The sequence below is a fragment of the Pseudophryne corroboree genome, chromosome 2, assembly GCF_028390025.1.
Source record: "Pseudophryne corroboree isolate aPseCor3 chromosome 2, aPseCor3.hap2, whole genome shotgun sequence".
Taxonomy (NCBI): Eukaryota; Metazoa; Chordata; class Amphibia; order Anura; family Myobatrachidae; genus Pseudophryne; species Pseudophryne corroboree.
In genome coordinates this window covers 739,425,925-739,498,013 of record NC_086445.1, presented here as the reverse complement: position 1 = coordinate 739,498,013, position 72,089 = coordinate 739,425,925, and positions in this window count along the sequence as shown.

The window sequence follows — 72,089 nt, the reverse complement described above, 5'->3', positions numbered from 1 at the left end:
TTCTTGATAGAGGTGAGGATTTTAAGTATGCTTTCAATTCATCTTGCATTGTGTTTCTAAAAATAACAGGTAAAACTTGGCAGAAATTGCTACAAGAACAGCTTCTAAGCCATCAATAGTTGTTCACTGTCTCTTATGTCTTTTATGGAAGATTGAGTGCCTCAAGGGTATGACTGGCTCATTGTGCATTCATCCCAAAAGTAGCAATCCCTTAGCAAATGCCCTTGTTTACATTCTTTGCTGCTAGTACACCTGGCATTTTTCCTTGCAATTACTGTAGATCAAGAAATTTTAGGATTGAATCGGCCGTGCAACCATCAGTTAATATAGTTGTTATTATTATCTTTTATCTATATTGCACCACCAAATGTCCATAGGGCCACATTAGAAGCAGTCAGGATCCCAGCTGTCGGTATCGCAACAGTCAGAATACCAATGCTAGAATACTAACTGCTTTCTGAATGCCGGCACCGGCATCCAGAAGAGTATAACATCGCAGTGCTGGAAAAATACTGACAGCCAGGATCCTGAATGAGGAGACACCAGGCCGCAAGTCAGCTAAGCTGTGGTGGCGGGAGGTTAGGTTTAAGTTGCGGGAGGGAGGGTTAGGGTTAGGCTGTATCCAGAGGGGTTAGGCTGCATGGAGAGGGGGTTATGGTTAGGCACCCCCCCAGATAGTTTGCGTGGGGGAGGGTTAGGTTTAGGCAGCTGGGATGGGGGTTATCTTTAGTCACCTACGGGGGGTTGGGGTTAGGCACCAAGGGGGAGGTTAGGCTTACACTACGGGGAAGGGGGTTAGAGGTAGGGAGTTGAGGAGGGGGGAACACCGCTTATTAGGCTTATTAACAATAGGGATCCTGGGATCCGTATTATGAGCACTGGGATCCCAAGTGCCAGAAAATGATACTGCTCCAAGCTAAACAGAGACGGAATCTCATAGAAATAATTGCATTGAAAACACAATGTGCAAAGTACAATATAACAGAATAGTATACAAAACAATGAATTGAGGTAATTTATGATAAAACAGTATTATTACTAACCCAGTATTCTGGGATGGACTGACAGAAAGTATTGTTGATAAATACCATAAAAAAGAGTGCACTGGGAACATAGCACAGAGAGAGAGAGAGAGAGAGAGAGAGAGAGAGAGAGAGAGAACAAGAGAGAAAAGGGTCTTCATGAAAGCCTACAGACTAAGGTGCTTGGTTGGAGAAAAAGTGGACAGAGGTACCAAACAACCAGCTCCTAACTGTCATTTTTCAAACTCAACCTGTGACTTGGCAGTTATACTCTGATTGGCTGGTACTTTATCTACACCCACTTTATCTCCATCCAAGGCTTAGAAAATAACCCCCCATGGGAGATGGGGTCTAAATGGAAAGTGAACTGAGAATAAAGAAGAAGAGGGCAAGAGATGAGAGATGAAAGAGTGAAGAGAGCTTATAGGCTTTGAGGAACGGGACTGTTTGAAGCAGTGCTTGCTGGTAAACTTACTGTTCCATAGATGGGGAGAAGCACAAGACAAATGTTGGATGTAGGAATGGGAAGAGGTAATCAATGCAGAGGAAAGGCAACAAGAACAGTGGAGAGAGTGAAGGGAAATGTGGATTGAAATGATATGTGGGAAAGAGAAGAGCAATGAAGTCTTTTGAAGGTTAGGTTGAGGATTTTAAACTGCAATTTATAAGAATATTTGTAAGAGAAGGGGAGCCATGTAAGGTGTTTAAGGAAAGGACAGGGAAGGAAGATAAGATAAGCAACAGCCATGATAATATATAGTCAACACAAGAGATGACAAGGACAATGGTAAGGGATTTAATATCCTCCTGGATCCCAGGTGAACTCGATAGATGTCATAGAGGTGGGAGTGGCAAAATAGATAGATAGATAGATAGATAGATAGATAGATAGATAGATAGATAGATAGAATGTGGGTGGATGATGGAGATGGGTGGAGGAGTAACATAACCTTAGACACTGTACTTGTGTGAAAGGAGAGAAGACAGTGTTGGCAAGAGAGGTGGGAAGGAAAGAAAGACTTCGAGTAGAGGGTACAATAACCTCAGCCTTAAACATGTTGAGTTTGAAAGTAGATTTGAAATAAAAAAAACAGAGAAGGAGCAGTTAGAAAGTCAGCCAAGTAAGGGCAAAAAGCTCAAGTAAGTGGAAGCCTTGAAGAGGGAAAGAGTGGTCAACTGTGTTGAAGACAACTGACAGGTCAAGAAGGAGGATTAGCATGGAAAAGTTACTCTCAGATTTAGATGTATGAATGTCTGTAGCGATCTTTGTAAGTACAGTTTCACTGGAGTGCAGGAAGAAAACTACATACTGAAAAGGGTCAAAGAGGTATTGGGAGAAAATAAAGTGGACATACTTTGAAAGGCAAGATTCTCCAAGAGTTTGGAGGCAAATGGGAGAAAAGACATGGGATGGTTTTTAAAGAGAAAAAGAGGATTTAGACAGCTTTTTAAGAATGGAAGAGACAATGGCATCTTTAAAGGAGGAGATAGAGGCAATAAAAAGAGAGATTTAAGTGGTGAGAAAGTTGGAGGCATGCATAGAGAGAGAAAGTGTGGAAGAGGAAGAGAAATTATGGAAGAGGAAGGAGAGAATGAGGTTTATGGGGCAAGTAGAGAGGAGGGAATGGGCTTCATCACCAGTGGTGAAGAAGCAAAAAATGTTAGGTTGGCCAGCATTAAAAGGAGAGGGAGGAGCAGCAAAGAATAATAGTTGTGTCCTTTGTCAGCTTACACATGATGTATATGCATCACAGCAATATGATTATGGTAAACGTATCCAGAAACAGGAGCATGAGTATGCAGGCACCCCATAGGCAGTGACTCAGGAGATCGTGGGTGTGCAACCTGCCATAGGTAATCACTGCCATGATGTGTGCACATATGTGTACGCATCACATGTAGGCTGACAAAGCACACATCTGTATAAGAGGAAATATAGTTGTGATTTTGGAGGAAAAGAAAGTAGTAAGTCTGTACAGGAAGAGGGGAGGGGAGGAGGGTGAGTTACTGCTATTCCACGGGATGCTACCACAACAGTTTTTTTTTATGTTTATTTTGTTTTGGCTATGAGTATATTTACTGAAGATGTTTTACCTTTGCCACCAGGAGTATCTAATAAATAAATTCTACAATTATTAGTTTTAAAGCCCTTATTTATGACATTATAAGGATGTTTGGGATGTAGTTATGTGACCGGTGGTCAGGAGATCGCCGGTCACAATACCGGCACCTACATCCCGAAATCTGAGCCACTGAGCCCGCTGCATGGTGAGCGCAGCGAACCTGCAAGGGGCTTCACTGCGCTGCCCCCTCCCACCTGCTGGCAATCTAACAGCCGGGATTCCGACATCGGTATTTTGACCGGCAGTCTCCTGACCGCCGCTCACACATATCCAACACCTTTATATCTTAACCTTGGCATTGATTATTGATTCATTTTGCTTGTTTCCTGTCCGGACATTTTTTAATTGTTAATGGACTAGGCTTATCCCTTACATTTGTGTTTGTCTTAGAACCATTGTTGACATTTTAGTCTATACTGGGTTATACATATAGTATATCATTGCTTCTCTGTTATCATTTGACCCTTTGCTAGATTTAATGTTAAGGTATGTATAAATATTTGTTTGAGTATATAAAGTTATTATTGCAGTACCATATATGGGGCCTAATTCAGACCTGATCGCAGCAGCAAATTTGTAAGCTAATGGGAAAAACCATGTGCACTGCAGGGGGGGAGGTCAGATATAACATGTGCAGTGAGAGTTAGATTTGGGTGGGGTGTGTTCAAACTAAAAATCAAAAAATCTAAATTGCAGTGTAAAAAAAAAGCCAGTATTTACCCTGCACAGAAACAAAATAACCCACCCAAATCTGACTCTCTCTGCACATATTATATTTTCCCCACCTGCAGTGCAAATGGGGGGTGATTCAGAATTGATCGCAGTAGCAAATTTACTAGCAGTTGGGCAAAACCATGTGCACTTCAGGGGAGGGGGAGATATAACATTTGCAGAGAGAGTTAGATTTGGGTGGGTTATTTTGTTTCTGTGCAGGGTAAATATTGGCTGCTTTATTTTTACACTGCAATTTAGATTTAAGTTTGAACACACCCCACTCAAATCTATTTCTTTCTGCACATGTTATGTCTGCCCCCCCTGTAGTGCACATGGGGGGTCATTCCGAGTTGATCGCTCGCTGCCAATTTTCGCAGCGCAGCAATCAGGTGAAAAAACAGCATTTCTGCGCATGCGTATGCCCCACGACGTACGGGTACAAAGCTCTTTGTGGTTGTGCTGAGGTTCTAGCAAAGTTTTCCTTCGCACTGGCAGCCGCAAGAAGATTGACAGGAAGGGGGTGTTACTGGGTTTCAACTGACCGTTTTCAGGGAGTGTTTGTAAAAATGCAGGTGTGCCTGAAAAAACACAGGCGTGGCTGGGCGTTCACTGGGCTGGTGTATGAGGTCAAATCCGGACACGAATAGGCTACTCTGAAACTGCATAAACTGTTTTTGCAGAGCTCGGCTGCACATGCGTTCGCACTTCTGCTAAGCTAAAATACACTCCCCAGTGGGTGGCGGCATAGCGTTTGCATGGCTGCTAAAACTAGCTAGCGAGCGATCAACTCGGAATGACCCCCATGATTTTGCCCAACTGCTAATAAATTTGCTGCTGCAATCGACTCTGAATTAGGCCCATGGTTTTGCCCATTAGCTAACAAATTTGCTGCTGCGATCAGGTCTGAATTAGGCCCATGGTATTATTTATAATACATAGTTAAGATTCATTACTATAAGCTAACAACATTGAACAGCATCTACAATATACCCACATTAAAATACAGATGTGCCTTAAAATGGATTAAAAACGTCTTTATTATTTAAGCTTCAATAAAAAAAGATCAATTAAACCTCCCCTTTACAGAAGTAAAAAAAACATCCCCTTTGTAAATCTGTCTAACCGAAAAGATGGCTCAAAGCAGCATTGAGCATATAAAGCCAGAATGATGTTAAGTCCTGGGTTCCTGGGCTCTGTAATGTCCATACTGCCATATATACTGAGTGGTTTCTAAAATGTCTCAATACTAAGTGATTCTCCACTCCCTTTTTAATGTTTCTCAGATATTCCCCAAAACAGTCCTTGTACTGTCTGCTTGCCCGTCCTACATATTTCTTCTGGCAACTGCACTGTAGCAAATAGATTACATTTTTGTTAGTGCAAGTTAAGAAAATCTTTCATTTCATACATTTTTCCCCCCAATTTTTTTTTAGTTGAGATGAAAGTTGTTTTTGCATCCAATGTAGTTCTGGCACCTGTAATAGCCTATTGATTATTATTTTTTATTTAATTTCTGGGGGTGTCACTCCTATCACAAGATGGTCTCTTAAATTTGGAGATCTTCTGCATATTATATTGTTATGCTATTATAGTATAAAATGACCCAATGTCAGCCATCACTAGGATATCCGTTTTTTGCCATTCAATAGTTTCTTATTTTTTAATAGTATCTACAGTATATTATAGATATGCCTTTCCTTTCTGTACTATCGGCTGTAAATGGAAATCACTATATTGTTTGACATTATAGAGCCAACTCCAGCAACAGTAGGTTGGAGTGGGGGATTGTCTACATTCTTTGCATTTTAGGGAGTCCATAAATAATCGGTGTAATAGGATTTATGATTTTAATTAAAATGCTTTCCTTTTCGTTAATATACCATTGGGTGTATATTTCTCTACCATTATACAGTATATAACTTTTCCTCTATTTAATCTATAGGGTCTTTCTGTAATGGGGCATACGGTATGTTTCCCAAATCATACAATAACTCTAACACTTTCTCCTCATAAAACTCCTGATCCATAATTCTTTATCAGGGTTTTTAAATGCTTCTCTTTCTTTCATATTGAGGTTCTGTGTGCTATTTTTTTTGTCCTTCATTTCTTCTACAGTATGTCCTCTGACACAAGCTTTCCAAAAGCATCCCCTTACATGGGTTGGTTTACATGTGGATTTGGGTCTGAATTTACTCTTATGCTCCTGTTCATTATTTTATTTCCACATCACCATTTTCTAGGCTTTCATTTCATTTATTGGGAAACATTTTAAGCATCTCTGTAAGACATGTTTGAACCAAGTTCTGGTCTTTGTCAAGGCACAGGCGAGAGTGAATCAACAGGTGTAAGTTGTAATGAGTGCAAGGACTTCTGAGTATGTGCATTTGCAGAAAGGTCACAATTAGCAGATCTATATCATTCACATTGTCAATTCATCCTGCAAAGACCAGAACTTGGTTGAAATGCATTGTCTGACAGGTGAGAGTGATCTAATTCCCAAACAGAGAAGCTGCCCAGCGGACATGGTGGTGTGGACATTACAGAGCCCAGGAACCTAGGATTCAACATAATTTGGCTTTATATGCTCAATACTGCTTTGAGCCATCTGTTCAGGTAGGCAGATTTTAATGTTTGGCATCCATGAGGAATATCAAAGTATGCTTTCTAGATGTGCAGTAGTAGTAGTCCTGTCCACAGACAGAATTAATGATAGGAGCTGTGCTGTTTATTTAAGTAGAATATTTGAAAATTTGTAAATTTGGAGGTACTTACTAATATTATGGATTAAATTAGTAGAAATTGTTTCTGGAGATACTTATAAACACTATATATTACTTTAGCAGCACTTGTTTTTTTGGATTAACAGTTAGCTGTGAAGTATGTATATCTTCTAAGTGTGACCTTTTTGCAAATGCATATATTCAGAAGTGCTTGTACTGTACTTATTACAGATTGCACCTGCTGATTCACTCTTTCCTGTATATTGACACATTAGCCAACAGGTGAGAGTGGTCCAATCCCCACACAGAGAAGATGCCCAGCCGACATGGCAGTATGGACATTACAGAACCCTGGATTTAACATCATTCTGTCTTTACATGCTTAATAGTGCTCTGAGCCATCTGTTCGAGTAGACAGATTTGCAAAATGGATTTTTTTTTTCTGGAAAGTAGAGTTGTTGTTTTTAATTTATACCAGGAGAAACAAAAAGGCTTACAAAACAGACTCAGTTGTACAATAAAAGGTGAAAATCAGTCTCCATGGAATTTTTTTTCACAAATAACTGGGTTTACAGTTAACAAATAAACAAAGATGTCCCCCGAGAGGGGACCATATGCTAGGGGAAAAAAAACAGAGAAAGGTAGAGAGAAAGGAAGAAAGGGGAATGGGGAGAAAAAGGAGAAGGGCAGATGCAGAAGAATAGAACAGAGCCGATCTATGCTATGTGGAGGAAAGTATACTCAATAGAATCTATGAATAGTGCATAAACACAATGATGTAAATACAAACACGTAGACCAGGCATTACTCAATAACAAAAAAAGGAACCAAGATGGGCCAAGGCGGTGCCCGGAGGGAGGTTCCAGGTACAGCATGGCTAGGAGTTCAGAAGACGGGGACAAAAGAACAGTTCGAACATCAATTTAGGGGAGACATCGTACGCAACCAGGGGCCTCAAACGAGTTCAAATTTATGGGGACAGTCATGTAGATAGTAGGTGATCTTTTCCATATTAGCAATGAACCAAATATAATTATTCAAAGCAGGGATAGTAGGAGCAGCAGAGCTCTTCCAATTTTTAGCTATTAAGGATTTAGCAGCCACTAATATATGTGAAAACAATTTATTCAAAAGAGGGTCAAGATCCGGATGTAGACGGGCCAATAAAAACACCCATGGGTCCAGTTCGAGTGCTAATCCAGATAGGGAGTTCAGTATATCGAGTACCCTGTTCCAGAAGTGAACAATACGTGGACAGGTCCACCAAATATGGAGAAGAGTTCCCCGTTGACCGCATCCCCGCCAACAAACCGGGTGGCAGAAGGGAACATCCTAGACAGTTTGTCCGGGGTGTAATACCACCAATAATATAATTTATAGGATGTCTGCTTGAGTCGGGTAGAAATAGAACTTTTAGCTATACCTTCCCATACCTCCTCCAAACAGGCATCGTCCGGTGGGGGACCCAGGTCTCTCTCCCACTCCTGCTCATGGCGAGTCTGCGGTCCCGAGGAAACCCCAACCAACATAGAGTAGTTCAACGAGATTAGCCCTCTACATATGGGTTTTGTGGTGCAGAGAGATTCAAAAGAGGTAAGATCCCGCAAAGTGGCAGCTTGAGGTAGGGAAAGAAGGAAGTGGCGGAGCTGAAAGTATTTGAAAAAAGGAGGGGATAGCAAGGGAAACTTACATTTGGTATCGTCTATTGACATCCAATGGCCTTGGAGAGAGATATCATGCACCACATGAATCCCAGTACTAAACCAGGGTATAAACCGATAGGGTGAAACCCCAGCGGGAAAAGCGGGGTTGTCCCAGAGGGGTGTGAGGGGGGAGCAGGAGGAGGACAGATTATATCTCGTGAGAGGCTTATGCCAAATAGAGAGATGGAATTGAAGAGAAGGAGAGGAGTTCGTTAGAGTGAGCTGATATGGTTTGCCCAGACCCCACAGCGAAGCCAATGAACGAAGTCCCAAGGAAAGGGCTGCAAGATCTACCCAGGCAATAGAGCCACGGGGCACAAAGGAAGCCACCAGTTGACTTAGATGGCTAGCCAGGTAATAATATTTAACATCGGGGAATCCCCAACCTCCCTCCGAGCGAGGGAGCCAGAGCACAGTAAAAGCTATCCGTGGGGGTTTATCGTTCCAAACAAACTTCACAAATGAGGCCTGGGCATCCCTAAGAACCCTCTCTGGAACCCTCACAGATAAAGTTTGAAAAAGGTAGAGAAGTTGTGGCATGATTGTCATTTTGAGGGCAATAATCCTACACAGCCAGGATATGATATGTGATCTCCGTTTTGCCAGATCAGCTTTGATCTTAGTCAATAACCGTGGGAAGTTTTTTGAGTACAGAGAGCCATAGTGAGAATTATTATATACACGAGGTACTTAATCTTATTGGCCTGCCAGCGAAGGTCATAGGAGGAGCAGGGAGCGTTTGAGATCTCCAGGTACATGTAATAACATAGCTTCGGATTTGATGAAAATGATTTTATAGCCCGACAGGGAACCATGTTCTTCGATAATCTGATACAAGGCGGGGAGAGAAGACTGCAGCTAAGTAAGAGACAACAATACGTCGTCTGCAAAAAGCGAAATCTTAGACTCCTGCGAGCCCACCTTCACTCCCCGAATTCTGTCAGAGTTTCTTACCATAGTGGCCAGGGGTTCGATGACCATGGCAAACACCAGGGGGGAGAGGGGACATCCCTGTCTTGTGCCATTGGATAACGGGAAGGGAGGGGATAATATTCTGTTTGTAAGGACCTTAGCTATAGGGGAAGAGTAGAGGGCAGAGACTCCTGTCAAGAATTCCGCCGATATCCCAAACGCCTGTAGAGTCTGAAATAAGAAAGGCCATGAAATACGGTCGAACGCCTTTTCGGCGTCAAGAGAAAGGATAATAGATGGGGTTTGTTTACAGTTCAACAATTGAATAAGGTCGATTGCTCTCCTAGTGTTTTGCCTGGCCTGACGCCCAGGGATGAATCCCACCTGTTCATAATGTATCAGACCCAGGAGCACACCATTGAGGTGAGTAGCCAAAATTTTTGCATAAAGTTTAATATCCAAATTCAATAGGGATATCGGCCGATAGCGCAATTACGAGGATCCCTGCCCTCCTTGTGGATAACTATAACCCTGGCCTCCAGCATAGTGCTTGGGAATGGGGTGCCATGTAGTACAGCATTGAACAATATCCTGAGATGGGGGACCAGAATGAAGGCAAATTTTTTATAATATGAAGCCGAGAAGCCATCAGGGCCTGGAGCCTTAGAAGATTTAAGATTCCTCAGAACGGCAGCAATTTCTTCATCAGTTATATCCTTATTCAACTCCGAAAAGTCGGATTCAGATAGCCGAGGGAGATTAACCCGATGCAAGAATTACCGATATTAAAACATCCGGGGGACCGGGACCTGAATCAGCAGAATTTAAATTATAGAGCTTAGTATAATAGTCCCGGAACACCCTGTTTATACCCTCTGCGGCATATGTGACCTCACCAGAATCAGTGTGCACTGCCAGAATATTATTCCGTGATTGCTGGGATGCCAGGATTCTATCGGCTTTGTCCCACTTCTCATAGAAGGTCTGATTAAGCCTCCGCAGAGTCTTTGCCGTACGCTCTGACAAAGAAAGCGATATTGCAGACCTCGCTTCCAACAAGGACTCTAGGTTGGCAGGGGTAGGGGAGAGTTTATGCTAGCACTCAAGGTTCTGGAGTTCAGTGGAAAGGGAGAGGAAGCTACAGTAGCTTCCTGGGTCTTTTTAAACCTGGACGCCTGACTGATCAGATGATCACGCAAAACAGCCTTGTGTGCTTCCCATAAAATAATAGGCGAAGTCTCCGGGAGATCGTTAAGCAGAAAATAGTCAGTGAGGCAGTTTTTAATCTGGTTAGTAACTTCCTGGCTATGTAATAGGGAATCGTTCAACCGCCAAGAGGCAGGAGGTGGACGAGGGGCAATAGAATGGAGATAGACAGTGATCGGACAGTGGTCGGACCATATCATAGGGAGTATACTAGTAGATTTAAGTTTAGAGGACAGGTCCCGGCTGAGTAGTATCATGTCTATCCTAGAATAGGACTTATGTGCAGGGGGAAAAAAAAGTATAGTCCCTAGTCAGAGGGTCAATTAGTCTGTAAGAGTCAAAAAGCAATTGGAGTTTCAAAAGATCTAGCAATGCGAGAGATGCTGAAGACGGGTGTTTAGGAGTAGAAGATCGAGGAAAGGGAGGGTTGGATCTATCCAACGAGGTGTCAAGCACCTCATTAAAGTCGCCTGCCCCTATGACTTCCCCCTACAGAGTCTAGTCAAATGTGCATTCAATCTCCTAAAAAAGGTGGCCTGATTTTGGTTCGGTGCATAGACGTTAACAAGGGTACACAAAATATTATTAAGTTTCCCAATAAGAATGAGCCATCTACCCAATTTATCTACATGACTGTCTACTAATTCGAACGTAAGATGGGCAGCTAACAAGATGGAGACCCCCCTTTTCTTGTGTGTAGCATCACATGCATGAAATGTAAGAGGGTAAGCCTTAGACTATAAGTTAGGATGGAGGGATTTCTTAAAGTGGGTTTCTTGTAAGAAAACTATATCACCCTTGGCCTGTTTAAGGGAGAGAAAAAGCTTGGTGCGTTTGTTAGGGCTGTTTACACCTTTAACATTATGTGAATAGATTCTAAGAGCCATGACCAACGAGTTTTTGGAATGCCTCACCACCTCCCTCCGGACACTGCAGCCCCGCAACAAACCAAATCAAGAACATCATAAACATACATGGCAATCGGCGTACATCATTATACATCTGAGCCTGAAAAGAAAGACACTGGAACAGGAGAGACAAAACACGGGAAAAGTAGGGAAGAGGGGAAGATTGGGGATCAGAAGAAACCACATCTGGTCTAGTGTGCTGGTCAGGGAACAACAAAGAGGGGTCACTAGGTGACAACAACTGGACTCGGGTATAAGACCCAACTATAGGGACGCAGCCTGGCCAGGCCAGGTGCATCAAGGACAGCGGACACTTACCAACATGTGTCCTGAGTCTAGGGACCAGTGTTAAGGGGATAGAAAATTAAACAACAGTTCCTAGTTCCCACTACCATACAGGATATCTAGTAATATAATAATAACTATCTAAGGTTGAAACAAATATTATCTTAAGCGGAGGATAGCATTAACAAATAATAAAACAAAAGGTGTCAGATTCAGTACAGAAGGATACATGTCCCATAAGGGGAAACCCAGCCCTATACCCTCCCAGCATGCACATCTACAGTAGGAAAAGCTCAAGAGCTAGACATATACGCCAGGTACGCGGAAAACAGGGCCAGTAGGTGAAACGAAAAAAGAGAAAAATTACGTTTCCACAATATAAGCACATGCAGAAATAACAGATAACAATATTGAAACAGTAATTAAAGATGGAAGGCATCAGGTAGGAGGGCCAACAGAGGCAGATTTCCATGCAGAGGGCACTCGCGACCAGTCTCGGTTCAAGGAGCGTCTAGGAGTGGCAGTCGCCTCTATGGAAGAGGCCTCGCACATCCGTTGTGGGGACTCAGACAAGGTCGAAGGCGGAGAAAGGCACAGGGTACGCAGGAGTCCTTTAGCTTCAGCTAGATCCCTAGCCGAGTGGAGGCGGTAATGATGCCATACCAGAATGCGAAAGGGGAAACCCCATCTGTAGCGAATGCCATTGTCCTGAAGAGCCGAAGTAATGGGTCTGAATTCCTTCCTTTTAAGTAGGGTGCTAGGTGCAATATCTTGGAATATTTGAAGAGAATGTCCCAGGAATTCTAGCTTGCAGAGCTTCCTAGCCTCTCTAAGCATGTCCTCTTTAGCCGTATAGTAATGGCATCGCAGGATAACATCTCTGGGCTGAGCCGAATCTTGAGAACAGGGGCGGAGAGCCTGATGAGCCCTATCCAACAAGAGTTGGTCTTCCGGTGTTGAGGGCGAGAGGTGCACAAACAGTTTCTTAAGGTAAATATGTAGGGATGTCACATCAACGTCTTCAGGGAAACCTCGGATGCGGAGATTATTCCGTAGCACCCTATTGTCTTGGTCTTCTTGGCATTCCAAGAGTAACTGCATTTCCTGCTTTAGGCCATGAATTTCGTCACCCATTCCCTGTTGGAAAGCGACCACTTCATCCATTTTATACTCTAAGTGCTCTGTTCTGTCTTCAAGGTCGGTAATGTCAGCCTTAAGAGAGGCAATGGCCGTATGTACCTCCGCCTGCTCTGCCTGTACTGATTTCCTCGTCTCCTGAATTTTACGGAAAAGCCTTTGCAGATCTTTCCGGGTCAATGGGGAATGATCTGAGTCCTCCGAATCCGATATATCAGGTAGCGAGGGAGCCCCCTGTCCCAGAGATTTAGTATTTGAGTAAGCAAATTTTTTTAGGCTCTGGCTCAAATCCGCTCCGTGTTGCTTTTTGTTACTTCTGGGCATGATGGAACGTACGTGTAGAACAGCTTGAGAAGATAACTGCATTACAGAGTTAGAAAAGTTCCGGTAGTCGGAATAGTATACTGTGAATATTATGACATAGAAGGTCCCAAGACTCAGGGCAGAATTCTGTGGATCACATTATAAGGAATGTCAGCTCTCTCAGGCAGCTGGAATCAAACAATAAAAGCCACCAGTAGATGGAGCTCCAGCTTCAATTATCATAGATGAAGCAAGGCAGCCGAGGCAAAGAAGAAATACAGTAGAGGCCCTAAGGGGGATCCCCACTGATAACCAACACTGTGGCGCAGTGCGGTCAGGCCCCCAACGGCGGTGAATTTATAGGAGGGATCCAGTTAGAATAAGGATAGGGATATATGCTATGAGGGGTGGAGATCCCCTGTCTTTTCCCCACATCTCCTCCCCAAGTGCTCCCAAGCGGCAGGAGGTAGTGCCTACCAGGTGGAGGGCCCCAGCCATGAACTAGCCAGTAGCCAGGGCACCTCACTGTCACCACCAGCCAGTGGAAGAGGCAGGAGCTCCGCAGTGCCCTTATCCAAAATGGCCACCAGCATCAGGAGAGGATGGAGCATCCAACGCCCAGCGCCTCACAGGTACTACTGACCGGGCTCCCCGGGTGCCAGGGGTAGAGAAACGGGAGGCGCCGGGTTTATGGTGCAGGAAGTGTCTGGTCCGATTGCGGGCTTCCAGGAGCATGCGGCCGCCGTCGTCACTGCAGCTCCCGGCTCAGCGGGCAGAAACAGGCGTCGGGGCAGACGCAGGGAATGGAGCCCGCATACCCGCTCCACCAGGCGCACACAGGGGGGATAAACAGATCAGCGTAGAGGTGAAGGGAGCCAGACACAGTAGAAGGCCGGATGCCGGGCAGAGCAGATGTAGCTATGGTTCCCACAGCGAGGAACTCCTGGCACCGGTCACAGTAGAAATTGAGCCCCCGGCTTCTGGAGGGTGTGCAGGCCCCAACCCGCAAGGAGGCAGGAGGCCCCCTCCGGCTCCGGGACCTCACACACTAGGTATAGGGGAGATAGGGGCGGAATGCAGGGAACAGGGAAAGCTATATAGACACTGCAATAGGGCCAGAAACGTCACGTTAGGAGGCTGAGTGCGGGAGCTCCCCTCAGACACATCCTCCCTGCTTGCCTGCCAGGCCACACCCCCTGGAAAGTAGGGTTTTAATTAACCTTTTTTTACTGAAGCTTGAAAATAAAAAAAATAAAGAAGTTAAAAGTTTTAATGTTTGCTGCATGATTGAGCAATACTGATCTAAAAAAATGAGTATTTATGGAGGAGTGACACAGTTAGAGGAACATGAGGAAATATCCAAGGATTGGAAAAAAGCTTACTTGGAAATATACAGTAGGATGTATTTTATTTATTTCCACTATATCAAGTAAGTGCAAACACCTGAGAGGGTTATATCAGATACATAACATATCTTGGTGGAACGTTTCTTTCAGAGCATTGAGAGAAAAGTAAAGGACTGGAGCGCGCGCACACACACACACACACATACCAGACTTTTTAATACTTTTTGTTATATAGTTTAATATGGATCTATTGTGGATTTTGTGCAGTGCTGTTAGTTTATAGTAATACTTTCCATATCACAGCTTTTTTACACTCTAAGCGCCTTGCTTCAATTTACATTTTTTTGTATTGTTTTGAGAGGAAAGGTGAACTTGGCAATTAGAAGCTGACAGCAGAGAGTTCAAAGTGCCATTTTGATACTCTTTTTTGTTTTATAGTTTAGATTCATGGGCCAGTATTTACTAAAAATCCGAGATTGGTCGATTTGTGGGTTTTTTTCTAAGTCCCAATCCGGGAATTCACTAAGCACCAATCTCGGCAGTGTCTGGTCTATTCGTAATGGTTTGAATGACAACGTCCCGAAATACGAATGAATAGACCATCGGTCAAACGCGGTTGTTATTTCATAGAATACGGGAATTCACTATTCATTCGTATTTGGGTGTTAGTCTCTGAGGGCTCAAATGCGGTCGTATTTTTTTGCGATTCGCTAAAAAAAGCGGCAAAAAAATAGACCTGCTTTTTTCAGTCGTGTTTACATGTGTTGCAAATAAAAAATCACTCACACCTGAATTAGGATGCCTATAAAAGGATGTTAGGCCCATTTCAATACACCTACACTCAGAAATGGCAGCAGGACTGTGGGCCAGTGATCTTTTGTGTGCTGTGGGATTCCTCAGACTCAGACATCAGCCTGTAAGTACCCAGGGCCAAGAAACTGAACATGGTCAGCAGGTTGTATAGGTTCCGCGGAGGCTGCGCAGGTCTCGTTTTTTAGGGGGCGTTTAAACTTGAACGCATTGTCCGATGATAAGGTCATACAGATGTTCCGTTTAAATCGTAACAACATTTTCCGTCTGTATGACCTTGTCAAACTGGGCCTAGACCCTGAGACAGCACGTTCTCGCCCTGTCTCAGGCCTGCACAAACTCCTGGCTGTGTTGCACTTTATGGCTACTGGCAGCTTTCAGGCTGTGTCTGGGGATGTCATAGGAATCTCACAGCCCTCATTTTCCAGAATCTTAACACAGGTGATGTATACCTAACAATCTCTTCTGTTTTGTGTTTGTTTTAATTTCTCGGTGGCCAGTTCTGTCCTAAAATCTCAAGTTTATTGTTCTTTAAAATGTTCACACAGGTTTTTGCTGTTTTGCAGCCCCACATCGAGGCCTCAATCTGCTTCCCTACCCAGGAGTCTCAGTGGCATGCCATCAGGGTAGATTTCTATGAGCTGGCTGGCATGCCCAATGTGCTTGGAGCCATAGATTGCACACACATTCAGCTGAGACCTCCTAGGGGCAGGCAGCACATATATACAAACCACCATTTTGAACACTCCACAAATGTGCAGGTGGTTTGTGATGCAAATCTCAAAATAATGAGTGTTGTTGCTAGTTACCCTGGGGGCTGCCATGACTCCTTCATCCTCAGTCAGTCATCCCTCTTTGATAAGTTTGAGGATGGACAAATGCCAGATGGATGGCTGCTGGGTATGTAATTTGATATGTGTAGGCCTGCGTATACTTTGTCCAAATACAGGTGCAGATGTATTAACCTGTAGAAGGCATAAGGGAGTGAGAAACCAGTGATCTGTGCAAGGTGATAAAGGCACCAGCCAATCTGCTCCAATATGTAAATTAACATTTAGGTTCAGATTGTCTGCTGCCTTTATTACCTTGCACATATCACTGGTTTTTCACTTCCTTATGCCTTCTACAGGTTAATACATCTGCCCCACAGTGTGTTACTTATGTGTTGCTGTATCTTAACATGAATCACGTTACTATATATGTCTTTTAGGTGATGGAGGATATGGCTATTTCTCTTGGCTTCTAACTCCATTGTCCCGACCTGATACCCCTGCTGTACACAATTACAATAATGCACATAACTCCACGCGGAATGTGATAGAAATATGTTTTGGTGTGCTGAAATCTAGGTTTCGGTGTCTGGATAAGTCTGGTGGCCTTTTGTTGTATAGTCCCTCCAAGGTGACTCAAATTGTGTTCTGCTGCTGCTTTCTTCATAACATGTGTTTGCAACAACATCTGCCACATGTTGAGGAGGAGTAGGAGGAGGAAGAAAGCAGCCAGCAAGCAGAGGAATTAGAGACACCTGGTGATACTTGGAGTACTGATGTAGGGAGGCAGGTTAGTCAACAGATCATCAATTGCTATTTCTAAGGTAAGCTTGGTTTGCTTATTTCATTTGTTGTGTCTTCATAAATAGATGTTTTGTTTTTTTGATCAAAATCCATTACTCAGAATGTGTCTGTCTCCTTGACACATAAAAACATACCCTCGCTATATGATAAACAAATGTTGCATGTGTATTGTGTGTCTTTTTAATATCAAAACAACTGATTATGAGTGGCATGCATTAAGTCTGGATAAGTGTTTGGAATCTTGCAGTGCTAATTTCTTACAAGCCCACATCATCCATTTAGTACTTCACTTTATCATTGTTAGGATTCTGTTCAGTATGTGGTGTCAGCTGATCCATATGTGTTCTGTTCCTTTGGCTCTGTGTACATGCAGCTCAGCAGGTGCACAGGGTTTGTAATTAGAGTTAACACTCCCAGCCTGGCCTTGTTCATTGGTTAGTGTGGCTGTTAAAGGCCAGCTAGCTGAGTTCTCTGACGCCGGTGATATTATACTACTTTCCTGCCTGAACTACCTGCATTGCCTGGTGTCTTCGTCCTAGCTCCTGTTCATGCCGAGAAGCCTGGTTTGCCAGTTCATGTTATCCTGCCACAACCATTCTTGCCAGTTCATGTTCATGCCAAGACTATTTAGTTAAGTATTTTGGACTTTCACTGTGCTCTGTGGATTCTCTAGTATTCATTACTTGTGTTACATGTTACTATGGACTTCCTCTATGCCTGCATGCTGTTATGCTTTATTATACAAATCCTGCAATCTGAGTTCCGTGGATTATATTACTCTGGTTCCTTATTCAACTGTCTCATTACTCTGCTGCAAGTCTCAGTCTGAAAAACCATTTACTCTTTGCTCATATTGTACCCTGGATTGTTACTGTGATTCCTCTGCCATACCTCATTATACCACTGCTATAATAAAATACTTAGTTTTCCTGCACTTCTGTGGACATTCATTACCTGCAACAGTGATTGTGATACATTCTAGTCCTGTATTCAAGTCCTGGCTCTTAGCTGTTATATTACTCACCTGCTGTCCATAATCAGTGTAAAGTGTGGTGCTGCACATTTCAGTATTAAAGGGAGAGTCCATAGTCTGCTAATCTTTAATCCTGCTACAACGTGCTCAAGTTATTACAGTATTCCCCAGTCAAGTCTGGTTAACCATTTCTATGTCACACTGCATCTGCCTGCACCTCCAGTAGTAATTCTCTCCTTGTAATTCACCTGCCAAACATTAGAGGCAGGTGAATCGTAACAATCATTGTGTGTAATGTCCTAATGCACAGGTTCACAAACTCGGCCCTCAGGACCACACACAGTGCATATTTTTCTCGTAACCCAGTAGAAGCACAGGTGTATGAATTACTCAGACATATGTTAAAAGGTTCACAGGTGGAGCTAATTATGTCACTTGTGATTCTGTGAGTAGACCTACAAAACATGCACTGTGTGGGTTCCTGATGGCCGAGTTTGAGAACCTGTGTTCCCAAAAAACACTCCTCAACATATAATATGTTTGCATTGAGGAATACATGTGTCCCTATGTGTGATGCACCATCATATTTAAGACTCACAAACTTACTGTAATCAGGAATAATTTATTTCCTAATGTTTGATGCTGTAAACTTGATGATGTGTAAGTAAATACACAGTTTGCCACACATATACATTATTATAAACAGTTTTTTTTTTTAAAAGTGCATATTTGTTTGTTTCAGCATCATGTGTAAAAACATGCTTAATAATTTTTAGCACACACAAACCTGTCCCAACAATACTGACATTCATTTGGACAATGTTTTTCAAACAAAACAAAGGCAACATATTACAAGCTTTTTACGCCACTCAATTGTGTTCATCTTGTAATGTTGTATAGATAAGATAGCTAGGATATGTATCACTAACATTGTAATTTGGATTGTCTGCAGGCAAAGAGAATGATTGGAATCTAGAAAGAGTAATGATTAGAAAAAAATCAAGTGGTCAGTTTACTTCCTGCTAAAGACATTCTGCCTGGCTGGCAATTATTGTATCTGCAGGCAAAGAGAATGATTGGAATCTAGAAAGAGTAATGATTAGAAAAAAATCAAGTGGTCAGTTTACTTCCAGCTAAAGACATTCTGCCTGGCTGGCAATTATTGTATCTGCAGGCAAAGAGAATGATTGGAATCTAGAAAGAGTAATGATTAGAAAAAAATCAAGTGGTCAGTTTACTTCCTGCTAACATGTATGTGTGGCTCCATCAACATTTTCCTCCTCCAATACCCCAAAAAAATGGAAAGGAATAAATGTGCGTACTATTTTTTACAATTAATTTGGTCCACTTATAATTAATGATGTTAAAAAAGGGTCAAGGAGTTAAGTGTGATATTTTGTAAAGCATCAAAAACACTTGCTAACTATTTTGAGTTACTTATCACAAATGTCTAACTTTTTTTAACGTTTTTTTTTGGTGGCTGCTTGTCCTGCCCTTTGCCTTTAGCACTGTCATGTTGGCGTGCTCTGGTGGACCGTCTTGGTGGTGATGAGACTGGCGTGATATTTGGAGTAGTCGTACCAGAACTGCTGGTTGTTTGCTGTTGGTGCATGCATCTGAGTGTTTCATTCAGGTTAGTGAGGGTGGCATTGAGTTCACGTGTAGCAGCATTTTGATTGTCTACTATTCTGAATAAACTTTCATTAATCTTTTGACTGTTTTGAAAAATGCTCATATAACTTTGCTGTTGTCTGTGCTGTTCTTCCATTAGTCTGTGCTGTTCTTCCATTATGCGCTGTAAGTTGCCCATGACCTGTGTAATGTCTGTACGCATGAGTTCCATGGTATTGCCTATTCTGGTTGTTTGCTCATTTTGTCGACTCAGATTTCTTGAGATTCTTCTGAGGTGAGATGGTAGGCTTGCAAACATTTGTGTCTGCTTACGCAGGCAATCTTCATTAGTGGCCTGCTGTCAAGCCCAAATAGTCCAAAACACCTGATCAGGGCCTTGTGTTCCTGGTGTTGTTGGGCTGTGTTGTGGTGGTGGTGTGCTTTGCTGTGGTGGTGTACTCACAGGTGCTGGGGGGCTTATTCCTTGCATTAATGGCTGCATTTCTAAGATGTTTATCTCCTCTATGTCACTGTGTTGGTGTTGTTGCGGAGGGATGTTGTTCCCAGGACTCAAAGCTGAAATGTTAACATATCTCCGTTAGCTATCCATATGTTTGTGAAATGATAAAAAATCACTACACATGGAACACATGTCATTCACTGTTGCTTTCAACTATTCTGCCTAGCAACATCATCACTCATAGCTTAAATACATACATATGCCTGTTTGTGGCAAATGTGTCTGGTTACTTAAATGTGAAAGCAAACACTTTAGTTTTATTGTAGCTCACACATACTCCACCATAAAAAAACATTGTAATACATAATGTGTTACCTTATTGCTTTGTTCAAACAAACATAGTAATGTTTTTGTAGGTATTTTGCAATGTTACCTTAAGCACACATGAGATTTTTTGAAAAACAAACTTACTTTTTACAAACAAACCAACATGCTTTTTTGTTGCAGCATCTTAGACCCAATGTCATACTGTATGACTCAAGTGGACATACATATCTTTACTGGATGTGGACAAGGCCATTTAGTTTGGATTCCATTTCAGCTTTTACTTACTGCGGTAAGTATTTTTGTTTTGGATGTGTTTGGACTTAATGCGGTTATGACTGATTATGATTATGTTCTGACATTTTACACTTTTTTTGCAGTTTGATACTCACAATCAAGATGAGGGGAGTGTGGATGACGTCTTGGAGGTGTGTCCAAAATTTGGAGTGGGGGGACAGAACATACGGACGATAATCTTCGTGGCGGGGTAGCCTGCTGTGTTTGTGGCGGGACAGACGACCTTGCTTTCTTTTCGGCCACAGGTTTCTTGTGGTGATGTCTAACAGAAGAGCCACTTCTGCTGCTCCATACTTCTTTTGATGGACCTTTTAATGAAAGTGCAATTTTGTTATGGTCATTCCTTTACAAGCATACCCTATACTACAATGGACACTTTACCTGCTTCCGCAGCGTCATCATCATCAGATGTGTTAGGATTTACTGGCCGACGAGTAGTACAGGTTGAGTATCCCTTATCCAAAATGCTTGGGACCAGAGATATTTTGGATATGGGATTTTTCCGTATTTTGGAATAATTGCATACCATAATGGGATATCATGGTTATGGGACCTAAATCTAAGCACAGAATGCATTTATGTTTCATATACAACTTATACACACAGCCTGAAGGTAATTTTAGACAATATTTTTTATAACTTTGTGCATTAAACAAAGTGTGTGTACATTCACACAATTCATTTATGTTCCATATACACCTTATACACACAGCCTGAATGTCATTTAATACAATATTTTTAATAACTTTGTGTATTAAACAAAGTTTGTATACATTGAGCCATCAAAAAACAAAGGTTTCACTATCTCACTCTCACTCAAAAAAGTCCGTAATTCGGAATATTCCGTATTTCGGAATATTTGGATATGGGATACTCAACCTGTACTGCTTTTTTCAGACACTGTATAAAATGAGATATATTCATAAATCATGCTATTGTGTATACATCCACCCATTATGTTTATAAACATTTTTACATTTAGAAATGCTTGGTTTTTAATTCAAACAAACATAAGGACCAGAAATAAAAAAAACAAAAACAAAAAAAACAAAAAAAACACATATGCACTATGGCAACATCAACACAGGCAAACATGTACAGGACACTGACATAGGCCACAAGTTAAAGGAAAGGTTTTTTATTTTTTTAAAAACACACAACTTCATTTTGTATTGTTTTTAAAAATAATACAGATGCAATATCTAATTTGCTCTGTGATGTGGCACTCCAAAGACACATTACCACTATATGACCAAAAAAAAAAAACAGCAAATATTATGATTTTAAAAAATGCAGTATGGTGTCACGGTACAAATAGAAGCAAAAATAAATTTAAATTAAAAAAACAAAAACATAACATTCTCTAAAGATGACATTACACATGTAAGTGGTTTACAAACCACTTTCCAGTACTCCAGCCTCTAACATGACAACGACTTTTTTTAATAAAAAAAAAACATGGATCACTTATATATAAAACATAGTCATAATTTTTAACGTAAAAAACGCCCAAAAGGAAAACATTATTGCAGGACAAATCAGAGACACAACAAGTCCAAACTACACATGCTAAATATCTGTCTGAAAAACACACGACATACAACAAAGTAAGATGTTACATTGGCTTTTAGCTAACACATGACCCAAAACAATGTATTTGCAGACACACACTTGAAGACGGGAGTAATATGCAACGTCACATGACACAGATTACAAAATAAAACTTTTTTAAAAAAAAACAAAAACAAAAAAACACATGCTCACCATTCTTCCTTGGCCTATCTGAATCCCGGACATGGGATGCAGAGACAACTTCAGGAGGTATTACACTCCACATGGGCTCCTCATACTCCAGATATCTTGCAATATAGGGCTGCCCACCACCGGTTTGCCGAGCCGACTTGGCCTCCTTGGCCATTTTGAACTTGACATGTCGCTTTATGTCATAGTACCGTTTGCGGCATGTGTCCTCCGTCCGCTTGACCACCCCCTCACTATTGACAGCAGCAACAACTTTCGACCACAACACCGTCTTCCTCCGTGTTGGCACCTTGGCGGACTCAGGGCCAAATAGCTGCCTCTGATACTTCATCAGCTCATGCACCAATGCCACATTTTCAGAAAAACTAAACTTAACATTCCGCCCAGTCTTAGTAGTGGTGCGTGGCTGCGGAGCACTCTGACTGTCCCTGTCACTTGAGGCTGCTGCAGCAACCTCACCCACCTCCTCCACCTCACTAACCTCACTAACACTCACCTCCTCCAGCTGACCGACCTCCTCCCCCTCACTCACACCCTCCACCTCTGAGTCACACATAATTGTGTGTCTAAACAGTTAACACAGGAAAAAAAAAAGACAAACAACACACTCATCCACTACCACTACACAACTCACACACACACACCCACACACACACACACACACACACACACACACACACACACACACACACACACACAAACACTGACAAGGGACTATAAAGAAAAATAACTTAGACTAAAAATGAGACAAAACCACAAAATACAAGACAACAAGAATGACAAGACGACTTTCAAACACAATACCACACTCAGAAATCGCTACCAACACTCCTCTTCAAACCACAAATTCACCTACCTCCACAGCACAACCTCCCTCCTCCTCACCACTAACTAAACCCACGAGGTGCGGACGGTTTGGGGCGTATTTATATGGTTCCGCACAGACACTCCTACCATCTGAAACACAACCAATCACGAACGGGGATGAAAATCGAAACTGAAAGTGAAAATGCGGCCGCAGGAAAAAAAAAACATGCCGCGTTTAACTTAGGGGAAAAAACAGCAAATCCAACAAAAACACGTCCGCAAACGACAATGACGGCCGTAAATGTGCCAAAAAAAACCGACTGGCATCGACATCGGAAAACACGAAAACCATAAAGTCGACTGCTTCGTAACTTTGCGTATATGGATTCAAAAAGTTGCATGAAAATGCACCCGATACAAAACGAGTTTAAACACTACACAAACCGACTCAAACACGAATATTAGTAAATATTGCCCATGGTCTAAATTTCCAACTAACAGCAAATGTAATAGAGTTGCCAACTTCCCAGCCAATCTGCAAATGTTTTATAGTAGTAATCGTTTACCAGGCGAAACCCACCTTATCTTGCCTTTTAAAACATTACTACTTTAAATCATTATTGATACTTTAAAACAAACAGTACTTTAAGACTCACTGGGAAGTTGCTGATGCCTGCATCAGGCAATTAAATGTATCCCTTGGTCTAATGTTCAGTTATTGATGCTAGTTCTGTTTGGATAGTCAAACCAATTTTGTGTAATGTTTTCCCGCACATTTAGAAGGTCTATTTTGAGGCAGTTGAACTTCAGCCATATTATATATTTATATTTATTCCATAGGTATAATGGATTTGATGCATTATAATTTGAAGTATTTAAAGCTTTTAACGTCAAATGGGAAACAATTCTTTCATCGTGTGATCCCAATGCTTGTCCTCTTCAAATAAACTCTGCTTTTAGCATGCCTCTCTTAGGGTTCAATGTACTAAGCCTCATATGGAGATAAAGTGGACGGAGATTAAGTACCAGCCAATCACCTCCTAACTGCATTGTCACATGCTGGATTTAAAAAATGACAGTTAGGAGCCAATTGGCTGGTGCTTTATCTCCATCCACTGTACCTCCATCCAAGGCTTAGTAAATAGACCCCTAAATGTTTTAATATTTTTCACCATTTAGATATCAGATAGTCAATTGATATTGGACCTGTCACTGTGTGTAAGAGCAACCTTAAAAAAAAACTAATTTGGGGGGCGTGGCCAGGACGCTGCTCTTAGTGGATGTGTGGCACCAGAGCTCCAGCCACTACAGAGCTAAAACTTGCCCATCCCTGCTGCTCTCTGTGCCCATATTGCCTCTACAAGGTCTACTCACAGCTGTGGGCAGCATTCTGAGTCCAAAAGACCCCGCCGGGTGCCCCTGCCAGCCGAATTGAGCTTGAGGCCTTTGCCTGGCTCTGAAGCTGGGGCCTCGAGTTTGCCGCATTCCCGAAAACAAGCTCCGGGACCGGTGCGTGGCCGAAACAGGACTCCTAGCAGCCCCCCCCCCGCCTAGCAGCCCCCCCCCCCCGGACACCCTCCCACAACATCTCCTACCTGCATTTGGCCCATGGTCACCATCAGACGTGGGAGGGAGCCCTCTCTGCCTGCTGCAGCTGCAATTTCTCTGGAGGATCTCCTGCCTATGCTCCCGGCGGCGGCCATATTGGTACACCTGAACTGTGAGTACCTGATACTACACTGCACCACATCGTGCCCTGAGCCCAGCGTTCCTCATTATTTACACCTGCCTGCCTCTCACCCCACCAGTGTGCTTGTGTGCTCACCCTCCAGTGTCCCTCCGCAGCCAGGCGCTCAAATAGTGCACTACCTGTCTGGTGGTCCCTCTCAACTCCAGTACTGAAGCACTTAGCTACAGCGCCTACCGGCTGAAGACGCATACCCGCTGTGGGGGTCTGGAGACTGCTCCTCTCAATCCCTGCGGCCACTGGTACTGGTGGTGGTGTGTCCCCGATACCTTCCCCTCCCTACCATTGGGCCGTTGGAGCCGGATACCCTGCCCCGCTACTAGCGGTTCCCCTGTCCGTGCTGGAGTCTGCATACTTACTGCTGCCCCTCGAGGAGTTCGGGGAAGGTCGACGACTGCCCATACCGGTTGCACCTCCCAAGCATTAACAGAGGCCCGGCGGCTGGAGAGTGCTGTCCGTCCTTCGCCTCCTAACCTCACGGTGGATGCCCTCACCTCTATAGCGGTTTCGACCCATACAGATTTCACTCTTCACCATCTCTGACCACACTTTCAAGCTACCTGCCCTACGGCTTTATCGGCTCCTGAAGCAGAAATTTCCATGATGTGAGTGCTGCACACTCCCTCCACCGCCACTTCTGCATCCTTAATCAACATGTACCATTTGCCATTGTGATTGAGTACTCCTGTTTCACTTATACCCTCTGATTGATCCCAGTTCCGCTGGTATGCCTCCTCTTTGCTATTTGACAGCATTCCTGATGACGAGAAATGCCTCCTAAAAAGAACAAGGACCTTGTGCCCCCCAAAATCCCCTTCCCCCCCTGAAGCCCCTTCAAATCTCCCCTCTACAGAGCGTCTCTTCACCGACCACTGTGCCGGATCCTGTGATGTCGGGTGTCTTGTCCTCCGCTCTCACGGTCTCCGGAGTTGATTGTGAATCTGATGCTCCTCTGACCGTAAGGTCCCTCTGCCAGATCCTGTCTGCTTTCAAGTCTGATCTCTCTAAAGACCTAACCTCAGCCATCCGTGAGGTCAAGACCGAGCTGGTGGCGATAGGGGACAGGACTGACCACTTGGAACGTAAAGTGGAAGAGCTTGTCGCATCCCATAACGAACTGATCTCCTCCCATGATCTCCAACAACAGGAGCTGGACCAATTTAAGTCCAAGCTAGCGGATATGGAGGACAGATCGTGACAAAATAACATCAAGATCAGGGGCATACCTGACCCTGTCACCAACTCCGAACTGGAGTCTTATGCCACTGCCCTGTTCAAGAAACTCCTCCCTGCTGCGGACTCTGCAGAACTTTTGATAGACCACATCCACCGCCTCCCAAGACCACACTCTGTTTCGTCCGATTTACCTAGAGATACCCTCCTTCGAGTGCATTTCTTCCCCGTTAAGGAACGCATTATGAGACACCCTAGGAGGACTTCAGATATTTCAAGATTTCTCTGCTGCCACCATTGCAAAGAGGCGTGCCTTTGCCCCAATTACCCTCGCCCTCAGGTCCCATGACATTGTGTACCGCTGGGGATTCCCTGTTAAGTTGATAATTACCTACGAGGAATCCACTTACGTCATCTCCTCCCTTGACGCGGGGGTCAAATTGTTATCGGACTGGGACATCACTGTCCGGAAGCCGTCTGTGCCGACCCGTGCCACTGCTATCCGCCAAGACTGGTCAAACCCCTGAGCCCTGTGATCGCTAAGCTGGGTCTTTTCAATTTTTTTTTTAGCCCTCTGAGGCTATAGCCCTCTTCCCCTCTACTAAGATGGGAAGATCACGCTGATATTACTGTTAGTTCAATTGTTGACCTTTATCAGGGTTTATGTGTTACAGGTTTACTCTTCCCTTTGCCATTCTATGGCCGCTGTTTAGTACTGTTATTTGTTGTTGCCCTATTTGTTTTACTGTTAAGGGGTGCTGTTGCAGGTGGATGATATGCTCAGATGAAACTTGTGCTTCAGCCCCCCATGCTCTCACTTACATCTCATTAGGTGACTTACTCTACATGTTTGCGTTGTGTTTTGATACTATGCTGAGGTGGCGGTGTCTGCTCCGTCAGCCCGCCCCTAACTTTTTGTACACTACTGCAAGTTCCCATATTTTTGTTTTTCCTCCCCTACAGTAGTCATGCAGGTCCAATGTACCGGACCTTTTTTGTTTGTTCCCCCAACCCCCAGTTTAGACCCTTTTTTACCAGTCCCCCTTCTGTCCCTCCCCCCCCCCCCCCCCCTGAGCTCCAGATGTTTTTTCATCATTTATTCATTGTCGTATTCTGATGTTTGGCATGTTCTCACCTACAATGCTCTGTATAGATTTCTGTCTCGTATTTCTGATATATACTCCCAATGTTGAACCTTTTTTCTCTTAATATTAAGGGACTGAACTCACCCAATAAACGTAGATTGGCCCTTTCTTTCTTTCACCATCAAAAAGCTGATGTTGTCGCACTACAGGAAACCCATTTTACCTCTGCTAACCCTCCCCTTTTTAAAAACAGTAACTTCCCCGTAGGATATTATGCAAATGGCCCGTTCAAACGTAATGGAGTGGCTATCCTATTTAGTAAACATGTCTCTTTTGTCCTCCATTCACAGACCTCGGACAAGAGTGGCCAATACTTGATCCTTACTGGTTTGCTAGACGATAAACCCGTTACGCTAGTTTGCCTATACGCCCCTAACTCTAACCAAGTACCATTTTTACGCAAGCTGTTTCTCACAATACGCAAATCACTTCAGGGCTCTCTGGTTATTCTGGGCGATTACAACTTAGTCCTCGACCCGAAACTAGACAAATCCCGCCACCCCTCCCACCCCATCCCATCCGCACAATCTGGCCCCTCCTTAGCATTTCGCAATTTGCTCACAGAATTTGACTTATATGATGTCTGGAGAACCCGCAACCCCTCGGGTCGGGAATACACATTCCACTCCCTAGTGCACAACTCCTATTCCAGAATAGATCTGATTCTGTGTGATAAATGGTCCCTCCAGAGGACTAGGGATGTTGATATCCTCCCGATCACTTGGTCTGATCACGCCCCCGTTCTCTGGAAATGGAATCTCCATGACACCCGATGCCCTTTGAGACTGTGGCGCCTCTATCCTTATCTCTTAAATAACCCTTTGTCCAAGAAACCTATTCTTGACTCTATAAATTCTTATTTGGCTACTAACTCCCCCCTGGACACCTCCAATATAAACCACTGGTGTGCCTTTAAAGCTGTCACTCGTGGTGCGGCTATCCAAGCTGGCGCCACCCTCAAAAAACAAGCCCTTCAACTACAGTCGAAACTAGAGGGTGAACTGACCAATCTCGAATCAGGGAATGCAACCAATCCCTCTAGAACCCTTAAAAAAGAAATTTCTAATGTTCGCAGTCACCTACAAAAACTACTTCTTGCTCGTACCCAAGCGGCACTGAATAGGTTGAGACAGAAATTCTATCTCCTAGGCAATAAATCTGGTAGACTGTTGGCCCTTAAATTACGAGCCCAACAGGCCAGAAATAAAATCAAATTCCTCTACTCTCCAAAAAATACAAGGACAGCGCTGGCACATTCACATTAAAATAATGCTTTTAATAACCCATATAAAACATTCAGGTATACAATATTTCTATTAGATATAATTAAAATATACAATTCATACCATATTGCTATCTTATGTTGCCAACCAGAGAATATTACACACTCCTAACTATATATAGTAGCATGCAGCTAAACACTTAACCTGAGCAATCTCATACAACCCTATTGTCACAATTGTAACCTTTTTTGTCAGCCTGTTACAATAGTAGCTGATGTTTATAATTTGGTGCCTGTATAGCAGTTTAACAAGCCTCCATTTATATTTCAAGTGGCAGTTCTTTGAGTGCACAATTTATAAAGCGGTCTCTACACGGAGTTTCCCCGTATACTTAAACTGGTATTAGATGTTATTTCCAGCTTTATAGTTATTCAAAGTCCCCGCTCATCAGAGCCATAGGAATGTTCATCTACGTGTTAATTTGCAGCTTTACACGTGCTTAGATACCTCTCCCGGCTGTCGCCTCCAAAACTAGCCTTATCCGGAGTCCACCATATGATGGATAACAGGTAAGATGTCCTATCCTTTGCATGTAAGGTAGCTGCCTCTGGCCGGCCAGAGGCAGCTACCTTACATGCAAAGGATAGGACATCTTACCTGTTATCCATCATATGGTGGACTCCGGATAAGGCTAGTTTTGGAGGCGACAGCCGGGAGAGGTATCTAAGCACGTGTAAAGCTGCAAATTAACACGTAGATGAACATTCCTATGGCTCTGATGAGCGGGGACTTTGAATAACTATAAAGCTGGAAATAACATCTAATACCAGTTTAAGTATACGGGGAAACTCCGTGTAGAGACCGCTTTATAAATTGTGCACTCAAAGAACTGCCACTTGAAATATAAATGGAGGCTTGTTAAACAGCTATACAGGCACCAAATTATAAACATCAGCTACTATTGTAACAGGCTGACAAAAAAGGTTACAATTGTGACAATAGGGTTGTATGAGATTGCTCAGGTTAAGTGTCTAGCTGCATGCTACTATATATAGTTAGGAGTGTGTAATATTCTCTGGTTGGCAACATAAGATAGCAATATGGTATGAATTGTATATTTTAATTATATCTAATAGAAATATTGTATACCTGAATGTTTTATATGGGTTATTAAAAGCATTAATTTAATGTGAATGTGCCAGCGCTGTCCTTGTATTTTTGTATGTTGTTGTTCAGGCTGTGAACCCAGCCTTTTGGACATAGCAGCAGGCGTGTTCACTACAACAATAGCGCCGGATTCTGTATATATATATATCTTTTTTAAAGTATCCTCTACTCTCCCTCCAGACAAAAGATCTTAAATCCTAAGGACATAACAGATCAATTTGCACAATATTACGCCAAACTTTACAACTTGCAGACTGACCCCTCAACCCCTCAACCAAACCCCGCTCTCTATCTCTTCTTTTTTAAATAACCTTTCTTTTCCCACTCTCACCCAAGATCAATTATCCACACTTAATGCCCCGTGGTCGATTGCTGAAATCTCTGCGGCTATTAACTAATTTCCTCGTAACAAGGCCCCTGGACCGGATGGGTTCATTACTGATTTTTATACTACATTTCATGATGTTCTTTCCCCCCATTTGACTGCCCTGTTCAATGCATTGTCAGATCTCGGCACCCTACCGTCAGAATTATTGGAAGCCCGTATAGTCACTATTCCCAAACCCGGCAAGGATCCAGCCTACGTCCATAATTATCGCCCTATAGCGTTGCTTAATTGCGACATCAAACTCTACGCTAAACTGATTGCAACACGTATCAACCAAATCCTTCCATTGCTGGTACACTCGGACCAAACTGGCTTTGTGCCAGGGAGACAAGCACCGGATAATACACGCAGAGTCTTCAACCTGATCGACTCACTCTCGAAAGATCAGGGCCTTCTCTTGCTATCCCTGGATGCCGAGAAGGCCTTTGATAGGCTGAATTGGGAATATATGCATGAAGTCCTCCTTCGCTTTGGCTTCAGAGATCGTATTTTGACCTCTATCTTAGCGCTGTATAGCTCCCCCACGGCCCGAGTGTTCAGCAATGGATTCCTTTCAGACTCCTTTTTAATTACAAATGGTACCAGACAAGGCTGCCCCCTTTCCCCTCTAATGTTTGTCTTATCGATTGAACCCCTAGCCATTACAATCCGGGACAATTCCCAATTTCCAGCATTGCAACTTGGTTCCTCTCGCCACAAATTAAGTCTATTTGCAGACGATGTCCTTCTCTTTATTTCTGACCCCATCAATACTCTTCCTCTCTTACACTCTACTCTAGACGCATATGGCCTGGCTTCCTACTACAAGCTCAACACCACAAAGACAGATGCCTTACCCATTAACCTATCTCACTCCTTGCCAACCCTCCAATCTTCTTACCCGTATAACTGGCAGACGCATATGATAAAACACCTGGGCATCAACATCCCAACTCACACTCCTGATGTCTTCGCCTCAAATTTTTTTCCCCTATTAGAGACACTAGAAGCTCTAACGAGCTCCTGGGTGTCGTATAAGGTCTCCTGGTTGGGCCGTATGGCTGCATTTAAAATGTCTCTCCTACCCAAACTAATGTACCTATTCCGCACAATCCCATATAACTTTCCACAGAAGGCCCTTCGAACCGGTTCTTCTATAATGTCTAGATATGTCTGGTCTTCAAAACCGCCCTCGCTAGCGCATTCTAGGATGGTTCTACCGAGAGCTCTAGGGGGTCTGTGTCTGCCTGACATCTCCCTATACCAGGAAGCCTCTCTTCTGGCCTCCCTCAAGTACTATTTTAATGACAATACTCGGGTAGGCTGAGTAGAACTTGAACAGGCTCGAGCGCATTCATTCCCTCTTACTGACCTATTCCGTATCCCCAAGACGCTCCGACCAGCCCTCCAGGGCCTACTCCCATCCACACAAGCTGCGTTGAAAACATGGGACAAGCTGTCGGCCACTCTTAAGTCCCCATTGTTATGATTCCCGTACTCCAGACCAGAGGAGATCGTATGGCTGAGGTCAGAGTACTGGGAAGATATGCTGGTTGTGGGAGCAGGAAAGCCTAGTAACCCCTGGCGCCCTAACTCCGTTGTCTCGCCCGTGTTATCAGAAATCCCCTGCGAGACTATGGTTGCTTGAGCCCATGGCAGCCGCGTTCGAAGGGCGGATTATGTCTGCCCAACCCCGATGCCCCCTCAGGTCTTAATGGGAGACAAAGGGAAATCCGAGACAGGGTGATAACAAGGGGCCCTCTGACTAAGCAACCAGGCCAGGGGTTACAAGCTAACTAACTAAATCAAAAGGTATGTGCGGACTAGCCGCCAGGGAAAAGGACAACCAAAGATCCACTGATCCGTTACTCCTATCCAGCACCGCTGGATACCAGAGTGGATCAGGGAGAGCGGAATCCTCCGCAAAAGCTCCAGGACACAAATATACTAAATAATAAACAGTAAGCGGACAAGCCGCAACACACGGCTGCGCCGTGACTCACGAACACCACAGGATGTTAAAGGTGCTCAGTCAGACTCCAGGAAAAGATGACAAATCTCTGAGTACAGGACCACTGAGGACAGGAACAACCGGCTTGAGCAGGACTGGATACTTTCTGCAACTGACATAGGCAAACAGGAAGCTGCCGACACCGACTTTCAGAACTGGAGGACAGGCAGAATCCACTGGAACTCAGGGTAGGACACAGGAATCCACACAGGGACTGACAGGAACCAGCTCAAACTTAAAGCAGACTGCAAACCAAGGAATATCATCAGCATCTGCTAACTGCAGTGAGCCAGCATATATCAGAGAGGCCTAATTAATTATCTCTAGCAGCTGGCCTGCTGCACGACTAAGCTGACAAGATGCAATCAGCAGCCAGATGAGGCTGAACACATGGGAACAAGCTGCAATTGCACAGACTCACCAGCGGCAGCAGACAAGAGTAATCCAAAACAGAGCAATGGGAAATCCTGGCATGCAAGACAACTAAATAAACATAAAATAGGAATGAACCACTACCTGTGGTTCATAACAGTATCCCCTCCTTAAGGGTGAGCTCCGAGCACCCCATGACACCCACGGGGAACACAAACAAAAGTATAACATGAAATACAGAACAAAACTGCAAAACAGGAATGAGCCACAGCCGTGGCTCATAACAGTACCCCCCCCTTGAGGAGGGGTCAAAAGACCCCAAAATTCAGACTATCCAGAACAAGGGATACAAAAAAAAAACCTGACACATTGGTCTAACAGACACGAAAACAGAAACAAACTGCAACCACAGCTTGTAACAGTGCCCTCCCCTTGATGGTGGCCACTGGACACAAGACAAGGGAAAAAAAAATCTTTTTTTTTTTTTTTTTTATCAAGGCAAGAGTCAAAAAATTATTTCTTTTTCTTCTTCTTCTTTTTACAAAGCTCTTTAGGTCTGACCAAGGTAATTCCCCAAACATTGTCTGAACTGATGGTACCACCCAGCAAGGCTGCGTTCAAATCAGAGACAGGTCTCTTACCCTTGGGAGCTGAACTTTCTGGTAAAGTACTATTATTAGAAGAAGTAGTCAGAAAAGCACATCCTGTAGTCACAACAACGGGCTGAGACTCCTGTGCCGAGTTTACAGTATTTTGTGGACTCTCAGCAGACAAGACGGGTGACTTAGAGGAACCTGAACCAATTTCTTTGGAACCATATCTTTTAATAATTGCATCACTGAATGCTGGGGGATCCTGAAGAATGGGATCTTCAGCTTTCATTAGGCTGGTCGCCCACTCAAAAGGCTCTCCTTTAAAAGAATAAATAAGATAGAGCACAATGTTCTCTGGAGTGATGCCCAGAAATGGTCTAGACAACATGATAATGTAATAGTGTTTGTAAAGCGCCAGAAATTGGGCTAAGTCCCCATCAAAGATTATGGATGTTGAGATATCAGAGTCAGGATCTGTTTCCTTCTCATCTGACTGACTGGAGTGCTTTGCTAGGACCTGGTCACTATTGACCTTACTCGAGGCTGAGACTCTCTGAACCCCACCCTGGGCTGAGACTCTCTGAACCCCACCCGGGGCTGAGATTTTCTGAACCCCACCCGGGGCAGTGACTTTCTGAACCCCACCCGGGGCAGTGACTTTCTGAACCCCACCCGGGGCAGTGACTTTCTGAACCCCACCCGGGGCAGTGACTTTCTGAACCCCACCCGGGGCAGTGACTTTCTGAACCCCACCCGGGGCAGTGGCTTTCTGAACCCCACCCGGGGCAGTGGCCTCCGGGAACCCCGCTGGGGCAGTGGCCTCCGGGAACCCCGCTGGGGCAGTGGCCTCCGGGAACCCCGCTGGGGCAGTGGCCTCCGGGAACCCCGCTGGGGCAGTGGCCTCCGGGAACCCCGCTGGGGCCAGCACCTCGGATTCTTTTACTGGGACCGGGTCGTTGGCCTCCCTGACTGGGATCGGGCCATCGGCCTCCCTCTCTGAGTCGATAATAATCGAAAGTTCTCCCGGGACTATGACTTCCGGGACTTTTGCTGAAGCAATAACGTTCAGATCCTCCACTAATGCTATGCTTCTTAAGTTCTTTCCTGGGGAAGCGACTTCTAGACCCTTCTTTGGGGCTGCGTCTCTCGAGACCCCACTTGGGGATATTACTTCAAAGATCCCTTCTGGGGTTTTGCTTCTCGAGTTCCCTTCAAGAACTATGGTTTTAGATACCCTTTCTGAGGTTGCGCTCCTCAAGTCCCTACCTGGGGTAACAGCTTCTGAGACCCCATCTGGTATGGAAACCTGAGCTATAATATTTGATGTCCCTCTATAAGCTTGGGCATCGGGTACCGCTCCAGCACTCTGGGCATCGGGTACCGCTCCAGCACTCTGGGCATCGGGTACCGCTCCAGCACTCTGGGCATCGGGTACCGCTCCAGCACTCTGGGCATCGGGTACCGCTCCAGCACTCTGGGCATCGGGTACCGCTCCAGCACTCTGGGCATCGGGTACCGCTCCAGCACTCTGGGCATCGGGCACCGCTCCAGCACTCTGGGCATCGGGCACCACTCCAGGACCCTGGGCTACGGGCACCACTCCAGGACCCTGGGCTACGGGCACCACTCCAGGACCCTGGGCTACGGGCACCACTCCAGGACCCTGGGCTACGGGCACCACTCCAGGACCCTGGGCTACGGGCACCACTCCAGGACCCTGGGCTACGGGCACCACTCCAGGACCCTGGGCTACGGGCACCACTCCAGGGACTTGCAACTCCGCTTCCACAGGAACCTCAAGAGAGGAGAGAAACATTCTCTTTTGATTCCTGAATCTATAATGGGGCTCCCTTGCCCAAGGACCCCAATTATAGGACAGAGAGCTTTTTTGTGTGGGTTGTGTGACAAGTACCTCTGCCACAGTAGAGACAGGAGTAGGTCTTGTATCATGACTCAACTTGGCCAGAGGGCAAGACTCGTCACCACACTTTGGCTTGCGCAACTCACAGGTCTGCAGATAATGGCCTAAACCCCCACAATATAGGCATAAGTTTAAGTTTCTGCGACGCAGACGCTCCTCTTCTGAGAGCCTGGGCCGCAGAAAACTTTTAAACTTTTTCTCTTCAATTAAACCAGAGGATTCTCTTGTCACCATACTGTGAACAAGAGTCTCTTTAGAGATAGATGTACTCTCAACGACTTCTGGCAAAATAAGCAAGATTTTAGTCAGAAGGTTTTGCAGTTGCTTTAGGGATTGCTGCAAAACTTCAAGTCGCTCTGGTCTCAAAGCACTGAATACAGAGTTCAGGGCTGCGAGAGATGCCTGCAGGGCTTGCATAGTTGACATAGGAGGATTTAAAACTAGACAAGACAAGGCAATGCAAGACAAGGCAAGGCAAGGCAAGACAAGGCAAGGCAAGACAAGGCAAGGCAAGGCAAGACAAGGCAAGACAAGGCAAGGCAAGGCAAGACTAAATTTTGCTAAACAAAACAAGACTTTTTTTTTTTTTTTTTTTTTTTTTAAACACCGGACTGGATTCTAAACACCGGACTGGATTCTAAACACCGGACTGGATTCTAAACACTGGATTGGATTCTAAACACCGGACTGGATTGGATTCTAAACACCGGACTGGATTCTGCACACTGAATTCTAGACAGGACTGGATTCTAGACTAAACACTGGACTGGGCCAAAAAAGAAAAAAAAAGTTTTATTTCTTTTTTGTGGTATGGCTGATGATAATGTTATGATTCCCGTACTCCAGACCAGAGGAGATCGTATGGCTGAGGTCAGAGTACTGGGAAGATATGCTGGTTGTGGGAGCAGGAAAGCCTAGTAACCCCTGGCGCCCTAACTCCGTTGTCTCGCCCGTGTTATCAGAAATCCCCTGCGAGACTATGGTTGCTTGAGCCCATGGCAGCCGCGTTCGAAGGGCGGATTATGTCTGCCCAACCCCGATGCCCCCTCAGGTCTTAATGGGAGACAAAGGGAAATCCGAGACAGGGTGATAACAAGGGGCCCTCTGACTAAGCAACCAGGCCAGGGGTTACAAGCTAACTAACTAAATCAAAAGGTATGTGCGGACTAGCCGCCAGGGAAAAGGACAACCAAAGATCCACTGATCCGTTACTCCTATCCAGCACCGCTGGATACCAGAGTGGATCAGGGAGAGCGGAATCCTCCGCAAAAGCTCCAGGACACAAATATACTAAATAATAAACAGTAAGCGGACAAGCCGCAACACACGGCTGCGCCGTGACTCACGAACACCACAGGATGTTAAAGGTGCTCAGTCAGACTCCAGGAAAAGATGACAAATCTCTGAGTACAGGACCACTGAGGACAGGAACAACCGGCTTGAGCAGGACTGGATACTTTCTGCAACTGACATAGGCAAACAGGAAGCTGCCGACACCGACTTTCAGAACTGGAGGACAGGCAGAATCCACTGGAACTCAGGGTAGGACACGGGATCAGACACAGGGACCGACACAGGAATCAACACAGGGACTGACACAGGAATCCACACAGGGACTGACACAGGAATCCACACAGGGACTGACAGGAACCAGCTCAAACTTAAAGCAGACTGCAAACCAAGGAATATCATCAGCATCTGCTAACTGCAGTGAGCCAGCATATATCAGAGAGGCCTAATTAATTATCTCTAGCAGCTGGCCTGCTGCACGACTAAGCTGACAAGATGCAATCAGCAGCCAGATGAGGCTGAACACATGGGAACAAGCTGCAATTGCACAGACTCACCAGCGGCAGCAGACAAGAGTAATCCAAAACAGAGCAATGGGAAATCCTGGCATGCAAGACAACTAAATAAACATAAAATAGGAATGAACCACTACCTGTGGTTCATAACAGTATCCCCTCCTTAAGGGTGAGCTCCGAGCACCCCATGACACCCACGGGGAACACAAACAAAAGTATAACATGAAATACAGAACAAAACTGCAAAACAGGAATGAGCCACAGCCGTGGCTCATAACACCCATTTTGTTGTATCACTCAAATCTCCATCACAACACTCACAAAGATGATACCCCATCTGAATCTCTCTAAGTGGAAACAAGCAGGCATGTCACGTTTAGGTGATATGCTTGACGGACTTTTTCTGCTGCCCTTCCCAACCCTCCAACTAAGGTTCTCCCTACCCACTTCCGAACACTTTCATTACTTGCAGTTCGCACATTGGTGGAGATCGGTTCCCAATGCCTTGCTGACACCAAACACGACCTCGCATCAACTTTTTTCCCGTCTCTCCTTACATAAATCTAGAGGTGACATCACGTTCTGGTATAGACTATTGGTTACCCCTATCTCCCCATCCAAATCTAATGCACAATTAAAATGGGAATCAGATTTAGGTAGAGTGCTGTCTCCGACTGAATGGCGACATATCTTTCTAGCTTCCCACTCCATGTCCCAATGCTTGAACCACACTGAGATGCACATAAAATTAATCCACAGACTATACCTGACCCCTGACCATTTACACAGATTTTGGCCCTCCTGTAGTAATAAATGTTGGAGGCTCTGTGGATCGATAGGTGACATTTTCCACATATTCTGGTCCTGCCCACATTTAACTAAATATTGGTCTGAAGTCTTTGGCTTGATCAATAGGGTCCTTAATACCCACCTTACCCCGGACCCAGCCTTGGTATTATTTCATATTGTTCCCTCCTCTGTCCCCCCCTCCGGCAGATACGTGTTAGGTCACATCTTAATCGCTGCTCGCACCACACTGGCCCAGCTTTGGAAACAACCCACGTCTCCCACCTTACTAAAAGTTATCCACAAAACAAATCACCACTGCCTTATGGAGACTGAATATATCCCCTCCCCCAATGCCACCACCTCTCCCAGGAAGGATTGGTCCTTGTGGCAGAAGTACGTTACTGTTGGCGAGGGCTCCCACTGCTTCCGCGACCCATCCCCAAGTGCTCATCCCCACTGCAGTTTAATTGAACAACCGGACAGTGAGTAACCAGCTGACATGCCCACTTCCCATAATTCCCTCCCAAAATATCTTAGATCTGTACTACCCCCTTCTCAATCCAGGTTTTCACTAGGTTCTATGTACGTGTCTGCTCCATCTTTTTACCTCTCATGCTCCCATGTTCTCTAATATTGCATGTTCATTTGCAGGGTGTACCATGTCCTTTTCTCTTTGGATGTTTCTCTCGACTCCTATTTAGAATATGGATGTATATGCATTTTGAATTTACTGGATGCTCCCCAACCCTCCCCCTCTTGTACCCATCCCTCCTACCTCCTTGTTATGCTGTACAATGTTTTGCTTACCCCCCTTTTTTCTTTTTGTACCCCATAAAAACTGTTATTCTTTGTCAATAAAAACTATTGAGGATAAAAAACAAAAACAAATTTGGTTTGATAAATTGTGTAGACATGGCCTGATACATCCATTAACATTACCCCACTGTAACATAGAACATGCACTCATCTGTTTTGTGTTTAACTGTTTTGTGGACTTATTCCATGTGTAGTACTTATGGAAATCACAAGACAGCAAAGTTTTTGCAAATGTGTCCTGTTTGCATAGTTCAAAAACTGCTTTTAAATTTGTTCTAGATTGAGCTCTCAGTCTCTGTAGTGTATTGTCTTCTGTAAAATGTAAAATAAACATAGTGCCCATTTTCAAGATATACATAAATAGACGACAACAGGATAATATTTATATTTGAGATGAGCAATTTTGTTTTGCTGAAAGTTTAACATGGGGTACCTAAATTCTGAGGTTGTGAGTTGAACTGAGTTCTGATTCAGGTTACTTTGTGGTTTGAGTCCATCCAAGTCATGGCTCAGGTCATCTCGCTAAGTTCGGATCTCGGATTTAAAAACCGAAACTTATATCTTTTGGATTGCATGTAAGTTCCTCCCCTGTGATCTCAGGTGCCATTTCACATCAGAAATGATTGGACATTAATGTTATCGATGTTAATAATACTGTGCAGAAAAATAGAACCAAATTATATAAGCTTAGATGTTTTTATCAATTTTAAAGAAATACAGATCCAAAACCAAAACCAAAACACTTGAAGGTGGTTTTCACAAAACCAACACCAAACCCCCGGGTGTCTGCACACATCTCTAGTTTATATATCTGGAAATCAAAGAAATTGACATGAGGTTAATTTAATTCTTAAATATATGACAGAAAGATAAGTTTTTGTTTCATCCTGCATTTGTTTACCAACTACTTGTGCAAACACTGCTTGAGCAGCACCAACAAATATATAACCTACTCCTGTGCACTGTAAGCCATCAAAGTAACTGGGTCCCAAATAAGTACTGTAACACCTAACACAAGAAATACATTGCAACAAATAAAAAAAATGGTTCCCTTAGTCCGGACACTTATACTGAGGAAATATATCTAATGTGCAATCAACAATCTTTAAAAAATTTTTTGCATATATAGTGTACACATATACTGTACACAACCCTCCATTAAGGGTAAAAGTTAATGAATAAATACAGTAGGTCAGAGATGAAACTGTGTTCTTCGATTTCTTGATATATTCACAGTTTCCTCGAAAGAAGAAGCAGGACAAACACACAGCTGCTATATATCAGATACAACACCTATAGAGGACAACACAAATAAACAGAAGCAAGGACCTTTTGTGCAACACACAGAATTAAATGGTGGAAGATTTAGAGGTCAGTTCCTTATAACAAGCAGATAATGAGGAAGTTGAAAAGACTGAAAAAGAATAGATAGAGGTCTTGGAGGGGTTTTTTTTATGGGGGGGGGGGGGGTGAACATGCCGTGGCAGTAGGAGCAATATTGCTTCCTTAACAATATATGTGGGCAATGAGCAATCTAAGTCTAATCACCAGTAGTTATATCTAATAAAAGCTTTGAGGTACCATTTATTGGTGACTTCTACGGGCAACTTCTCCACTGGTTCAATTTTCCACTCTTCACTGCTTGATACATCAATCGCTAAATTTGATTAGAAAAATATAATAACTAATATTAAGAAGAAACTATTTTATTAACGAAGAGTAGAATAAGACTCAAAATAAAATGTGTGGGCCATATAGGAAATGTTTTCTTATAAAGTAACATGGCCATGTCCATGTATTTATTTACCCTGTATTGAAGTTTGACCAGTTGACCAGGAATTGTGCAAATTTTGTAACACTCCTTTCCACTTAAAATATAAAAATAACATTTGCGTTTGTCATTTTTTATTATTTGAAACATTATTAGATTAATATTTTTAAATCCTTAATCCCATAATTTACTGTAATTTCAAAGATAGAGTAATTAAAATAATTCTGATATTTTTTTTACATTTATCTGGCTTTTGCTATTGGAAAACTAACAACAGAGGTAAATCTCTTTGCCAGCATTAAGTGCACTGTCTGAAATTAAGAGTTGTTCCACTTTTCTGTTTCAAGACTTCCAGTAATTCAGTGTACTTCTATTATCGCTAGCTCTATTATGCATCTATAATTTAAAATGTTTGACTTTGCTATTGTGATTCATTTAGTGGCAGTAATTTATTCTTTCTTTTTGTTTGCCTCAGGTAAGAACTTGAAAATTGCCCAATTATCTTCTCCTTTTCTTTTGGACCACATGCATAATCTGTCTTTAGCCGTCTGCAAATGTGACCATTTCACCATAAAGGAGCTTCATCACAAACAACAGATAACAAAAATCACACACAAGGTGATATTTGACAAGACCAGATAACAGGTAGACCCAGGAGGATTGGTCAGTTATATACAACTTGGTAACCTCAAGATTGTGTAAATGCTAGAGTTAATAAAAAATACAGACTTTTAGTTGTATACAAATAAAAAATATTCTAAATGAAAGTTAGATGGTGAGGGCATACTGTACCTGCTATGCTGAAACTCCACTCCATGAGTGTGTAACAGTGAGTACAGCTGTACCTTGCTATCTATCAAAAAACACCACTGGGCTGTTCACAGTTTGAGTTATCTGCTGGTGTGTTTCTATATAATTGCATTATTAACACCTGCACACAGATCATTTCCAATAGGTTGGTGTCAGCAGCAGCCTTCCTATTTTTTGGAGCTGCACGTATGTATGTATGTATGTATATATTTTTCTCCTCAAGGGATGGATCTGAATAACCAAAATGATCTGGATCATCTATATAATATATGTTAATAAATATATATATAAAAATCATCACTGATGACAAGAAAGAATAAAATGTTGGTCCAGACTCCAGATGAGTGACTTGATGATTTTATCGTCAATATTATTTTCCTTTTTTTAAATTAGTTTTCAAATAATTCATATTTACACATGTACTTGCAGAATGAATGACACTGGTGCTAACTCAGGAAGCCCCCATCACTTCCATATGGCTATGATGGAGATAAGCATATTATAAAGTGGTACAGTAAGTACAGTATGTTATTTTCACAAGAAACAGTTGTTTGCTTGTCAAAGTAAATTTTCTGCATGTCAGGTATAATGACTGTTATATCAAAGCAAATGTATCTAGGTGTAAAACTATATATCAATGTATAAAACCATGTAAATCATTTAAAGATTATCTTGAATTACTTAGGCAGTTTTCTCTAAAATGGTGCTAGTGGGGTAAATTGGGCCAGTTTGAAATTAAGAGCAACAAATTGAGTGCAAGATCACTCAGATAAATCTGGGGGAACTCTGGCAAAGAGCATTTAAGCAAGAGCAAATGCTGTGGCATGTTTCCCTCAAAGGGGTAGATTTAGCTTGGAGAGAGTTAACGTAGACACAGCCAGTACAATGACAGTTAGAAGTTGATTGGTTAGTACGTTATCTCTCTCAACTTTATCTCTTTCCAAATGTTGATAAATGTGCCCCACTGTGATTTGCTGAAGAAGCTAGAGTACCTCATCCTCAAAAGGCTGGAATAATGGTAAGGAGGAAGCAACATATATTTAAATAGTGTTGAACTGCTGAACAGATGCCGTTAAGTATGAAAATTGTTTCATTGTTGAATAAGGATCTTTATTTGGTTGGTCTTATATTGTTTAAAGTTATCTTTAACAATTTAGATATGACTATTTATAAAAAGGAAAAGGCATTGGTAATTATTTTTTTTTTGCTCCTCCAGATGGCTCAATTTACACATTGATTTGGGTTAACTCAAGCAAGTTGACGTACAGTATAATACCACTTTTGTTTTTTTTAAGAAGTATTATTTTCACAGCCCTTTGATTTTGATTGACTTGAAACATCCAGAAATAAAGTTAAATGTTTTTGTTTTAGTTATATCTCACTTTTCCCTGCCTAGGGGCCAACTTCAGTAAAAATGGTCTCATCTTGCCTCACTCTCTCCTATATGTCTTGTCTTTGTTCAGTTTGTCTTATACTCATAGCCAACTTTGCTACTTTAGCTTATTTTCCAAAAGTGGGGACTAGTTGTTCATCATGGGCTTCCTCATCGGCAAGTATTAAGAATGTTTGGCTTTGCTGCTGAAGTGAAAATGCTTCAGACTTGTGAGACAACTCATCTTGCAGTCCCACCCCTTTCCTTAAAAATTAAAGCTATATGGTGCCTGTGCAATGCTTTACAGAGCCATTGCTGTCAGTACCAGGAGCACCCTCTCTCCTTAGGACCCTCAAGGGAGGTGGGGTGGTGGAGTCAGGGTGCTGACAGGCAAGGTTCTGGAGAGCATTACATGAGCATTGCTCAGTTACAAGAAGAGGAAACATTGATGATGATGATGATGATGATGATGATGATGATGATGATCTACAGTACAGTACCTGTGCAGATGATGGCCATTTTGAAAACTGTATACCTCCAATTTCTATGAACAAACTCCTAAAATGAACAAAAATATAGATTGATTTTGACTCTTCTGCTGTGACAGAGGGGGGATTACAGACAGTGTTTGGTTTCTTTTTGGGTCCCCACAAAAGATACATAAAATAAGTTTAATATGATTTTTTTTCTTTTTTGCTGCAAGGTGCACCAAAAATTAAGGTTATCAACATCCTTTAATAAATAAGAATAAATGGTTTTTTTTGTAAAACTTTTTATTTTGCCCTTGGGCTCAGTAGTCATTTTTGTCACTGTTGACATTAAAAATGTTAGAATTGTCATAGATATCATCTTCCTCATTGCAGATGTCATGAAGATCATCATCTTCTTCCCCAATAATAGTTCATCCCCACTGGAATCTAGACTTGCTTTTTCATTTTTTTTGAAGAATGACTATGGTGTTCCTCAAACAATCTGTAGTTCAAGTTGATGAACACCAATATCTCTACATTTATTGGGTAGTAGCTTCCTATGTTGATCATTCAAAATGTTTGCTGTTAAGTGAAAAATTATTTTAGAGTATACATTGGAGGCTGGACAGCTTAAGTACTGCATAGCTAGTGTATACAAGATGCTCCAAATGTTCTCCTTTCCCTTCCAAAACTGTAATATACACAGTGATACTGTGATACTAATTTGTGTATTGGCATTAAAGATCATAAAAATTGCCACTGCATCACAATGAGAAATGGTAGAGTTGTCACCGTCAGAATTGGGCATTTCATTTAAACATGCCCAGATGTTATAACAATAACCTATTACATTTCTGCACAGTGTTGATTTATCATCTATATTTTTTTCCCCCTGGAACTACTATTATTATTATTAGTATTACTACAAAGAACAGGACTACTGTAGTCGATGCTGAAGTGTAGGACGTGGCAATTGATACTTGGTCCATCTTACTTCTCACAGGGATCTTCTTAAGATCTGGGTCCTTTGGAAAAGAAACATCACATAGGACTTAACCTAGGAACAAGTATGGTTAACAAAATGTAGTATCATTTTGCAAGATCTTGCACACCCCTGTATCATTGAAAATAGAATGAAGGCATTGATCTCCTAGGCCAACATAATTTGCAGAATCCCTTACTTTCATCATATCCTCATTTAGAGTCTCTAAATGCTTTCCATGAAGTTTATTTAGGGGTATGACTTGATTTAGACTGGCAGTGTCTGAACTCACTTCGTTTGTTACACTTTCAAATGGCTTTAGTAAATTGGCTACAACTGAAAATATTCTCCAATCTTCTGCCGTATGGTAACATGTCCCCATTATCCCTATATCATGGTTAGATGTGTAGCTCTTGATGACTTGCTGCTATTCCTCCAGTCACTCAAGCATATAAACTGTGGGATTTTCCTTGTTAATACTTGTTTCTTTAGCTGATAACATGGTAGGCTATCAGAAGCACCAAGTTTATTCTGCAGCAAAGCATGCCCATTCGAATAGCATGCCAATGCTAGCTGCATTATGAGAGATGAATGTTAGGGGGGTGAGCCATTTGAATGTAACATTATGAAGTTTATGCAACAAGCTTACACAGATATGTGTCATTGTGAATCCAGCAATACATAAAGTAGATTGCCTGTGAATGAGTTGGCATTGTGTGCAAGCACTGCTGTGCTGACAAAGTGAGGATGATGATGAAGATGCTGATTGTAACAAGAATAAAAGAAAAAAAAAATGCTTACAATAAAATATCAATGTGCAGTATGAAGAACATTGAATGGAATGTATTCCTTTCATGTGCTATGATCAAATCTCAGTATCAGCACTCTTGATCCCTGTAGGATGGATTCCTCATTGATGATGCCAATCAGTCTGATACAAGTAAATAAAAAAAAAATTGATAGTAAAACCACATAGTATGTAGGAATCAGTATGATATCCCTGCTAACGGGATGCCAGAGGTCAGCAGCCGGCATCCTTTCACGACATCCCAGTGTATACAGTATATCCAGTAACAATTTGTACTAAAAACCCTTATTGAAATATGTCACAGACTTAACACCAGGTACTGCAGCTAGTAAAAAAAGTTAATAAATTAGAAGTGTAATCAGATAAGGAGGCATAGGGCCAAATTCTGGGTTGATCGCAGCAGCAAATTTGTTAGCAGTTGGGCAAAACCATGTGCACTGCAAGGGGACAGATATAACATGTGCAGAGAGAGTTAGATTTGGGTGGGGTGTGTTGAAACTGATATCTAAATTACAGTGTAAAAATAAAGCAGCCAGTATTTACTCTGCACAGAAACGAAATAACCCACCCAAATCTAACTCTCTCTGCAAATGTTATATCTGTCACACCTGCAGTGCACATGGGGGGTAATTCTGAGTTGATCACAGCAGGAACTTTGGGGGTAATTCCAAGTTGATCGCAGCAGGAATTCTGTTAGCAACTGGGCAAAACCATGTGCACTGCAGGGGAGGCAGATATAACATGTGCAGAGAGAGTTAGATTTGGGTGTGGTGTGTTTAATCTGCAATCTAATTTGCAGTGTAAAAATAAAGCAGCCAGTATATTACCCTGCACAGCAGTGCTTAAAGTGGTCCTAGAGAGGTGGTGGAACTCACCCCCCTTCCCACGGTGGCAATTCAACAAAGGTATTCCGCGCGCCTACGCAAAAAGGGGCGTGGTCTCAAAAAAGGGGCGTGTTACACAATAGTAATAACGCCCACAGTAGTAGCACCCCATAATACACATAATGCCTACAGCAGTAGCGCCTCTTATACAATGCCCACAGTGGTAGCGCCCCTTATATAGAGCCCATAGTAGTGGTGCCCCTTATGCAATGCTCGCAATAGCAGTGCCCCTTATGACCCCAGGAGTGATGCCCCTTATGAAGTGCCCCCTTTACAATGCCCTCATTAGTAGTGCCCCCAGTAGTAATGCCCTTAATGGTAATGCCCCCAGTCGTTTAGCCCCTGTAGTTATGCCCCCTTGTAGTTTAGCCCCCAGTAGTAATGCCTCCAAGTAGTAATGCCCCCAGTAGTTTAACCCCTGTAGTTACGCCCCCAGTAGTAATGCCACTGTAGTTATGCCCCCAGTAGTAATGCCTTCCTGTAGTTTGCCCCCTGTAGTTTACACCCAGTAGTAATGTCTCCCAGTAGTAATGCCCCCAGTAGATGCCCCTCTGTAGGTTTCCCCCCAGTAGTAATGCCCCCCCAGTAGTAATGCCCTCCTGTAGTAATGTCCCCCAGTAGTAATGCTCCTCAGTAGTTTGCCCCCCAGTAGTAATGTCCCCCAGTAAATGCCCCCCAGTAGATGCCCCTCAGTAGCTTGCCCCCCAGTAGTAATGCCCTCCTGTAGTTTGCCCCCTTGTAGTAATGTCCCCCAGTAGTACTGCCCCTCGGTAGTCTGTCCCCCAGTAGTAATGCCCTTCTGTAGTTTGCCCCCTTGTAATTTGCCCCCAGTAGTAATGTCCCCCAGTAAATGCCCCCCAGTAGTTATGACCCCAGTAGATGCCCCTCAGTAGTTTGCCCCCCAGTAGTAATGCCTTCCTAGTAATGACCTCTCAGTAGTTTGCCCCCCAGCTGCTACACAAATAAAAAAAAAAAAAAACACAGCACACACCATACTTACCAAGCCCCGCTCCTTGTCCGGCCGCTGCAGTCCTCTCGCCGCCCGCTCCTCTGCACTATGAGAGAGACGTCATGACGTCTCTCCCATAGCGCGCACTGACTGAGCCGGAAGGCGGAGCTCAGTACTGAGCTCCTGCCTCCGGCTGCCGCTGTGCGGGAAGACGGGCGCCCGCTGGTAACACACTCTCAGTGGGCGCCCGTCATCTCCCTGCAGCGATGGGGACACATCGCCGGGTTAGGTGAGCCAGAGGAGGCGGAACTGCGTTCCGTCTCCAAGTGGAACTGACGGAACGCAGTTCCGCCCCGTTCCGGCTCACTTTAACCCCTGCTGCACAGAAATAAAATAACCCACCCAACTCTAACTCTCTCTGCAAATGTTATATCTGCCACACCTGCAGTGCACATGGTTTTGCCCAACTGCTAAAAAATTTCCTGCTGCGATCAACTTGGAATTACCCCCATGGTTTTGCCCAATTGCCAACAAACTTGCTGCTGTGAATAACTCAGAATTACCCCCATAGAAAGGTAAGGTTAGCAATAAAAACACAACTTTAATTGTAATAAAATCATACAACTGAAAGCTTCCAAATATAGGTACAGTAATTGACCAAATAGCAGATCCCTGGAATCTTCTTCTAATAGCACCAATTCTTCCTGGCCTCTGATCTCTCCGCCACCTGATTAGACTGAGTTACTTTCTGGTCACCATCAAACACGTTTCACTTTCAAACTTCATCACGAGTTATAATAAAAAAAAAATTTGACCTACAGTTAATTTGATATATTTTGCATAAAATAAGATGCTTATACAATTTTCATGGGCAATTAAATTGTCTTTCATATTACCTGAACGACAAATTGCAAACATTGTTCTGCTCTTGTCCGGTATCAGTATTTATTTGCCCATGATGAACATTATGATTCACCAGAAGCATACAGTATACAGTATGTTTGTTTGATGTTGTACGCACTGGCACATTTATAATGGGTGCAGTGTGTGTGGAGAACACAGGCCCACAATGCACACATTTTTTTAATACTTTCCTCTCCGGAGTCCAGCACCAACGGTAGCATCGCTGCAGAAATCACTGGGAAAATGGCTGCCACGCCATTTTCCCAGAGATGTGCTCAGACTCTCTACAGTGCTGCTCTGCTGCTGGGTGCTGGCAGAGAAAATGGGGCCTGGATGGAGGAGGCTGCACACAGACTACCTCCTCTCTTAAAGCGCCCCTTAGTATGCATGTTTTATTGATACATTTTATAGTGTTGTACCTTATTGCTTTCCTGATATGTATGGGCAATAGCACATATAGAATAAAATTATACTAATTTCTAATAATAAATAGGCAGTTTAGAGTTTAGAAATAATTTATTATACAATGAGAATAAATATTTTGATTTGTTTTTATTGAACTTTTAAAATAGCAAAATTAAATGGAATCATCCCTCCAAATATTGTAGAATGTTATTAATCATAACAATTGGTTTCAAAACATGAGAACTGAGTTTGTGGTTTACAAAAGCATGTTTCAACAAGCTATTTTTAAATCAAGTCAATTTGTACTTTAATCAGAGGAGCCCTTCACTTCCAAGGCTCCATGAGGAGCAGGAGTAAAGGTTGTTATTGTCTGAGTTCCAGTTTTTTTATTGCCTGTTTTTTTCACCTAATTTTATTTTAAGTTTATTTTGCAATATTAATAGTAACAGATTTTTTTGTTAAGCAGTAGATGTACAGTAATTCTGACTTATTTGTCAACTACATACAATTACACTTAAAAATGTATTTTTCTTAAAGTTACTGCATGCAGATGAAATATTTTTAAGTTTACAATATTTGCACACACTAGAGGGGGAGGGGGTATTTATCAAAGCTTTGAGAGAAATAAAATTGTGAGAAATAAAGTGCCAACCAATCAGCTTCTAACTGTCATTTTTCAAACACAGGGGCAGATGTAATAAGCCTGTATAAGTGATAAAGCAGTGATATATGTTAAAGTTGATAATGCACCAGTCAAGTCCGGTGCTAGGGTATTTGGCGCCCCCTGCAAACTATAAATTTGCACCATTCCATATTTTACAAAGGGACATGGCGCATCAAAAAAGGGATGTGGTCTCACAAGGAAGGGGCGTGGCCACACAATAGTACCCCCATTTAAAACACCCCCAGTAGTGGCGCTGCTTACACATAACGCCCCAGTAGTAGTGCAGCTCACATGTAATGCCCCCAGTAGTAGCGCAGCTTACACGTAACGCCCTCAGTTGTAGCACCGCTTACATGTAATACCCCAGTAGTAGAGCAGATTACACATAACGAACGCAGTAGTAGTGCAGCTTACACATAACACCCCAGTAGTAGCGAAGCTTACATGTAACGTCACAGTAGTTTCGCAGCTTACACATAATGCCCCAGTAGTAGCCCAGCTTACATGTAACGCCCCCAGTAGTAGCACAGCTTATACGTAACACCTCCAGTAGTAGTGCAGCTTACACGTAACGCCCTAGTAGCGCAGATTACACAGAACAAACCCAGTAGTAGCGCAGCTTACACGTAACACCCTAGTAATAGCACAGCTTACATGTAATGTCCCAGTAGTAGCGCAGCTTACACATAACACCCCAGTAGTAGCGGCGCTTACATATAACACCCATAGAAGTGCAGTTTATTCAGATTCACCCTCCCCTCCCCCCTCGCACACATACATAAATACACACATACATACATAACACATAAACACACACAGACTTTCTCACTCACTCTCCCTCAGTGATGAAAAAAAATATATATTCTTAGTGGTACATGCCAAAAATGGGTGTGGCCACATGGGGTGTGGCCAATCAAAATGGGGGCATGATACACATATGACCCCAATAGTGCAGTGCCAGATACACATATGCCCCCAATAGTACCAGATACACATATGCCCCCAATAGTACCAGATACACATATGCCCCCAATAGTGCCAGATATGCCATCATGGTGGCAGATGCACATATGCCCCCACAGTGCTAGATATGTCCGCACAGTGCCAGATACACATATGTCTCCACAGTGCCAGATGTGCCCCTACAGTGCCAGATACACATATGGCAGATATGCCCCCACAGTGCCAGATACACATATGTCCCCATAGTGCAAGATATGCCCCCACAGTGCCAGATATGCCTCCAAAGTGCCAGATACACATGCCCCACAATGCTAGATATGTCCCCACAGTGCCAGGTATACATATTCCCCCACAGTGCCAGATTTGCCCAAACAGTGTGAGATATGCCCCCACATTGCCAAATACACATGCCCCCACGGTGCCAGACATGGCCCCACAGTGCCAGATACACATATGCCCACATAGTGCCAGATATTAATAATACTTTATTGTCATCAATAGTTCAATGAACAATCAACGAAACTAAAAAGCAAGCATATACAGAGACCATAAGAACAGAACGAAGAGAGCACTCCTAAACCCAAGACATTCCCAATTGTCAATTTATCTCGGTCCTATCTGGTTTAACATGTTTATTGCTTTTGGGAAAAAACTACCCCTTAACCGGTTTGTCCGACAAAGAATAGAACGGTAACGCCTATTAGATGGCAACACAGAAAACATCCCCCCATTTGGATGAGATAGATCTCCCAGAATACTTTTCACCTTAGTGAGGAGCCTTTTTTCATATATATCCTGAATACAGGGCAGGCTGACTCCAATTACTCTACTTGCAGTTTTAACCACTCTCTGAAGGGACTTACGTTCTATAGCAGTACAGTTTCCAAACCATACCATAATTCCGTATGTGAGGACACTCTCTAAAATTGCTGAATAAAAGTTTACTAAAATCTCCTTACGTATCCCCGCCATGCGCATTTTCCTCAATAAAAACAGGCGTTGTTGGGATTTTTTAACAACACATCGTGTATGGATACCCCAAGACAGGTCATTGGAGATGTTAATACCCAGGAATTTAAAGGACTCAACTGTCTCCACAACCTGGTTATTTACGACTAGGGGACAAGAAGGCTGCATGTGAATTTTCCTAAAATCTACAATCATTTCTTTTGTTTTTTTTACATTTAAAATTAAATGATTAGTTTGACTCCAAGCTTCTAACCTAGCGACCTCAGATCTATATTCTGACTCATCGTCCTTACTTATTAAACCTACGACTGCGATATCATCGGCAAATTTAATAATGCAGTGCAACCATTGTTGCTGCTGCCTGGGGCTGGCACTGTCTGCTGCTGCTGTAAGGGAGAGGAGAATGCAGTATGTGCCTTTCCTGCCCCTCTATTCACTCAGTCCAGTCTCCTCCTGCGGCAGCAGCAGCATCCTGTATCTCACTCAGATCTGGCGCCAGTCCACGAGTCAATCAGAGCTCGTGGTCCGGCAGTGGTGGATCCTGATTGGCTGCCAGTCCGCGAGCTCTGATTGGCTCACGAACTGGCATTTGTGTACTACACGCCACTGCCGCAGCTGGACTAGAAGGGAGAGAAGCCGTCAGTCACTGGACTGACTGAGCAGGCAGGAGAGGGGCACCAGTGTCTGCAAGGTGGCAGCCCGGCGGTACTGCATATTGGCTGGGAATTTCTTACCGGTACACAGTACCGCTCCATACCGCCATATTTGCAGCACTGCTCTCCCTTCACTTACTTATCACAGTCTGGCTGGCAGGATCTGGAGCACCATGTCCTCCTCTGTGGCACTGCAGTCTGCAGGTCCCTTGTAGCTCCGCCCTCTCTGCCCGTGTAGCTCTTCCTCCTCCACCCGTGTATCTCTGACCCTTTTCATCTGATCAGTCACTGCCACTGTCACCGGATAAGGCTTTAAGTTGTCGGCACCACTGCCTTTCATACAGTGACAGGCACAGCAGCTGACAGCAGTAGGGAGGCCAGGCGCAGCAGTGGGGATGCAGAGCAGGGAGAGCGCCTCTCCAGCCTGGTGCCTACCTGCTGTGCATCCCTTTGCTGAGTGGGTAGCACTGGGCCTGGCACCAGTCAATCATTATGGGTTTGAAAAATGACAGGAGCTGATTGGCTGGTGCATTATCGCCTTCCACTTATCACTGCTCTATCACTTCTCCAAGCTTAAAATATCTGCCCCATAGCCTGTAAAATGTAAGGTAAAAGCTTATTAGCTAGTACTTTATGACTCACAATTTTATATCTCTCCAAGCTTTGATAAATACCCCCCTAGGTAACCATAAATCAAAAAGCATCTACCTCATTGTGGATGTAGCAAGGACTTGGTTTATAGAAAATATTTCTTGCTGCATACTGCACTTGTTTTACACTAAAAGGGTCTGTTACATTTGCCATATTTTTGACAGAAAGGTACTGAAATTTAAACTGATAAAGTGCAGGCATCACTCCATGTAGATACCAAGACATAAAAGGAAATCAAAGGACATACAACTCAATGCAGCAGCATGTTCATTAACACCAATATGAATTACGGACCATGAAGGAGCAAGGCAATATTTATATACCGTCTACATGTCATGCAATGTTCAGTGCTGTATGTCACTGTTTTCTTGTTTTGTACATACAGATGGAGCCTCCGTTATCTTGGCTGTTTCTCCACCTAAACTGAGGTTTAGTCGCACCTAGGTGATAGCTTAGGTTGCCGAGTTTAATCACGGATAGGCGGATTGAGGCACAACTACATACTCTGCATGCAATACATATCTCTACCACTGGGTGGCTAATGCTCCACTAATCCAGTACTTTAGAGCGAATAGCGGCGGAATGACCTACAGTACAAGCTCTGGAAAATGGTCAGTGATGACTGTATTGTTAATGTACACACAGACCAATGGTCAGAAGGAGAGGATCAATTAAAAATATATATATATATATGTAGTTTATACAGACGCAAACGAAAGTATTAAAACACTTGTCAATTGCCATGTTTCTGTATGTGAGCATCCAAGTCCAATAGACAAAGCAATAGAGTAAAAATTAATATAGTGTATGCAGATGCAACTAATGTGTGAAAGCAATAACGTAGTTCATTGACGTTAAAGTATGTACAGTATACTGTATGTTTTGTACGATATGAGCATCCAAGTCCCTCAATGGCATAAACAAACGCCAATGGGAAGGAATCGCTGCTTACAGTACTTTTACACATGAGCCTGTGTATCTTCCATGAAGCAGCATGGGCAAGCGGGGAAGTCTTCTGCCTCCCATGCTGAGAGTCCCTGGTTTGATTCCCAAAGTGCATGTGTATTTTTTTTTCTGACACTCATTTTATTATTATTATTTTTTTATCTATTTTAAAATACCTTCACATTCAATAGAAGTGTGCACATAGGTTTTACATTAATCAGGGTAAATCTGCAGGAGCTACTCCTTCCGCTATCTAAAATACACAGCGGCAATGAGGACACATTAACATACCAATTAATATACTGTAAATTATTGTATTCTGATGCAACTAACTGTTTGAGCAATACAGTACTGTAAGTACGAGTGTATTTTTTTTCTGACACTCACTGTATTTTTTTTTAAATCTATTGTAATATACCTTCACATTCATAGAAGTGTGCACACTTCTAGCTATTACAGCAGAGTACATTACAAGCTGTTCATGCTGTTTAGTACTGAAATAGAAAATACTGTACAGAGATACTAAGGACAGTGATTTGGCATCCAGGAACTTAGGGAGGAGCTTTTATCTTTCCCCATTTAACTTAGAAAGAGAACACTTGCTGCGAGGATACAGACGCTCTGATCACTCAGGTAAACAGTTTAGTAAAGTGGCAAATGCCCTTTATTGTAAAAATACACACACCGTACACAATAATATTAAGAATTACAAGCCAGGATGGTATCTTACTTACTAAGTCCCCACAGTAGTTTAGAATTACAGATGCCTGCGATCTCCTGCTGTTACACACTGGCCGTGGTTCTGTGTCCTCTGGTCTAGGATACCAGCTCACACAGCATCCTGCGCCACGGATTCTAGCCACTGACAGCACCGCAATGCCTAGTCAGTGTCTGCACTTCAGAGGTACATCCACTCTCTGACCTTCTGTGCAGATCTCTCCCTCAGTGCACGTCCAGTAGCCTTTTGAAACCAGTGGATCCCAACAATGCTTCCAGGCCTCAGCACACTGGAAGCACTATCTTAATAGTAACTTTCAGAAGCCAAACACATAATTCCTCTCAGGCCAGGAACTTCTGTGCACACTCTCAATAACCCCCTGTTTGCTATATAAAACCTTTGTTTTTTCCACCATGAGGTGACACCCCCTGGCTCTGTATTGGGTGAGTTACATTAAGGGGCAGACTACAGAATAGACCTACTTTCACATGTCCAGGCATGTCCCCTGGCCACACTAGATGTTAACTAAATTAACCTTACTAATCTGATTATGTGGCCTGGAATCCATTGTGTGGGGAAGAATGAGGGGGGTGTATGGACTGACATCTGGGACTGGCTGTATCTCCAACAGCAAACACACAGGTTATCTGAGCAGTCACATGGGGGGAACATTATTTTACAAAATATGACACAATAACCAATACATTCATATATATATACATCGTCATATGCATTCTGTACAAAACATCAGGCTAGAGATATTATTCCCTGATAAACACAAACACAAACACATATAACAGAGGGATTATGTTTCACAAAAATATGTGATGTCCAGTTCTACAGTTCTATTGGGAATTCAGGCAGCATGCTGTATAGGTGATAACACAGTTCTTTCATGCATATTTACACTTACGCACTGAATCCAGAAACAGGTTGGCAAAAAGTACTCCTCATGAGCCAGATGGGACTGGGTCCATTACACTTGCTGCTGTATGTTACAAGCTGTTTGTGCTTAAATGGATAATACTGTAAAGAGATGCTAAGAACGGTGATTTAGCATCCAGGAACTTAGGGAGGAGCTTTTATCTCTCCCCATTATACTTATAAAGATAACACTTGCCGCTGTAGCCCTTACAGCAGAGTACTGCACGTTACAAGCTGTTCATGCTATTTAGTACTCAAATACAAATACTGTACAGAGATGCTAAGCACAGTGATTTGGCATCCAGGAACTTAGGGAGGAGCTTTAATCTCTCCCCATTATACTTAATACTACAGGATTTGGATACTCACATATCCCTAACATCAATAGACCATACTGTACCTGTGACATGTTTGTTTGCATCTGTATATGCTGTACTATTTGCATCTGTACTGTATATACTGTTATATACTGTGTGATATACTGTAGCATTTTAGATACGCTCCGGCAGCTTTGCCCTGCTTTATGTAAAACTTGTTACTCACCTTGACAATGGGGTGCTGTAGCCCCGAAATGCTGGAATTGCTGTGTGGTGTATTGAAATACACCATTTTTTGTTAAGACTTTGAGTGCCGCTGCTTGTCCATTTATAGCTGTGTCCATTAAATCCAGAGGGCACCGAGGCGCAATATATTCATCAATTGAGAGTGCCACTTGTCAGTCATATATATTTATATATATATATATATATATATAAATATATGCACTTTTTATTATTGTTATTATTTACACCATATAGAGTGTTATTCACATAAGGTGCAAACACAGGATTTATGGAGGGGGAATCCAATTTTTTGATGTTAGAATAATTGTTGCCAGCCCATGAAGGGTGCATAATTAGCATGTACTCCAAACAAAGTGCAGTTTATGTAATACAGTACTTCAGACATATGCAGGCCCAATGATCATGGAAAGCCGCTCGCCAGGTTCTCTCCCAGGTGTGATGATTGATCACTCAGATCCACAAATACACACAGACACACAGCAGACTTGGTAGGAAAATATGCTGCCACCGGGCATGGTTAGCAGCTCCATTCCACCCTTTATACTGCTTGTATTGGCCACTGGCCAGGCTGTGGGGAAGGGGAGCTTCCAGGCAACTGGAACCCCCCTGTGTGTTTGATTATACACATACACAGTCCATACTGACGAGATGCGGTCATGTGACCTGCGCACATAACAGATATACCATCATACTAGATTTAGAGTACATAACCAGTGAAGTGTTTTCACTATATTCTTTTAACTCCAAGTCTAAATTCTTTGGCTTCATAACGAACAGCAAAAATGACTCTACATGTGTGCATGTATAGAAGTGCTGTTACCAAGGTCACTATTTTAAAACAATTTTTTTAATTTCATTTTAGAAAGAAACAAGCAATACAAAAAGTGTACTGTGAGGTATGGGCATTGCAATATCAAAAAGCAACAAAAAGTACACAGAAACAGAGCATATAGCAAAATATCCATATAATAAGCTGCTAGTAGATAAACAAACAAAACATACAAAGAGAGAGAGACCATTAAAAAAAAAAGATAAGATAAGATCTCATGGGCGTAGAGGATAAAGTACACGAAAACATAGAGATATCAGCTGAGGCCAGGGAGGGGGGGGGGGGGGGGGGAGAACGAAAAAGGAACCAGGGGGACCATATTTTGTGAAAGGACGTTACCGTGTTATTTTGTAAACTTCTGATATATTCCATTGAGGCAACAAAATGGATACGATTCAAAAGGGCAGTGGATGAAGGCGCTACTGAGGACGTCCAATGTTTGGCTATAAGGGATTTAGCTACGTTACATACATGAGTTACAAGTTTGTATTGATGCTTGCTAAGCGATGGGTTCGGACCACATAACAATGCAATGGCAATGTTACCAGAGACTGGAGATCCCAAAACTTGTGAAAGGAGCGCCCACACTTGTTCCCAAAATATCAGAATTATCGGGCAAAACCACCATACATGAGGGAATGTACCAATCTCCCCGCAGTTCCTCCAGCAGTGATTCGGGGTCGATGGAAAGATAGCGTGAAGTCTAGAGGGTGTCAAATATCACCGAGTATATACTTTATAACATGTCTCCCTGATAGTTACACTGATGGAGGCTTTAGCGATTCTAGTCCTGATAGTGGACCAATCCTCGTTGTCAAAATTGGACGTGAGATCTAACTCCCAAGACAATTCATGACGATCTCATTCTGGGGGGTCTGGGGCCAGGACGGAATGATAAAGAACAGAGATATTACCTTTGTGGCCGATTGAATTAGAGCAGATGCGATCAAAGTGGGTCAGCATCCGAATTTTACTAGAGGGAAATTGTGAATTAACAAAGCTCATACAGTAATTTGATTATATTGAAAATGGCCAGAGGCGGGGATTGAGTGAATAGCTTGGAGGTCAGTAAATGAAGATGGAGCAAATTGACCTTTTACATGTTCAAATCTAGTAATGTGTAGACTTTGCCAATAAGATGCCATATGTCTGATCAGACCCGGGGGGAACCTGGGGTGACTCCAGATAGGAGACATAGTGGAAGGAAAGGGAGCTAGGTCCAGCGAGAGACAAAGTTTATCCCATATCTTAAAAGTAAATCGTATGGTCGGAGTCTCACAGGCCGAGGCTGGTCTAAGCGGTCCAGGTAACCAAAGTATGTCATCCACTCGACTTATCTGCAACATAAAATTTTCTAAATCAACCCGTTTACATCCGGGTTCGGAGTGCCATGACACAACATGGTTCAGCTGAGCAGCGTGGTAATAAGAGCGGAGTATTGGCAAACCCAGTCCACCATTAGAGGCAGACTTAGCCAAAATGGCTCTACGTATGCGAGGCTTACCACGTGCCCAGATGAAGCAATTGCAGAGGGCTTGCATGGAGTCCAAGGCCGAAATCAGGATAGGTATAGGTAAGGTTTGGAATAAATATAATAGTCTAGGGAGAATATTCATTTTAATCGTGTTAATTCTACCAACCCACGATATAAAGAGGGACTGCCAGCGCGATAAATCTTTTTCCAATGTCTGAATCATAGGGGTGCAGTTTGCTTGGTATAGTGAAGAGTATAACTTAGTGATGGAAATGCCAAGGTATTTAATCGCCGAGGGATGCCAGATAAAAGCAAAAGCGGTAGTGAGCATAGAGCGTTGTTGTGAGGGAACACAAAGAGCCATGGCTTCAGACTTAGAGCTATTAATTTTGTATACAGAGAGGGTGCCGTACATTTTAATTCCGATTGGAGGTTGGGGAGCGATATTAAGGGAGTAGTCAAAGTAAGGAGAATATCGTCGGCAAAAAGAGACAACTTGAATTGTTCATCTCCCACCTTTACGCCACCAATATCAGGGTTAGCTCTAATTCTAGCCGCCAATGGCTCAATGCAAATGGCAAAAATAACCCCTGTCTCGTCCCATTTCCCAGAGCAAAACATGGGGAATGTAATCCGTTGGTCATCACCGTAGAAGACGGGTGCAAGTAGAGAGATTTTAAGGCCTGCATGAAATTTCCTGAAATACCTACTGAGGCTAGGGTTTTAAACATAAAAGTCCATAATAGGCAGTCAAACGCCTTTTCTGCGTCCAGGGCCAAGACCACTGACGGAATCCTATGGGTGGTGGAGTAATGTATCAGAGCTATAGTACATCTAGTATTGTCTGAAGCTTGGCACTGAGGGATGAAGCCTACCTGGTCAGGGTGTATTAAGGAAAATAAAACTACATTCAGCCTAGTGGCCAAGATCTTGGCAAATAGTTTAAGATCTGTGTTGATCAGGGAAATGGGACGATAGCTAGCGCAAAGAGAGGGATCTTTCCCAGGTTTGGGAATAACAATAATTCTAGAGACAGTAGAGTCAGGATGGAAGGAGGCACCATGTAGAATAGAATTAAACAAATGGATCAACTGGGGAGAAAGTAGTTGCACAAACGATTTATAGTAGGACATAGTAAGACCATCAGGGTCAGGTACCTTAGACGGTTTCTGTGATTTAAGGGCCGAGGCAAGTTCTTCTTCTGTGATATCCGCATCCATGGTCCGGGCCGTAGATTCAGAAATACTGGGAAGTGTACAAGAGTCCAGATATTGTTGAATACCCTGAACATGGGATTCAGTATCAGACGGGACAGACAAATTATATAAAGCTTTATAATAATGAGTAAATGCACCATTAATATCTTTAGGGTTATAAAGCAGAGCTCCGGAGGGACTTTTGATCGCAGAGATAATCTGTGAAGCTCGTTTAGCTCTAAGTCTACGGACTAGCCAGGTATGTGCTTTATTACTCTTATCATAAAATATTTGGTTGACCCATCTGAGACTACTCTCAACACGTTCGGCAAGAAGAATTTGTAACTCTGCCCGTTTTTTGGGAGAGTTGAGACAAAGTCCTCTTGGACAATGTCCTCTTATGCTCTCGATCTAGAGAAGCGATGGATGAGGTAAGAAATACAATCAAGGCTTCTTGAGCTTTCTTGCGGTGAGAAGCGAATTGAATGATATGTCCCCTAATCACAGACTTATGTGCTTTTGAAACCATGGGAACGGGGACATCCTCAGACATATTAAGGCGGAAGTATTCCTGCAAGCGTTCTTTAACCATATCCTGAAACTGAGGGAGCTTCAGGAGGGTTTATTTAGTCTCCAGGAGGGCCTTCCCGAGGTGGATTCCAAGAGCCCAAAGGAAGCTTCGAAAATAGAGTGATCAGACCATGAATTAGGAGAGATGGAGGAATTAATTGCAGTTTGAGAAAGGGAAGCACACCCCGGAAAAAGATCAATATGGGAGTAGGTGTCATGGGGGTTAGAATAAAAAGTATAGTCCCTTATTGAGGGATTGAGGGATCTCCAGATGTCAAATAGGCCAGCCTCGGCCATGTGTTTATGTAGGGCCGCAGAGCCCTGGATTTTGGACCTGTCCACTTCTAAATTCCGAGAGGATATGAAAAAACTTATTGAAAAAACTGGGAATGGCCTGACTTAGGGGCATAGATATTAGCTAAGGTCACCGCCTCATGTCCCAATTTCCCCTTAAGGATAAGAAATTGACCCTCAGGGATCACTTCTGGAGTCAGAAAGCACGAAAGGAAATGTGGATCAGAGCAGTATGGCCACTTCATTCCATTTAGAGGCATTGTTGGAATAATATACATTCGGGTAATGATTGGAGGCTAAGGAGGTTTGATTCCCTGATTTTAGGTGGGTTTCCTGGAGAAAAATACAGTTGCCCCGAAGGCGTTTTAATGAATGGAACAAGTGTGAGCGCTTCTGTGGAGTATTAAGGCCCTTAGTGTTAATGGTAAGACATGTAAACGGCATGGTCGCAGGACAGAAAATGGGGGAAGAGAAGGGTTAAAAAAATGGGGTCTGAGCTGTATTAGAGTAATATAATCACAACTAGAAAACAAAAGTGAAGTAAAAACAGGGGGGGGAAGTAGTTGATACAGCCAAAAATAGGGCTGACAATTACAACAAGTGAGTTCCTATAAAAAGGGGAGAGCTCGAGTGTGGGATTCAAAAATCAAGGATAAACCCGAGTCACAAAATCAAATTCACTACTGCAAATGCAATAACCCCTAAAATTGGGGTTGATGAGGCTTGGAGGTGGGCCAACATATCCCACCCAGAGCAGTTATGCTACATTACTTGTTAGAAAAGAGTGGATATTAACTATAACCAAAGAAAATATCAGCAAATAGCAAAACTAGTATTGAGCATTGTAGGGCACCTAAACAGTGCTGAGCACAATACGTATCGTACAACCTATTATAGTAAACAACAGAAAATCAACAAATAGATCTGCATTGAGAATGTTCGAAACTACGCAACTTGGGCGTGAGCATCTTGACGGGACGGACCAGAGGACAAGTTAAGGTTCAATTTACGAAGCAGATCCTTTCCTTTATCCAGTGTCTTTATGTAATAGGGCTTCCCCTTAATCTCTACTTGAAGACGGAACGGAAATCCCCATTTATATTTATATCCATTTTCTCTGAGCAGAGCAGTCACTGAGCGCAGGTCCCTGTGTTTCACTATGGTGGAAGGGGCCAGATCCTGAAAAATTTGGAGCTTCGCTCCTTCAAACAAAATAGAGGAAGAAGATCTACTGGCCATAGTGATCAAGTTCTTGATCTTGATGGAAAGAAATTTAAGGATTACATCTCTGGGGGGGTCAGTGTTCTCCAGTCTGGGCCGTAGGGCTCTATGTGACCTCTCAATTTGAAAAGCAGAAGCATCCTCAGATGAGAGGAGGTGAGCAAACAAACATAAGAGGTAGGGGTCTAGCTCACCAGGGGCCACCATTTCCGGGACGTTGCGAATACGGAGGTTGTCCCATCTTTCACGATTCTCCAAATCTTCATTCTTGTCCCTGAGGAGGTCCAATTCGTTGTAGAAATAGTTCATATCATTGCCAATATGTTCTTGGACTTCCTGGACCCGATCTGCTTTCAGTTCACCTACAGCCTTTTCCAGGGCAGTGGTAAAAGATTCCTTGAGGTCCATTATAAGAGCCTGCAGGGTCTGAATATCACCCCTAGTAGCAGGTGACGACGATTGGTCCATCACGGGAGGCTGAGATGGGCTATTAGGAGATCAAGATGAGAGCTACTTTTCTTGTCAAAGAAAGTGGTGAGAAATTTCCTGAGGCCCTTTTTTCTTAGCTTTCAGTGCAATACGGCTCATAATACAGCAAGATATTTTCTGCAGTTAGTAGTTATAGGTAGCAAAAGAGTAATATCAGATTACCCACTGATAGAGAAGAAAGCTCTGGGTTGTGATATAAGATGATCAGGGCAGCATTATTAGGTAAAAAAAAAAAACAGTGCGGCACAGATGGAGCACTTAGAACAAATTCACAGCGATACTATAGGAGAACCTAAGAATCTCTGTACCTTTGGCAAGGCAGAGTTATGTATATACCAAAAAGGCAGGAAGAGATGCAGCAGGAGGCTGTGCCTGTTTGCCTTAAAGAAACATTAGCAGTGAGGGAACCCACAGGTAGTATAGCTGTTCAGCATATAGGACAGACCTGCACCTAGAGAACAGCATGCTTGGAAATGTACAGATGGTTGTCCCCCTCTGTCCCCTGGGCCAAGGAAACACTGCAGTGTATGGAGCAAAAAAAAAAAAGGGTATAACTTGCTGTGGGTGAGAATCAGCTGATGGGGATATAAGCATTAGAGCCACCAGACAGGGGTTAATCTCACTTGCCAAGCTGCTTAATCGTCCAGTGTAATCTGGAATTTGTAGCCTGTAGTGGCCACAGTAAAGATGGCTGCAGCAGTATCTGCTTCAGGGCTTCCCTGCAGACTCCACTTCACTCACCGGCTCCAGGCTGCTCCCTCGTGTGAGACCAGGCCCAGCGTGAGCTGCCACTTCCAGGCAGAGGCCTCTGCGATCTCCAGCTCTCCCCCGGATCGCCTCAGTGAGCCGTCAGAAGTAGCTCCGGCAGCTCCCGCCACCACAGTCCCCGGCTTGAGAGGTGAGGACACGCCGCAACCCGCAGGAGCTCGGATACGTGCTCCCGGATTCCACGGACCTGCCCAGTCACCTCAACGAGTCTTCCACACAGTAGAGGGGTAGTGTAGGGGCGTTAGGGAAGGATTCAGGCTGGTTTTAAACCTTTTTTAAACAATGAGAGTACGGAGCTCTCTCTTCATACAGGCTCTCAATATGGCATACAAGCCACGCCCCCACAAGGTCACTATTTTAAACCATCAGTTACTCTACAGGTTCAAAATTATGAAAGCAGTAAGGAAAAAAAACTCACCTTTTCCTGAACTGCTCTTTAGAGGGTTATTGTAATAACTTTTCTATAGTACGTGTTGAAAAAATATACAGTATCATATAGAGAAAGTGTTTGCTTTCATTTGTATCTTTGACCTGGTAAAATCTCATTTGTAACAGATAAGGCCTACTGTTTTGTAAAATGTGATATATGTCTGACTTAAGTTACAGATAACTGGAAACCAAGTCAAATGTATGAAATTGTAACAGTGTGGGATATACTGTAATCAGGGACAAATTTAGTTAAATACAGGACCAGATTATAGTAGGGGTGACCGGGGTGGTCGTCCCGGGGCCCCAAAACACTGTCCTCAAATCAGCCACCAGCACTGCTAATAAAATTGAAGCACAACATTTAGCTGTGTCTTTATTCTCACCCCTCTTCAGCCATCGAGGAGCTTCTCATACTACTACAAAGGTCAGTCTTGTGGGAAGTCAGATCCCGCGAGAAACTGTCAGTGGCCACTGCGAGGATAAACGGTATTCAGAGCTCTCTCCCGGGGGGCTCCCTGCTCTCCTAGCACAGACTGTTGCTCCGTCTCAGGCTGAAGGAAGATGGGTCCAGATAGGTATGGTGTGCTGTGTTGGTGTGTATGTCTGTATCACCCACTGCCCCAATCTACCTCTAACTATTATGTAGGGCCAGAGTAATGAACGTGCATGCACAGCGGAGGGTGGGAGGGGTGTGTATTGTGTGACCGACAGTCAGGAGACCAGCGGTCAGCATACCGATACTGGCATCCCAGCAGCGGAATGCCGGCGGGGAGGGGCGAGTGCAACAAGCCCCTAGCAGGCTCGTGGTGACCAGTGGTCACCACGGGTTCTATTCTCACTCTGAGGGTGTTGAGTGGGAATAGTCCCTGTTGGTAGGAATGCCAACCATCAGGATTGTGAGGGAGTGGGATGTAGGGGGAGGTGACCGCAGGTCACATAACTACATCCTGGTGGGAGGGATGTGGTTTTACATCAATGTTATTAATTGGAGTCCCCATAACTTTCTTGCCCCACAAACCTTAATCCGGCACTGGTTCCATTTAAGTGCCAACCTGGACAAGATATAAATGTTTAACTCCTCCTAGGTAAGAATATACTTTAGACCAATATGGCTGTAAGACAATGTAATCAGAAGATGAGGACAAATACATGCATACTGAATAATGAGGGTTATTCAGAGTTGGTTGCAGATTTTGCAGTCTTAGCAAAATATGCGACTAACTAAATTCACATGCTGGTGGCCGCACAGCACAGGGAATGCACGCTCAACATGCGTGGCACCACCCTGTGATGCGATCGCAATTCAATCGCAATCACATTGCAAAAACCTCAAATAGAGGTTGACCCCTGCCTACGCAGCATGCTGCATAGGCAGGTGCACCGCCGCCATGTTTACAATAGCGGGAAACGCAGGCAATGTCATCAGTTAGCAATGACACAACTGCGTTTACCACAACACTCCACCCCAATGCCATGTCACCAATCCCGGAAGCTGTCAATCATAATGTGGTTGCATCCTTCTGCTTTGTGATTGCATAATGACTGGTTGCACACGTGCACTATAGTCACTGCACATGTGAAGTCGGCTGGTAAGCGGCCTACTGTGCAATTGCAGTGACTGCGACAGAGTCTGAATAAGGCCCAATGTTCACATTCCAACCTCTGTTTACCAACATGCATGTAGCCGTGTGGAAAGACAGCAAGTAAAAGCATGAATAAGTCACGCCATACACTGTTTTTGGTTAATGCCTTTAAATCATATGTGATTTTGTAAATTCAAGATGCAATGCATTAGTAGTTGTATGTGGCGTGTTCAGTGGAGCAAATTGCAGGAGTCATACTGTAGATTATTCTACAAATCTCCCTGGTCAAATAAAGCTCAGATCAGAAAATGACTCAGCATTGCTTTTGTGTTTCTCTTCTAAATTGTCTTACAGGTTCACAAAACACTAAACTAAGCTACAAAATATTGAATAATAATAATAAGGGGGGTCATTCCGAGTTGTTCGCTCGCAAGCCGTTTTTAGCAGCTTTGCACACGCTAAGCCTACGCCTACTGGGAGTGAATCTTAGCATAGTAAAATTGCGAACGAAAGATTCGCAATATTGCGAAAAGACATCTCTGTGCAGTTTCTGAGTAGCTCCAGACTTACTCGGCATCTGCGATCAGTTCAGAGCTTGTCGTTCCTGGTTTGACGTCACAAACACACCCAGCGTTCGCCCAGCCACTCCTCCGTTTCTCCAGCCACTCCCGCGTTTTTCCCAGAAACGGTAGCGTTTTTTCCCACACGCCCATAAAACGGCCTGTTTCCGCCCAGAAACACCCACTTCCTGTCAATCACATTACGATCGCCTGAACGAAGAAAAAGCCGTGAATAAAATACCTAACTTCATAGCAAATTTACTTGGCGCAGTCGCAGTGCGAACATTGCGCATGCGCACTAAGCGGAAAATCGCTGCGATGCGATGAAATTTACAGAGCGAACAACTCGGAATGACCCCCAATAATAATAATATGGGCACATTTTCCACTGGCTCACTTCTCCACTTTTTTCACTACTTAGTACATCTCCCCCTATGTCTCGTGGAATAAAGAGACCTACAGTATATAGCATGCAGCACTTACAGTGCCTTGCTAAAATATTCACCCCCCTTTGCATTTTTCATGTTTTGTTGCCTCACAACCTGGAATTAAAATGGATTATTTGAAGGTTTGCAACATTTCATTCACAGAACATGCCTACAACTTTGAAGATGTTTTTTTTTATTGTGAAGTAAACAACAAATAGGACAAAATAGCAGAAAACTTCAGCGTGCATAACTTTTCACACCCTTAAAGTCAGTACATTGTAGAGCCACCTGTTGCGGCAATTACAGCTGCAAGTGGCTTTGGATAAGTCTCTATGAGCTTGCCACATCTTGCCACTGGGATTTTTTCCCATTCCTCAAAGCAAAATTGCTCCAGCTCCTTCATGTTTGATGGTTTCCACTTGTGAACAGCAATCTTCAAGTCTGACCACAGATTCTCAATTGGATTGAGATCGGGGCTTTGACCAGGCCATTCCAACACATTTAAATGTTTCCTCTTAAACCATTTGAGTGTTGCTGTAGCAGTATGCTTCGGGTCATTGTCCTGCTGGAAGGTGAACCTTCATCCCAGTCTCAAATCACAGGCAGACTGAAGCAGGTTTTGCTCAAGAATATCCCTGTATTTAGCCCCATCCATCTTTCCCTCAACTTGAAACAGTTTCCCAGTCCCTACTGTTAAAAAACATCCCCACAGCATGATGCTGCCACCACCATGTTTCACTGTGGGGATGGTGTTCTTGGGGTGATGGGATGTGTCGGGTTTGCGCCAAACATAGTGTTTTCCTTGGTGGGCAAAAAGTTATATTTTAGTCTTATCTGACCTGAGCACCTTCCTCCACACATTTGGGGAGTCGCGATGAGCGGTAATTTACCAGTCTATTTAAAACCCACTGAACGGGGATGTCAATAGTCTTATAATGAAACCACTGAGTGTGTATTAAGCGGAGAAACGCATTAAGAAGGAACTTCTGAGGCTCGGTGGATGCAGTAATCAATTCGATCCTGAGAACGAGTGGCTACCAGTGGAGTGAGGACCTGTCACTGTGCTTTTCTTGATTACCAGTGAGAGAGTAATCGTAATCTGCCCACTGAATATCCATGCTATTTGGAGCACTTGTTTGGGACCGCTAAATTCACCCTTCACTTACTACAATACTCCAAGTTTTTGCTAATTAATGAACACTGTTTAGAAATGGATAGCGGCGAGGTCAGGTATTCTGATCAAATCTAATACAGCTGAGAGCTTGCTAACCAAACAATCAGAATCCAACTATTTTGGAGTACTATTCTAGCACATTAAACCCATACAAAAACGGAGCTCTGAAACATTGTATTGAGACCTCTTGTAGCAAACAGGTGGAAACTGTTTCAATGAGCCTTTGAATTTTGAAAATTATGTTGCTATTTATGTGCAATAGCTTCTTTATTGTGGAGTCCAGCTGCTTAGGAGTATTTATGTCAATTGTTTAAAATTGTACTGTTTTTAAACACCGGCTGAGTGTTCTAGGATTGTATAATACATTTTTTAATTATCTTTAAATTGTGTTGTTATTATACTCACCTTGGCACATCAGCGTTATTTTTTTGTTCGTGCATTTGAGGAGTCGTCCACATGCCTTTTGGCAAACTAAAAACGTGCCTTTTTATTTTTAACACCAAGTAATGGCTTTTTTCTGGCCACTCTTCCATAAAACCCAGCTCTATGGAATGCACAACTTATTGTGGTCACATGCGCAGATACACCAGTCTCTGCTGTGGAACTCTGCATCTTCTTCAGGTTTACCTTTGGTCTCTGTGCTGCCTCTCTGATTAATGCCCTCCTTGCCCGGTCTGTGAGTTTTGGTGGCTGGCCCTCTCTTGGCAGGTTCGTTGTGGTACCATGTTCTTTCCATTTGAAGATGATGGATTTGATGGTGTTCCAGGGGATAATCAAAGATTTGGATATTTTTTTATAACCCAACCCTGACTTGTACTTCTCAACAACTTTGGTCCTGACTTGTTTGGAGAGCGCCTTGTTCTTCATAGTGTGATGCCTCTTGCTTAGTGGTGTTGCAGCCTCTGGGGCCTTTCAGAAAAGGTGTGTTTATACTGACAGATCATGTGACACTTAGATTGCACACAGGTGGACTTCATTTCAGTAATTATGTGACTTTTGAAGGTAATTGGTTGCACCATAACTTTTGAGGGTATTCATAGCAAAGGGGGTGAATACATATGCACATGACAATTTTAAAATTGTTATTTATAAAAATTATTTTTATATACATTTTTCTCATTTCACTTCACCAACTTAGACTATTTTGTGCAGATAGATCACTTAAAATTCAGATAAAAAAAATTAAATGACAGGTTGTAATGTAACAAAATAGGTAAAAAGCCAAGGGGATGAATACTTTAGCAAGGCACTGTATCACTGTGTCCTTGGCCAATTTGCAGTGTACCTTGTGATGGGATATATTTGGAGAATTAATCATGGCAATGTATTTCAGGATCAGCTCCATACAATGCAAATGTCTGAGCACAGCAGTGCCACACATGGTAGCTTAGAGGAACTGTACTGACTCAGTATGGTTGTGTGAGTCAGAGAGCTGATCAGTGAACTATTTAAACCTCTGAACTGCTGAACTACGTGCAAGGAGACTAACTCATGAGAGTCATCATGACAATGTAGCTCAATCAGCTCCGCAGAGTCCACACCAGGAGTTATATTTACTAAAATTTGATTTTGGGAAGGACTTTATGAATCTTCTAAATCAATTCAAATTGATTCCTTTTGGTGTTTCTATACTTTTTGAAATTTGCCTTATTTACTAAAAATCCATTTTGCATTCAATTTTCAAATCGAATTCGATGTGGATTCATGTTTGGAAGGGATTTAGAATTGAATGTAAGAAATCCATCCTCAATCGAACATCAAATTTCCATTGAAATACCCAGCAAAATCGAATGTAAAATCGAATAGAACACCCTCATTGCTTACTATTGGTCAAAATTTATCACATGCACACAGACTAAAGGGGAAGCACTTTCTTTACACTGTTTTAAACATGAGAACAAAATTGATTTTTTTTATTTAATTTTTGCGATTATGCAATTGACGGCAGCATACCACAATGTAATTTTTTTTGCAAAGTATATAAAAAATGCATTTTAAATAAATAAATAAAAAAATGCATTCTCTCGTGGATTTGGTGGCAATATGTGCCTCTTTATTAGATAATTTATTAACACATACTGGTATTTTACACAACACCCATCCCCCTGGCATTTGTCCAACAAGATTTTTGACAGACAGGGATGAATTGCTGAGTATGTAGGCATCATGGGCTTAATCATAATAGGCAGTTGCTTCACTCATGTTTTTGGTAAATTTCAATGTATTTTTGCCCAATATTATGCTTTGGTGCAATCTATTGCATAATAAGAAAATCATTTTTATATCTAGTATAAATATGTGTTCTATTCAATTCATGAAGCTGCTGATGGTGCTTAGATTGATACTTCAGGGTTTTCTCAGTCAGGTGGTATTTTGCATTGTTTAGGTAGGTGCACAACATACCATAGCCTTGGGCATCCATTTTTGCTATTTCCACCTCCATATGTGTTTTTGTTTTTATTTAAAAAGTAATCACTATCAATTTCCTATCTTTACAATGGGTTTAGAAGCCAAAATTGAATGTCTAGGATGATTCTAAACATTTGGATATTTAAGGTATGATCTTGTGGTCCATTTCAAATCGAACTTTAGTAAATTTGGGGATTTTATGTTCTATGGAAAAACATTGATGTTTTTCAGAAATTCGATTTCTATCATAATGTGACTTGAATCTGCCTTTAGAATTGATTTGACATTTGATTTGTTTTTAAGTAAATCTGTTCAACCCAAATCGAATAAAAATCAGATTGAAACAGATTGCCAAATCCATTGAATTGCCAATCTGAACTTTAGTAAATTGTGCCCCATGTCTGAGCACAGCAGTGCCACCTGTGGCAGCTGAGATGTACTGACTCAGTGCTGCTGCAGAAGCACCTACACACCCAGTAGAAGATTCAGCACAGCAGTATGGTCAAGACCCAGTACCAGAAGCAGCAGCAAGTGTTTGGACATCTGGGCTAATAGGACAGTGATTGTATCACAAAAAGATGAGTAGCATGACCACACATGCTCACTCATAGACACACATAGAATTTGGATAGGCAGTGTAGATGATTATTTTTTTTATTAGATCTGTATTTGCTGGGTTGTGTTATACTTTTAACTTTGATTTCACAGCATCAGATTCAGGAAGTAAAAATCCAGTGAGTGAAACAGTGAGTGAGTCTAATGGAGCTGCTGTGCTCTGTCTGTGTCTAACTCCTCCAACTTGCTTTAGTTCCTGATGAACTAATCTTTGCCAGATTTGTGAGCTGAATGAACTAGTTCACTTTGAAGATTAGTTCATTTTGTACTGATCAGTCATAAACTATCTATCACTAGTGTCTCCAATCCATTGGCTCTGCAATCAATGTGTTTCGTCTGTGTGCGGCAGGCTTTGCCAGGATACCAGAGCACTGTTCTCCCCATATCTTTATTCCGTCTTCCGCCCTCATGTGCGGCTGGTGCATTGTGTCACTTCCGCCCTTACTGAGCACTTACCCTGTACATCCCTTACAGTATCTCTGTTCCTGCTTTGCAGGTTTTCTCAAGAATTCTCTGTCCTTATTGGGTAAAAATTCCATATTAACACTGCAGTGTTACATTTGTGTTGCATAAGGTTTTAATTAGAGATGAGCGCCTGAAATTTTTCGGGTTTTGGTTTTGGGTTCGGTTCCGCGGCCGTGTTTTGGGTTCGACCGCGTTTTGGCAAAACCTCACCGAATTTTTTTTGTCGGATTCGGGTGTGTTTTGGATTCGGGTGTTTTTTTCAAAAAACACTAAAAAACAGCTTAAATCATAGAATTTGGGGGTCATTTTGATCCCAAAGTATTATTAACCTCAAAAACCATAATTTACACTCATTTTCAGTCTATTCTGAATACCTCACACCTCACAATATTATTTTTAGTCCTAAAATTTGCACCGAGGTCGCTGTGTGAGTAAGATAAGCGACCCTAGTGGCCGACACAAACACCGGGCCCATCTAGGAGTGGCACTGCAGTGTCACGCAGGATGGCCCTTCCAAAAAACCCTCCCCAAACAGCACATGACGCAAAGAAAAAAAGAGGCGCAATGAGGTAGCTGTGTGAGTAAGATAAGCGACCCTAGTGGCCGACACAAACACCGGGCCCATCTAGGAGTGGCACTGCAGTGTCACGCAGGATGTCCCTTCCAAAAAACCCTCCCCAAACAGCACATGACGCAAAGAAAAAAAGAGGCGCAATGAGGTAGCTGTGTGAGTAAGATTAGCGACCCTAGTGGCCGACACAAACACCGGGCCCATCTAGGAGTGGCATTTTTGTTCTCCATATTTTAATAGGCACAACTAAAAGGCACCTCAGGTAAACATTAAACAATGGAGATGGATGGATTGGATACTAGTATACAATTATGGACGGGCTGCCGAGTGCCGACACAGAGGTAGCCACAGCCGTGAACTACCGCACTGTACTGTGTCTGCTGCTAATATATAGACTGGTTGATAAAGAGATAGTATACTCGTAACTAGTATGTATGTATAAAGAAAGAAAAAAAAAACACGGTTAGGTGGTATATACAATTATGGACGGGCTGCCGAGTGCCGACACAGAGGTAGCCACAGCCGTGAACTACCGCACTGTACTGTGTCTGCTGCTAATATATAGACTGGTTGATAAAGAGATAGTATACTCGTAACTAGTATGTATGTATAAAGAAAGAAAAAAAAACCACGGTTAGGTCACTGGTATATACAATTATGGACGGGCTGCCGAGTGCCGACACAGAGGTAGCCACAGCCGTGAACTACCGCACTGTACTGTGTCTGCTGCTAATATATAGACTGGTTGATAAAGAGATAGTATACTCGTAACTAGTATGTATGTATAAAGAAAGAAAAAAAAACCACGGTTAGGTCACTGGTATATACAATTATGGACGGGCTGCCGAGTGCCGACACAGAGGTAGCTACAGCCGTGAACTACCGCACTGTACTGTGTCTGCTGCTAATATAGACTGGTTGATAAAGAGATAGTATACTACTAATATTATATACTGGTGGTCAGGTCACTGGTCACTAGTCACACTGGCAGTGGCACTCCTGCAGCAAAAGTGTGCACTGTTTAATTTTAATATAATATTATGTACTCCTGGCTCCTGCTATAACCTATAACTGGCACTGCAGTAGTGCTCCCCAGTCTCCCCCACAATTATAAGCTGTGTGAGCTGAGCAGTCAGACAGATATATAATATATATAGATGATGCAGCACACTGGCCTGAGCCTGAGCAGTGCACACAGATATGGTATGTGACTGAGTCACTGTGTGCTGTGTATCGCTTTTTTCAGGCAGAGAACGGATTATAAATAAAAGTGGTGGTCACTGGTCACTATCAGCAAAACTCTGCACTGTACACTACTGAGTACTCCTAATGCTCCCCAAAATTAGTAAATCAAGTGTCTAAACGGAGAGGACGCCAGCCACGTCCTCTCCCTATCAATCTCAATGCACGTGTGAAAATGGCGGCGACGCGCGGCTCCTTATATAGAATCCGAGTCTCGCGATAGAATCCGAGCCTCGCGAGAATCCGACAGCGTCATGATGACGTTCGGGCGCGCTCGGGTTAACCGAGCAAGGCGGGAAGATCCGAGTCGCTCGGACCCGTGAAAAAAAACATGAAGTTCTGGCGGGTTCGGATTCAGAGAAACCGAACCCGCTCATCTCTAGTTTTAATCATGTAATTTAAGTGAAAGCATGATGATAAATGCAAAGGACTTATTGACTGTAGAGGACAGACGAAAACAAAAGTACACAAAAGTAACATAGAAACATAGAATTTGACATCAGATAAGAACCACTTGGCCCATCTAGTCTGTCCCTTTTTTTATCCTTTAGGTAATCTCAACCCTTTTTGAACCTTAATTCTTTGTAAGGATATTCATATGCCTATCCCAAGCATGTTTAAATTACTCTACAGTTTTAGCCTCTACCACTTCTGATGAGAGGCTATTCCACTTATCCACTAAACAAAGTAAAACAAAAAGGAGGAAGTAAACAAAAAAACAAAACACAAAAAAAAATGATAAAGGCAAGGCAAGACAAGACACAGACAACACGACATAGGGCATCATGATGTTCTAATGCGGGACTATTGTTTGAATTGTTGTAAATATGGGTTGATACATTTATTTGGTATGTGACTTGGTTGATGTTAGAGTAAGCATCAAGTTTACTTAGAATGGGGAGGTGATTGACTAAACATGCTGCATGAGTTAAGACTTTATTGATGTGATTTATTTTGTTTCTTATTTGTTTTGATACACTCGTGTCATCTATCAAGATTGGTGCAGCACGGATACATAAAGAACTACAATTTAATTAACCCAATCAAATTTGCTACAAAGTTACTAAACTATTACAAAGTAGAGTAAACTGCAGAAGTGTATCTACCCCTATTGTCTACCTCCATTTGAACAGTGAATATTCCTTTTTTCCCCTTTTACTTATATGTTTTGTAACAAGTGACCTTCCACCAGACAAGACGCTGACACAGTTGTATGAAAGAAATACAGACCGTTTACTTCCAC